The 71,088-nt window shown below is 43.5% G+C and overlaps 2 protein-coding genes and 1 pseudogene across 6 annotated transcripts in view; 2 read left to right on the forward strand and 1 right to left on the reverse strand.

The window, feature by feature from the left end:
- LOC112467754 (unconventional myosin-IXb-like) overlaps window positions 1-8,899 on the reverse strand; it is a 14,779-nt gene extending 5,880 nt beyond the window's left edge. The window contains exons 1-13 of one of the 5 annotated variants that reach the window (XM_025036534.1): window positions 8,136-8,637; window positions 6,073-6,961; window positions 5,694-5,997; window positions 4,979-5,596; window positions 4,605-4,903; window positions 4,280-4,539; window positions 3,897-4,204; window positions 3,481-3,818; window positions 3,328-3,388; window positions 2,042-2,371; window positions 229-1,140; window positions 80-160; window positions 1-11 (exon numbers count right to left, since the gene is read on the reverse strand). The exon at window positions 1-11 is cut by the window's left edge and continues 2,220 nt beyond it. In XM_025036534.1, the coding sequence (XP_024892302.1) occupies window positions 1-11; window positions 80-160; window positions 229-1,140; window positions 2,042-2,371; window positions 3,328-3,388; window positions 3,481-3,818; window positions 3,897-4,204; window positions 4,280-4,539; window positions 4,605-4,903; window positions 4,979-5,596; window positions 5,694-5,986 (3,511 nt within the window). In that variant the 5' untranslated portion in view covers window positions 5,987-5,997; window positions 6,073-6,961; window positions 8,136-8,637. Of the gene's footprint in view, window positions 12-79; window positions 161-228; window positions 1,141-2,041; window positions 2,372-2,956; window positions 3,005-3,327; window positions 3,389-3,480; window positions 3,819-3,896; window positions 4,205-4,279; window positions 4,540-4,604; window positions 4,904-4,978; window positions 5,597-5,693; window positions 5,998-6,072; window positions 6,962-7,080; window positions 7,761-8,135; window positions 8,638-8,817 lie in introns of those variants that run through there. The other 4 variants (XM_025036535.1, XM_025036531.1, XM_025036532.1 and 1 more) reach the window with 4 other exon arrangements.
- Window positions 8,900-31,301: 22,402 nt separating this feature from the next.
- On the forward strand, window positions 31,302-42,075 carry LOC112467809 (annotated as a pseudogene).
- A 9,504-nt stretch (window positions 42,076-51,579) lies between these two features.
- On the forward strand, window positions 51,580-58,596 carry LOC112467821. Its single transcript, XM_025036660.1, has 10 exons — window positions 51,580-51,778; window positions 53,510-53,679; window positions 53,906-54,102; window positions 54,326-54,358; window positions 55,009-55,139; window positions 55,398-55,584; window positions 55,678-55,875; window positions 56,072-58,066; window positions 58,178-58,278; window positions 58,373-58,596. Exons 1-10 carry the CDS (start codon window positions 51,580-51,582, stop codon window positions 58,594-58,596), a joined length of 3,435 nt encoding a protein of 1,144 aa, XP_024892428.1.
- Window positions 58,597-71,088: the final 12,492 nt, after the last annotated feature.

The raw sequence follows: 71,088 nt of genomic DNA on the forward strand, positions 1-71,088 counted from the left end.
CGTTATCGCTCCTATAAAAAGATAAATCAATAAGCTTTTGTAAACGCTCTAACTGTGGAATTCAAATTTTGATACCTACCTTGGTGACGTGAGTCGATTTTGAGATTCTATTTTTCGAGGTGATTCACCATACTCTGTCAGACTTCGATCTTCCGTAAACCTGTACATTAAAATAAAATAGTATAAAGTCGGTATTCATATTGTGTTATATGCGCATGTTATACTTACTCTTCGCTATCTTTGGCGCATACTCTATCATACATAAGTTCCTTGTATTCTTGAATTCTTTTGACTTCTTGAATTTTGTCTGGTAAAAGTCTTTTTCGTCTTTTCATTTCATTAAATCTTTTTCTGGCATTATTTCCTCTGACGTATGCCTGGAAGGTAATCGCGCATGACTTCAGCTTTTTAAACCAGTTATGTTGTTTGTATGCTCTCCAAGCATTTTGTATATGTAATGCGGCTTCGGTTCTTGCACGAAGAACCTGAGCTAGTCGCTGTGCTGAGACCATTCTCCAGAAAGATTGTATTTGTACAACGGCATTCTTTAATCTAAGGAACTTCCTCCTTTCCAAACAAGCGCGGAACCATTTCTGTATGGTGGTAATGCTCGTTATGATTTGTTGATGAAGTTCAATGTCTAGTTTGATCTTTTCAGACTCTCTGAGGAAGACCTTGGTAGTACCCAACTGATAATTATCTCTGTTGAGATTGAGAGTCAGTAGGAAGTCCCTCACGTCGGACTGCGAGCTCAGAAGACCCTTAGGAAGTAGCATTCGATAGAGTTGTATAAATTCCTCATATGTTAATCGCACGTTGAAACCGGCCTGCCTTATTCTGACAGTCTCCAACATGCCCGTGTAGCGCAGCTGTCGTTGTACCGTTTCCTCATCAAATTCATTCGGCACTTTATTAGCGTTACTCTTAATACACCTAATAAAGAAAGGATTTGCCTGATTCAGAGTATCCATCAGGCTATGCAAACTCTGTTGAAATTGTGCGGAAACAGTCATAGGTTGTTTTCTGGCTTTTCCCGGTCCAGTACCGTAACTCTGAGTTCTTCCTGCGAGTGTCTTTACAGTTTGCAGATTTTTCAGACCTTTCTTGCCACGTTCCCTCGGCCGAAATGACTTATTTTTCCTGTAAACATTCCGATGCTAATATTTGTAATATTCGTTATTACATGATGTATATTCGTTCTCCTGTTATGATTTACCATATCGTCATGTATATACAAATATGTATATATATATATTATATTATATAATATATATCACACGCTTGATAATAATTTTATATGTACACAGGAGAAGGAATTACAATCTAGTCAGCGATGCTCTATAAAGTCTACAAGTATCAAAAATGTATGTTTATCTAATACACAAAATATATCTAATATACGAAATATGAAATAAGGCATAGTAGAAAATTGATGTAGTATAGTACAAGTAGATATAGTAAGAAACATAGCAAGCTTAAGGGTAATATGTAGAAATATTTGATAGATGAATGTTATAATAATGATATAAATGAAATACTAATGTAGAATTACATTATTTTTAATTTGTAATTATAATAAAACTAATTCATATTCTATGTCACAAATCAAATTATTCATGGTCATAACAGTAGTTACAAATAAGATATATGCAATTTGTAATTTGTAAAAATTATTTTTTTAAAGAACTATTGCAAAACACTCAGCATGCAGCAATCATCATTAAATATATCGAGAACAATTGCAAGATTGGCGATAGACTACACATAATGAGAAATGGTTCTATGATGAAATATGATGGTCTTTGATTATCAAAAGATATGCAGCGGTATGTCATTGAGAAGTTAAGATAAATGGATAAAGCCACGGTACAATTTTGACTATTAATGGCTTACGAAAATGCTATTACCTACAAGAAAGAAACCCATCACCACCCGGAATTGCTATGGAGCACGTACTAATCTTGGTGTAGATCAGTAATTTTTCTCTGTAGCTTAAATTACGTTATTAAATGAGTATATCGAATAGATACGTTTTACATACATGACAATCTGATTAGCGCGTTCCATGACGTTTGCTTCGTCTTTTGGAAGCACCCTCTCTAGCGGTGTGTGAGTATCTCGTCTGAATTTATTATTACTATGGGACTGGTCTTCCCTGCCCCTTAATATGTAACCACCCTTCGACGACGCAACGTTTGACGGGTGTTGCGTCTGATTAATGTTTCTAAATTGTGGCCATGATAGACGATTGTTGTTTATATTGTCGTTTTCGGTTTGTATAGAAGATAATGTAGCAGAAGGAGTAGTGGCCGGTGGTAAACATACACTGCGTTGCTTCTGATAACTTGGTGGGCGAGTATGTTTGTGTGAACTGAAAAATTTTCTAGTTCTTAATTATTTCGTCGACCGACGATATTCCTTACGATTAACTAATTATCGTTTATAAATAATTGGTTGTTCATTTTTAATTTGCTTTTTTTCGGTCGCGTGTACCGAGCTTTATATAGGTATGTGATATCCATTCCTCAGAGATGTTTCATTGATTGATGAACGATTCGAAAAGTAGAAAAAATGAGATGATTGAGATATGAACTGTATAAAAGGAAATTCAGTTTTGCGTCATAAATCATGCCCAGATACAATAACAAGAAGAACATTGTACAATGATAGAATGTAATTGTATGGAAATGTCATGGAAATTGCATTCTAGTTATGGCTAACACGAGGGGTGCAAACATAAATCAAAATAAAATCTGTAGACACACATATTTGGAGCAAAATATATATGGATTTACAAATTTACTCAGAATAAATATTTTTCTAAATTATTTAAAGCTGAGGTTGATCGTCACAAATATTATTAATATACTTTAATTTGTTGTAAATCCATGGGATATATCAACAAAATATAACATTTGCGAAAATTACACATACAGTGGATCGAAAGACCACTTACGCAATTCGGTTAATAGTTAGATTGACTGTCGACAACGTCACAAGATGGCTACAAAGGAATAAAAGACATATGGCCAATATAAATATAATAGATTCGTCTTAATTTATAAATACCAAAACTTTGTCAGAGCGTGATGCATGTATTATTGACGCACAACGTAGATTCATACTAGATGAGACAATATACAGATCAAACATGTCCAAAAAAACAAGCGCAACAAGCACTTTCTTCTCACACAATTTTCAATTTAATACTATATCTTGCTTTGTTATATATAGGTTACAGATAGAAGCGTTTGGTACTCTTTTATTACCGTTCATATATAGAAAAAACGTTATTTAATTAGAAAGCTAAAAAGATTTAAATATTACCTTATTAAATTCTCGTTGGGTGTTCTGTACCTGTTTTGTACAGACGTCTTGGTTCCATCAACTGAAAGAAAAGGCACATATTTTTAAATTAATTCCTTGAATTAATCGATGCATTAAAGATGTTCAAACAACGTGTTATAATTTAATATCTACCTCTACCATGTCTGTGTGCTCGACCGGCTTCTTGAAATGCAAAGTGTGCGCGAAAGAAGGCCCGCAGTATGGCCCACCTGAATACGGCAACCGGATCAGCGCCGACTAACTCCCGCACGAAAGCAAGGGAGGAATTTTTCAACACTCCAACTACGCCATCGGGTCGCATTAAGTCTAGATTCTTTTCTCTCATATTAGCTGCTTGGTACTTGACCGCACCGGCGTAATGACGTACAACAAACGCCGCTTCTCGGCGCTGCGGTGCCTCATAGAACGGATTATCTTTATGCACAGAGTTAAATTTCTGTAGCAACGTCTCGTTTGTCGCACCAGGAAAGCTGCAAGATAAAGTCAAATATTCGAAACATATTTCACAAACTTCGGAAAGAACAATGTATTTAAGCAATAATACTAACTTGCACTGGTCATCAAGAAGACACAAGAGACCACTCGGTTTTCCTTCGATGAGATTGAGACATCCGGAGTTGTCGCTGTATCCTATGTCTGTCCATCTAATTCCCTGCTTTCTATATTCTCGTTGTTCGTATTGGAAAACATGTTGGTTAAAGTAATGTTGTAATTGCTCATTTGCGTAATTGATACACAATTGCTCGAAACTGTTGCATGTTTTGAAATCTTCGAAGCCAAATATATCTAATACACCTATACTATTGCCTTGATGATCTCTGAGAGTATCTTTTTTAGAAAGCAGGGCATGATTCACCTGATATAAGCGATATGAATTATTTCAAGTGTCGTGCAGTTAATAACCATAGTTGTTTATAGGCACTTTTATTACCTGCAGCACAATCCAATCAAATAAAGCTCCGTACAGACACTTTGCCATGGCATCGCGTGCCGCAATCGCTTCGGGAAGCCTATAGTTAATAACTAAAGTCTCTCCGGAAGCTCTTGCACGTTTGGCAGTGAGTGCAGCCAACAGAGTTTCTTGTTTCACTCGGAGAAGCTCCGATATCAATGCAACTACTTCTGGATTTTTAACGCCTACAGCTTCGTCATGATGATGATATGACTTTCTTGGATGAAACTCAACATTACCTAAGTCAAGAATGCAGAGTTATTTTAGCGACACACATGGTATGGCTAGGTAATTCGGCAATTACCTAGCAAAAGGACTGCCGACAGAACTGCGAAGAGTCGCCTTTGCTTCTCTGCTGTAAAGCCCACCATTTCCATAGACTGTTTTAATCTCGAAAATTCATGTCGTTCGTCGATATTTTCCAGTCCGTAGCAACCGCTTTTATTTAAGTAATTATACCGATCACAGCTCTCCAAGTGCAATAGCTGTTTCTCTTGCTCGTTCGCGCCAGCCAATAGGTAATAAAACACGTGATAATTCCTTTCATTTCGTCCTTGAGAAACAATCCTTGATTTCTCCAGAAGGTATTTTTGTACCACAGCGCTATAAAATGCATTTAGATGTAAATTATATTTTACTTTAGTTTATATTTAGAACGTTTTTTACTGTAAAACATACCCATGGACCATTCCATTTTCCTTGTAATTTACTTGGATAAATTTTCCAAAGCGACTGCTGTTGTTATTATGGGCCGTTTTCGCATTGCCAAATGCTTCTAGAACAGGTCCAGCGCTGAGTATTGTCTGTTCCACACCGCTGCCATGTGAACCCTTTTGACTAAGCGCTGTCAAGTGATGTAACAAAAAATTCGTTGATTCCGTTTTACCAGAACCGCTTTCACCACTAATAACGATACACTGATTCTTCTTCTCCTTAAGCATACAATGATAAGCTGCATCGGCTATGGCAAATATATGAGGAGGTATGTCCGGACCCAACCTTCTGTTTTGATATAACTTGACATATTTCGGATTGTAGATAGGGTAGAATTTGAATGGATTCAAGGCAATTAGTATGCTGCCGACATAAGTATATATGTTGCCAGCCAAAAACCTTGCCCTCAGATTATCCAATAGGGTTTGTTCGTTCAGATCTGGAAGCTGACACAGATCTGGATATTCCTTGTCACGTGGTTGATAAAGGAATCTATTAAAATAGTCCTTTAGGAGTTGAGGATCCATAGGAAATCTACTGTCAGACCACAAGTAGTCTGGTTGCTTTTTTCGTAGGTAAAATCTGAAAAATCAAGCATGAAAATTGTTTCGTGAGAAATCACCTTAAATCAAGGGACTAATATAATAAAACGTAATTATTATATCCAAACATAATAAACCTGTAATATTCTTGCTGAGTATCATTTTTTGGCCACAGTAACATTAGTGCTACGGGGCACTCAGCCGGGCCGAGTCTTCTTTCCTTACATTCCTGCCCAACAGAATTCCCTACCACTTCCGCTAACTCGTAGCCATTCGAAACAGAAGCGTCCATCAGTCCGAGTCTTTCAATAATACATTCTACTATCTCGGCTGACGAAGTTTGTTTTGTGGCTTTAATGGAGAGCGCCTCATATTCAGGGCTCCATTCACCCACGAATACTTGCACCACTCCAGACCCACTGTTGTCCATTTTTTTTAACCCTGAGATCATGGATTATAAAAATAAACAAAGATAATCTATTATACAAATTAAGTCATTCTATTATAGCAGCATACCTTGTATCGAAGAGGGTTGTTAGCAAGTATGTCCTCTGTCATCTATATAATATTTCAAATACGTTGTTTCCCCTTCTTCTTGTTTACTCGTTATGTACAACCACTGATTTAAGCGTTTAAAATAATTATTATACATTTTGTTTTACAAGCTTGCAACAATACAACGTCAATGTTTATGATTATTTACACGCGTTAATTCTACTATACTTTTGATACAATTTGGGATTATTTACTTTTGCCAAATACACTTGCCAATTGGCTCGAGATTTTGAGAGGTAACCAACTTTAATAACGTGTATCAACTTAAAGTTTTAAAAATAAATCTGTGTGATATAAAATAAAAATTTGCATCTCTCGTGGTCATAAAACATATCAATAAGAAATTTTAAAGCCCTTTCAAAATTATTCCTAGGTCTTTCTCAATATATCGTAGAGTATTCCAATCGTTAATAATTATTAATGTAATAAAATAGAGTCGTTGGAATTATTTCTTTTTCTTTTCAATAGATTTATACGTTCAGTCAATTCGATAGGTCATTGTTCCTGATTTGTTCATTAAGCGTTAGAGTATTTATAGAGTCGTAGAATAGCCTGCTTTATTTGAACATCATGCGCTTAACCCGGACTGTCAAATGGAGCCTTTCCGACAGCATTAAATTATTATCACAACATTCACTGAACAGGTGACAGACAGGCGTGGGTGTGCTATTGTTGGTAGGCAGTAACTTAGTTTCCTTGTTCTGACAAAAATCCAAGGTTTTCAGCGTATTGTAAATATTCTCGTGCCTCTTGAGTATTTCAGCATATTTATTGCAATAGTTTCACAAGTGCTGCTTTATCATTTCCGTCTATTGCACAAAGTTTTCTCTAAATCAGAAAAGTGTCCTATCTGGAAAAAAAAAATAATAATAAATGCATATAACGCATTAATGTAAAGAAGGGCGCGAAAGCAGGATCACATTAAACGTCTAATATCATTTCAATCGGGGTTACATTTAAGCTGAATACCTCATTCAACATCACGGAAACGGCAAAAATTTTAAATCGATCGAGCGAGGGATCGCGTTACACGCGTATAAAATAAACCAATCCCGGTTTTAGTTACGTTGTAACGCGCCTCTCTCAGGGCGTGCGACGGGAACGTGAATGGAACAGGTGCATTGCATTTCTATTTTAAACGAGCGCAGGATAGAACGCACATTGCGAATCGCGTAGGAGGGAGGCGGCTATTGGAACGGCTATTAAAAGCGAAGAACGGATAAGAATAATCGAACTTTTTTTTATTTCCCCCGATCGCTCTCTCTCTCTCTCTCTCTCGGCGACGGCCACCGCGCGCGGTCCTCCACTGCGAGTCGCGCTTCTCGCACGTGTCGCGCGCGCCCCGCGAACGTCGATGAGATGCACGATGCACGGTCGAATTCAAAAATATCTCACTTCTACCCCGGGGACGACGGTTTTTCCGACGAGACCGTGGGACTGTGCGTGCACGCAAATAACCGCGCCGTCGCGCGCGAACGCGAGAAAAACACACCGCGCGAGCCGCTCCTCCTCCTACCTCCAGGAATACACGGGCAGAGGCGTTCCGTCGCGGTCCAGGGGCTCTTTCTCTCTCTCTCGAGATCGGCGACTTCGTCGATTGATAGCGGCCTCGCGCCTCGTACACGCTCGTACAAAGGAATGCCGCGAGCGGTATTTAGCGTTTCCGCGATACCGCAATCGTTCGTTTCCTCGCACCACTCGCACGGCGAGCGGCGAGGGAAGAGGAGAGGGAGGGGGGGGGGAGTCGACGGCCGTATGACATTTGGGGACACGCACGGGGTCCCCCGCTGTGCGGACTGACGGGTCACGGACCGTGCCTCGCCGATCGACGGCCGAGCGAACGTCAACGTGATAAACCGCGCCTGTGAACCGTAGCGGCGAGTTTCTGGGGCAGAAGCTGAATCACACACGGGGCGCCCGCGCCGTGCGATATCACCGCGAAGGAATGCATCGTTGCGAGGCACGCGTGAGTGCCTGCCTCGCGCGCTTGATACACTTTCGCGTCCGTCGCCGTCGCCGTTTACCTCCTCCGTCGGTCGCGGGATCCACGTTGGGGCGCATCGTCCTCCGGGTGCAGCGGGGCCCGCGCGGTGCGCTCGGGCATGCTGCCCGCCGCCGTCGCCGCGCGAAGGAGAGCCGCTGTCTTGTCCTCGTACTCCTCGTGAGGTCCCGACTCGGTCCTTCGCCTTCTCCCCTTCTCGCATCCGCTCGTTCCTTCGCGGACTCCTCGCGTCGCCGACGATTGTGCGCGCACGCGGACGTATGTACGTACAATGCGCACCGTCGCGCGGGGATGGATCGACGAACGGCCGGGTGTGATGCGTCCGCGGTTTGACGCGCGCCGCGCCAACGTCGTCCGTGCCACCGTCCGTCGGCACCGTCTCTCACGAGCGATCGGCCGCGGGGACACGGGCGGGCGACACGGCGGACACGCGCGCGTACAATACGGGGCTGGTTTGACACTTGGGTAAACACACGGTCACACGCGCGCTGCTGGCCGCGCGCGGTCGACGATCGCGGGGCACCGTGGACCGTGCACCGTGTCGCGGGATCGATCCGTCAAGCGCGCACCGGACCGGCCTGGGGACCGCGGGGCCCGCGGACGACCTCGAGATCGCGTCGCGTCGCGGCGGGTTTCCACCTGGCCGCGCGGCACCTCGCGAGATAGCACGCTCGCCCGCCGCGAGGATTTACGCACGGTCTCACCGATCGCCACGGATGGACGGGGGACCCTTGCCCAGGTTTATCGTCCTTCGTCACCGCACGGGGTCCTGCGTCCCGATACGTCCACCATTTCGATTTTTTCGGTCACGTGGTACGCGCCGGCGGCCGCCAATTGGTCGCGGCGGCCACGGCGACGTGACCAGTCGCCGATGCGCCTCCGCCGTGTGAACGTCATTCGGCCGACGGCGTTCAGCGCCGTCTGTCGTCGCCACGGCGAAACCTCTTCAACCTGTGCAATCTCCCGATCTCCGTCAATTCGTCAAATTCCGTCACTGCTGCGCGCTGCGCTGGTCACTTGGTCACCGCTCCGGGCTCCGGCTCTTTTCTTTCTCGACGGCACGACCGTCAGCCCGACGTAAGGATGACACGATTTAGGACGAGCGTGATCGATTCTGCTCGACGTGTCGTTGGATCGATGCGTAATCGCACCGAATCGCCCGATATGTCATGACGTCGTTATCGACTCGAAAGTATTCGTGACAAAGTCCTTCGTGCGCAGGCGCGCGACATGATTCTCGCCGAGAGAAGTCCGATGTCCATTTCTATCCATTGCGGATTAACTTTAATCTCGGTTTAACTTACCTTTTATCTTTTTTATTTCTTACAACTAGAAAAGGGTGAAAAGTAAGTTAAACCGAGATTAAAGTCAATCTGCGTTGGCAGAAATGGACATGCCCGCGTTTCATTCAGGTGGAATATCCGTCTAGTGGCGCCTCTGCGTATGTACAAAACGTGGATATTGAATTACGTGGTCGGTGATCAGTCCAGGAATATTTCCAACGGGTAACGCGCTATATTACAGGCTCTGTTCTGTCCCAAAATAATTTCCTATGAGAAATAAAAAATTTAAGGACGAACGTTCGTTATGGAACACGTACTTATTGAGCTGTTGTTTTCGAAATATTTAGCGCTTTTTACGAATTAATGCATAACGATGTGTAATTGTGTATTCTATTAGTTATTCAAGATCGATATAACGTTAACTTACGCACTGTCAACCGCATTGTAACACATACTCTCAGCAGTCTCTCAAAACCCCTTTTCACTTATTAATTTCATTACCGAGAGTCCTTTGTTATTTATACATTTAATTTTTTACAAGTGTTTACATTTAAGAAAATAATTTTTTTATGTCCAAGCATGCCATCTCCTCCTCTCCTTTCGAATGTATTTTACACGATTGTGCATACAATTAATTTACATGGCTTTGCTCGAATCAAATACTTTATTATTATGCGTTATCCGAAAGAATGATTAAACAGTTTTATCTTTCGATATATGCTACATATTCTATTTTTATCGTACTCTCATTTATCGCTTTTTCTTCATAACGTGAAGAAAAATTACAAAAAAGAGAAGAGGATAAAAATAAAATAAAAAAGAAAAAATAAATCTCGAGTTTCTCCCTCGCTTTCGCGCATATTCAAATCGAATCTCGAATCGAGAATTCTCGATTACCGACGCGGTAGTCGACGCCGAGATCGACCGCGAGAGAGCGCGATCGGTGGCGGCGGCGGCGGCGGCGTCGACGTAGCGACGCGCCAAGTTCGCGGTTCGCGGTTGCAGAGTTGCGCGATTGCGGGGATCGAGCGGTCAGGAGAATCTAAAACGGTTTGTCCATTACAATATTGCGAAATGCTACCGTATATTTATCGCATATACGAGAACCATCAGATCGCGTGTAAACGATCGCGAGTCAGAATTGATCGGAGGATGAGACCCTCGCCGCCGGGCTCATCTTCTCTTCCATATTAGATCGATCTCTCCTTACTTTTTCCCTTTTCTCACAATATGGCGGTATAGATATTCGATAAAGCAGACTCGAGCAAACGCCTTCCTCAAACTGGCGAATCAGTTTCGCAGCTCGTATGGCGGTTCATATCTCATCCGCGTTACATACTTTTTATCCGGCCCGTTCGACGGCGGGCGGGCTCGTGCATTTTTTATAACGCAATCGGCCCGGGCGTGTAGCCGGTCAACCGTGAATGGGGTTAAGAGAATACCGTCGACAAAGGGGAGCGCGCGCAAAACGCGTTCGAATATGGAAACGCGCGATATCGTACTCCGAATATCACTTTATTTCTGACACACGGTACGCGTCGCAACGAACGCCGCGTTCGGCGAGGAGGGGATTATTAATTATACACCGCCCGGCAATCAATTACGACGCGATAATCGAGCGATGCAAAATTTACGGCTGCTTTTATGTACGTTTCGAAAAGCTCGATCGCCCGGTATTCATATACTCGCGAATTACAGAGATATGTTTATTACGTTACCTCGTAAATTGTTATATTTATTTTTAAATTATTTATCGCGTGTGCGAACGAGTGCGAGAGAGCGTCTCGTTTTCCGGACGATTCTCCGGTAGCCTCGATCTGTCCGTTGGACCGAGTGTTATATATACTGTATATACGGGCTCGGAGAACGCGCGGCAGGTAATTTAACTGTGATCGATGGCCGGGTGGATGTCACGACGCCGCGACTAGCCTTCATCGTCGGGATAGGCATCTCGGAATATAGTAACGGAATGCCACACGCTCAGTATTAATGGTCCATGTGTAACACGGAGAATTTCGGTATATCGGCGTTCTCTCCCCGGCCGGCGCGGCGGCGTCTGCATTAACGGAAGTGGCGCGTCGTCGGCGCAGGGCTGATCAATACGGCTTATACGACCACTGGCACATTTTGCATCGGTCAATCGCGTTTTGTATAAAAAGCGGATCGCGCTACGTTATTTAAATGTTTTTTTCTCAAAGACGTCAACATCGAATTAAACTGAACGTATCTGTTTGCAGGTATCTCTCTCTCTCGTCGTCCTTACCGTGGGGTCTTCCCGAGTCTTCCGTCGATTCTGCGACTCCGGCAAGGTATTTACTAGAAGCGACACACGCACCTTTTTTTATTCAAACCGACGCAAATTTTTAGTGTGAAGAATATGAGACACGTACTTTTGCCGCATGCTATAAATGTCAAGGTTTAAAGAGATGGAACATCGCGCTCGGCGGGACAAATTCGCTTTTTCCGTTACATTTTGGCATTTATTGCGGAAAAATGATTTCGGTCGTTGAAATTTGAGGTGATGGTTCACACCTTTTAAATCTCTCTGCCAGCGTTTATGAAATAAACATTCGTGTGTCTCACATTTTTCGATGTTGCGTAAATCTATATTGGCTTCGACAAAAAATGCTTTGAAAGAATAACGTATACTAAAAACGTGTATGTTCTATGCGAGTTCTAAAGTTTCGCGCTTTCAACATTTAACACGATCGATTAACGGTGTAAACGGTATGGCGGAATTCGCGCGTGAAAAACGGTTTGACGGATTATACGTGTCTCTGGAAAGATTATTCGATATCTCGTGAGCGTTTCACAGGACGTTTCAATTAGTCGTGAACTCGATGGTTGACACACCATCCTCGTGACATAAATCGGCTTGCATTATCGCGCAAATAATTGTATCGATTCCGGCGGAGATAGGCGGCCTCGATGATAGCCGGAGAACGTTTGGACTAGCGAATACGTCATTTAACAACAATTTGATAAATGTTTCGTATACGCGCGTCGAGTTGCGTCCACTCGTGCGCGCGTATCGCGAGTATCATGCTCCGCGCGTTTATTTTTTTTACTGTTACGCATTGTATGTACACAGGCTCGGTTCCCCCTGCCTCCTTTCCGCCCCCTCGTTTTTTCTTCTTCCGTCGTTCCCTTTCACGATCACGACTGCAGCCCGTGAGTCAGCGATACTTGAAGCCCGCAATCTTCGACCTAAACCGTTTTCAGAGCGGATGCTGTTCTTTTATTTTTTTTCTTTCTCTAAAAAGTTTATTCATGCGTCTCACGCTTTGCATCACGTGATACCGTTTGTCCCGTTGTTGCTACGCTGATTACAACGATCGTAAACGCATCAGTGGGATTGTTGCTATTTAATGGGCTTGCGATTCAATTTCGCTTCCAGTTACATATCAATTACGAGTAATTGCGAGATAAAATTTTCAAACAACGAGTATTTCAGTATACTTGAGTTTCAAACCACACCACGATGTATAAAAAGAAGTCGTGTTGGTTTCATAATACGTAATATCAAAGGCTATAATCTGGCCGCGTGCGGTAATCGTTATTGATAAAGACATTATATTGCCTGTACGTGGGCATAGACACGATACGCGAGTTGGTAAAACGCACCGAAGTTCTCTACGACAACGTTTCAGTATTTTCAGAATGTTCTTTTTTTCGAAAGCAACGGGTCTTATTATTTCCAACACAACAGTGCCGTTGTTTGCCGTGGAATAAAGAGCTTACAGCAATGTATGACAGCGGCATGCTCCTCGATGTCCAAAGAGAACGTCGTTGCTATCGTGCATGATGCATTTCTTATTGATAACTATGAAGCATGAAAGACTATTTATAACCAGGCCTAATGAAATCGCTCTACATCGAACTGACGTCGTTGACGAAGCAATTGGATCCTAGAGATGAATCGATACCGCGAATTTTCCTCCGCATTTAGAATCTGATCATCAGCACGTATAAATATAATTAATGCTTAATCGCATTATAAAATAGCTGATGAGTAGTCTACATGTCAAGAAGTAATTTTTCACAGGAAAATAATCAACAAAATAATCACATTAGCTACTTTTTTAATTTTTTTTGTAACTTGAAATATGTTACAAAATATTTATAACGAAAGAACAATATAACAACGCTGATAATTTTTGAAAAGAACTTTTCGAAAAGATCAGATAGAATTTCCATTCAAAAGCTTCTCCGTAAAATTTATGGAGATCTGAATGCATACATACGTGCTTTTATCATCATATCATAAAAATTTGTGTCGGATATATTTCTTCTTAAACCTTCTTTATAATTTTAGCTGTTCTCGGTCTGAATAAAACATTTGAAAGTTATTCAATTTTTAGACCTTTCAACAAACGTAACAAGAGAAATATTTACATCTTATTTTGCTTAAGAAATTTATGATAATCATGGAGCGAGAGCATAGTTCTCTTGTTTCTTCAGTAGTACGAGTCAGTAACGCGACTCGCTATTTACGCGCCGCGCGTCGCGCGCGAGCGGGATTTACTACTTATTGAGTACGCGCCGCGCCGTAACGCGGCGTAACTACTTGCTTCGCGCTTCGCGACGCGTCGCATCGTCCGTGTATATCGGCGAATCTTTACAAATCCGTTCACCGGACTTGAATGGGAAGCAGATTGCAAAATTAATTAAAGATCGAGTATCTTTATGACAATGTGCAAAATTTTCTTATCGCGACGTTACGATCGGCGATAGTGGTATAACGTTGTTCCGCGATGGCATTTACAGAGAGAGTCCGAATACCAGACATTGCGTGTGCCATGGCTCGTTCAACCCCGCATTTACGACCCTTTCTCACGCTAACGAGAAAACAGTTTACACAGGCATCCTAATGAACCAATTTTCCATCTGAAATACTTACGCGCGGGATATCATGGATTTAGCTAATTTTGGGAAAGCCTGCGGGGGCGCGCTGTAACGTATTATTCGTTCTGGCAACCGCGCGTGTTATTTTGTAGAATAAAATTATTTCGGGCATGTATTATTGGGAATATGGATCAGCAGGTTTTTGTTCGTTCCGGGCGCATAAATTCAATCGTGCTGTCGACATGCAACGATTTCGGTCTTCTTTTTATAGCCTTTCGTGATGGCGACAGGATAACGTTTGTTCGAAGTAACTATATAGAGAGATCGCCATCGCCTCGTAAAGTAATCACGGATGGCGGTGTAGGCAGCTGTTATCGGAATTAGGCATCTTACAGCGAGACTAATCTCCTCTCTCTCTCTCTCTATCTCTTTCTCTCTCTTAATATTAGTGCGCGAAAACGAGTCTCGCCCCGTTTGCGACGTGCATTCGCTCCGGAAATTCGAGCGAAACCCGACAGCATCGCTAATTAGGATCACTTAGCTTGCACGGGTGCGAGGCGACCGTGGGGATCGACCCAAGAGGTAAATTCAGTCCTCTCACGTTATAAAAAACGTGTGCGTTTTACGCGATGTAATTTCGAGAAAATCTACGAGGCGAGCCCCGCTGGGCATTTTAAATATTTACTCGAGGAATTTTTGACCGCATAAAAAGTAACGTTCAAGCGTCGTGCAAATCGGGGATACGGATGAGGGTATACAACTCCCCTCGAACTCCGAAATGAATCGCTCACGAAGCGGGCCGGGTCCGCAACGATTTCTGAAGACGTTGCACCCCCTGGAAACGAGCGAACGCATCGTCGAAAAAGGCAGCTCCGCTGGCGGTGGCGAGGAGAAGAAGGTAGGACCACGGGGGGACCGATGCGAGTGGCTCGCACCCCCGAGAGGGGGTGGCTCGCGGTGGCGAGGTTCACGGTGGTCTCGCCACCGAGCGGCACGTCGGACGGCTCCGACGTCGCTCGGGATCTGGCCGGCTTTGTCAGCGCCGGCGCTGTCACCCCTTTGACGTAGCAAAATGGCGGCGGCGTGTCGGAGGCGTCTCCGTTCGCACAGTGCTCGACGTCGCGCAGTCCGCGTATGTTCGCAATAACGTTCCAGCGGGACACAACGTCGGCGTCGGTGACAGATCGAGCGGCCAACCGCACGCGAACGCGCCGTACCGCGCTCCGATTACGCGCGTGCGACACGGTTCCACCCTCCGGTAACGCTGCACGTCGCTGACGCACGTTACTACTACCCTCCTCCCCCCGTGTACGGCGGAGCGAAGTCGAGTGCACAGCGTGCGGGTTACGCGGCCGCGGTCGACACGGAAACGGCGTGAAGAGGAAGAGCCAGCGAGCGAGGGGTGCCAGGAGCCAGGAGCGAGGGGGGAGGAGAAAGAAAACGAGAGAGAGAACGGTATTCTGTGTATACGTGAGAGATATTCTCGAAGAGTGACGCCGCGTGCTTCCTCCGATCTTGATCGTCCCTTCATCCCCTTCTCCTTCTCCCCTTTTCTCTCTTTCTCTCTCTCTTTCACTATCCATCCATCGCTCCGAGTTCGGTCCCGGAGCGCGCGGTTTTCCCCAGTTTCTCTCCCTATTTTTTTCCCTCCGTTCTCTCTCCTTTTTTCTCTTCTTGCTCTCTTCGTCTCTCTTTCTTTCTGTCTTACGTGCCCGGCGCTCTTTCACGGCACCGTGGTGAAATGCGCGTGACCGGTCGCGCCTCGGAACGACGGCGACGACGTGTCTGGCGTCGTTGGTGGTGCACGTTCCCCTGACGAGCACGAGAGACGCGCGACGGCGGCGACTCGGCACGTCCCCCGCGGTCCTCGCTACTATGATAATAACGAGAGGCACGGTGACGACGGCGGCGGAGGCGACGACGACAACGACGACGACGACGACGACGACGACGGTGGCACGGTGGCCGCTACTCCTGAAGCGAGAGACGCTCGGTCGAGCTTACCACAACGTCGGTGGAAAACGGCGATCAACGACGGACCTACATAGCGACGCTGTCTCGGCGATGTTGTCTCGCGACTGCGGCCGTCGCGTGGTACATGAGAACGACAACAACAGCAATTTGATCGAGCCGCAGCGGATCAACGGTGGCTGTACAGCGATCGCGTCGGTGTTGCCGTATCACTATTATTGCCAGCGTATCGCTATTATTGGCATCGTAGCCTCATTGCTCGCCGACGACGACGTCCGCGAGGACAATTTGACAGCGGCACGAGTCCCGAGGAAGCGAAGCGACGCGGACGCGAACTGCAGTAGCGAGGCAGCGAGCAGCGACGATCGTTTTCTCAACCGCCGGAACGGACTTCTGCATTGTTGCGCGTGACCAAGAGCCTCGCTATTGCTAGCCGAATCGACGGCGTATAGAGAGTAATGAGTAATAGAGTATGATTAACGAGGCGAACGTGTAAACGTTAATCTGCCAAGCCGACCTCTCTCGCGACGCGACGCCGTAAACGACCGATAGCGAGTCAATCGGTGGTAATAACGCTTACAACAGTCATTCCCCGCGCCGATCGATCGTCATCGCGCGCCGGTATACAGAGAAAACAGTGTTACAGGCGAGCACCTAGGAACTCGTGTCACGTACGGTCATCGGCCAGTGTACACACCGGGAGGGAGAGGGTGGGAGGTGGTGGACCAGGGTATAGGAGCGACGGGGAGGAGAAGGAGCCAGGTATCGCCGATCCAGATAAGCCGTTGTATCGCGATAAGAATGGACGCTTAGCCGCGGCTGCGGCGGTCAACCTGTGACAGACTGTAAACAGGATTTTTGCTAAGAAGAAGAGAAAAATAAAGAAGGAGCAAAAACCGGAGCAAACGTATTCGGGATATCCGTTGACCTTACTCTTCAAGCTTTCGATTCGCGCGTAACCAGCGTGTACTCTGTGACCATAAACACGTATTTCACACACATATACACACATACACCCACACACTCACACATATATACATATACGTGTATATCTATGTACGTGTAGACGCGACACGTATATCGCGTTTATATATTGTATGTGACAGAGACGCATAGTGAGCAAAGAGCAGGGAGATAAAGAGCACGGAAGACAGAGAAAAAGAAAGACAAAAAGAGGGAGAGAGAGAGGGGAGAGAGAAAGAAAAAGAGGGGAAAAAAGGATTATTATAGTGCAGGCGTGCGAAGGATATTAGCCTGCGTATCGTATACGAGACAGTGTATCTATATGCGAACCGGCGTGTTTCATCGTAAAGCAGCGTAACTTTCGGATCTCTACATTGCCGTATTGAGTGCACCGCTTGGCAAATTAGAGACAACTCGAGAGATTGAGCCAAGCAAAACGGGGGATCCTCAGACAATGTCGCTGCTCAGCGTAACGGGTGAGTCGCTCTCTCGTTCAGCTTTCCTCGAAAAACTTATGATTTATATTAAACTCCCGGCGCGCGATATAGTTATCGAAATTAATTAATGAAACATCTGCCGGTAGATCTTAAGATTTGTAATTGTACTGCAGCGAAGCAGCCTGAGCCTTACGAAATCCTCTCGAGCTTAAGGTTCTTTGAAAGATCTTCAAATTATTATCATGATTTTATATTTATAGCAGTTAGTTACAAATTCCACCGCTCTTTAAAGATTTGTTCCTTTATCTTTAAATAATTATTTCAAGTAACACTTATTTAATAAAAAAGAAAAGGTTGAACGAATCGTTAAACTTGTATGTTAGAAAGCAGACGCGATTGAGAATCGCATCGAAGCTTGTCGTTAAAAGCTCCACGGTTTGGCGTAGCGAAACATGCGATACAGCGCTATTAAATTTCCGTGCAAAAAGCGGCGGCTGGCTGGAAATAGTTTCGACTTCTTTACGAGGTTTTCGTCGGAGATAAAAACTCCTTCCTTGGTTGAAAAAGTTGAAAGAGGATTTTCCGACCTTTTCCGGATTTGCGTGTTGCGTGGAGGGGAAAAATAAGGGAAATCCCGGAAGTGTAACGCGTGATATCGGTCGTTACTGCGCCATGAGGTGGACATATGTGAGAGGGCCGAGTTAAGCGCGACGCGTGATGTAATTAGTGCTAATGAAATCGCTAATCGCGTTAATTGGAGATGCGGCCCGCGATGGCATGTCGCTGCGACGACGCCCGCGCTGACGCGGGCATTAAGTATCGTGAAAAAGTTGTCGCTTGCATTTCTCGCGCCGCGTTATTCTCACCGGACGAGGTGGTGCGACTGTGCAACTGCGCGATGCACTTAATTTTCAGCGATACCGTAGAGAAATTACAATTCCGCGCGCTGGATTATAATCTAGCGGCACTAGGACGTGATACTGTTGCGCGATACGCAAATCGATCGTATAGCTGCCTTTACCGTTATCGCACATCTCTCGTTCTCATTGTCTCGTGCGTATCGCGCTCGATTATCGACTTAGGAACGTGATTTATACAGCGTCTTGCGTCTCGCGGATACATGTACACACATACACACACCGTCGAATACGAACATACGTACGTAGAATCGATATCGAAACGTCATGCGATAGCTGTACGTAACTGTAACTTGATTTTATGATGGATGCAGGACGGTTATATCCATCATAACTTAATACCGCCACGGATATCTGCTGTTCTAGGCGGAAAATATAGGCGCGGCTGGCCAAGAAATATGATCGCGCATAAAGCGATTTCGAAAGCGGAAGCTCACTGTTCCGCGAATAGCTGCGCGTGCGATACTGAAATCTGACTTGACTTGACGTTGCGAAATAATCCAGTGCTCGCGGAAGAATCGCTCGAGAGAAGATACGTAATACAAATTTCGTGCATTTTTACGCGTATCGTTCTCGTACATTTTCCGAGTATGAAAAGATAGATAGCCGTAAGAATTATTAACGTCTAGTGCTTCGCGAATGTCCTATAATTTCGCTATGCGTCTTACTCACACGTTACATCCGAGATTAAACGATTTCTCAAGTGTCTGATTATTAATAATCGCATTGTTAGTTTTAAAACTTCCTTTACATCCTTTACTTCCTTGGATGTCGATATTTCGTCAAATTGATGTCGTGTCGCGCACTCTCGAACGCTCTCTCGTTCGATATTTTTTTTCCGGCAGGTCTAAAACTCGTCGGGCAAAATAGTTTTGCGTTACTTTTGCGATGTATCTTTCCTGATGTTACACGCCACGGCCTTTAACATGCATTGTTCCCGCATGGAACTAGATGGAAATATTTCCTCTGTCGAGTTTCTACTTTCTCCCATATACTTTGCATAGGCGAGTGTTCGGGTGAGATAGCTGACGTCTAGGCGAGAGGATCGTTCGAGTGGAGTGGGCCCAGAGAGATATATCGGTTGACAATAACGAGAAATAATGCTCGGCGTTGTCTCGTCTCGCCATCCTCATCCCGCGTGTATTCATAAATATCGCCATCGCGTCGACGGCGTGGCGCAGCGATGCGCAATATACCTGCGTCGCATATGTATATGTATACGACACGACAGTAAGGCAAGCAGGAACAGCCACCTGACTCAGGTGTGCTCAGATGGCTTCCTCCAGGCCTGTGTATACATATACACGACACGCCTAACCCGTATATCAGGGCGCGCGAGCGAATGAGGCTCGTCCATGACTATGAGACACGGAGAGCATAGTGCAACGGTTGACCCCGGGTACGCGGGGTCATTCCCTCCTTCAGCTACCGCCGCTTCGACCCCACTCGCCGCCCGCCACCGCCACCCCCTACTGCGGCTCTCTTTTTTGCCATCCCCCTCCCGCCTCTCCGCCTCTGCTACCTGTACCGCCGCCCTTTTCGTCCTCTGCCTTCGTCTTCCTAACCGCGACCCCCGCTGCTATCGCAACCACCACGCGATTCACCTCGTCTCCCCTTCTCTCTCACTTACCTTGCTCGTCGGATAAGCGACGAGCAGCGATGTATCTACCAGGTGGTACGACCTATGTAAACCCTTCGGTATATACTGCCGGGTCGAGCCAGCTTGGATTTTCCCGCTGTCCGTGAGTTAAGGGACGAAGCCGACGAAGTTAAGCACAGAAAACCGGTGTTATACATCGTAGCGATTGTTGTTCGCCAAGTCTCTCTTCGTGCTTCCCGCGCTTACGGAAGACGAGCGGATCACAAAGAACTCTGAGCGACGTATCGTTAGGAAAAGGGCGGCAATTTGCGTGCGGAAACAGCGATCGGACTTAAACCGCCGTTGGCTGTGATTAAAGCCAGCTTGCGCTTTGCATACGGTTGAGTTATCTCTCCTTAGTTTTAGATTCAGATCCTCGGCGGTTTGATTAAAACAATTCGTTCGTTCCGCGGAGTTATCTTTGGAGGATAAACAGTCTTGGAGTATTCGCAAGTATTCGAGACGAGAATGCGAACGTTCTTAAAATATTTGAACAATGATTTAAAAGGGATGCATGCTCCAACCGTGTACATATGTAGAAAGTAGGTAAATTCTTTTCAGAGAGAAAAATTCGTGGGCATTTGCGTAAGAAAAAGTATCGTCGTAAAAACTACAACGATAGCATCGGGCAAGAGGCGATAGCGTAAAAGGAAACGAGAGGAAGTCTGTGAGGAGCAAGAAGAGATTGAAGAGTACTGTCACATGAAAAAGAAACTGTTTCAAGCTCTTCAAGCTCAATCCACTCAGACCTCCTTTATACTTATAATCATTTTTACTACCACTCGTAAGTTCGTCTCAACAAACTTCTTGCATATGTCTTCTTGATTTTTTGAAAGCTTTCTTTTTTTAAGAATTATCTGAATCCCCTGCCATGTCCCTCGGGATGTCCAAAAGAAACGCAAGTGAAAGGAAAAAACTGAGACGTCCTTTTTAATGATAAATACAATTCGAGATCGTCGCAAGTAGTGTGAAAAGTTTAGCTGAAATTTGAGAGGATTTTATTGTGATTTTTACGGCGCGCTTTTGCCATGACAAAGTATTATTATTGTAAATCTTCTCGTTATACTTCCCCTCTTCAGAAAAAAACACAACAGTTTGAATGGTGCCGTCTCTGGCAGAGACCTACTTTCTTTTTATCGTTCCCACGTCGCTCGCTTGCTCGTGTGGGGCCGCATATTTGTGCGCCACGTCTCATCACCATGACACCGGAAATGTGTCGTCGATAATGGAGATGAAATGCTCGCAATAACGACAACAATGTGTTTCATTATAGCGTTATCGCGCGAACCATTATTTTCGCGTGTTGTCGCGCAAAATCGTGTGCATCGTACCACCGATATTGGGATAGTAGCATTTCCAGAAACATGAAAATTGTGAAAGAAATCACGCTTCGGCACGCATTACATCTCGCACAAAGCTATTTTTTCAAGACCATTTTATATTTTATAATAATCATGGCCGGTATTCATATATAGTCAGATCTTATATTTAGGATGGTCTCTTGAGTTTATCTTCAGATGCTGTACGACTCGTTTCATTGGCTACGAAGTGTCTAAAGATGAACTTAAGACGATCTTATATATGATATCGTCAATGAATACCGGCCATAATTATTGCCATAATTATTAGACATATCTTTAAACTATGATTATTTCGATTTGCGAAAAGCGGTAAAACTGATTTTATCAATTTAGTATACGATGTTTGATAACTGAAAGTGATTCACCTCAAAGCAACTTTCTCAGAATTTCTTAGAAAAAATATTAGAATATTTTCTGTGAAACTTTTTATCTTGTCTGTCTCTACAAATAGTTAAAATCTCATGTAAATTCGAACACGTAGATAAAAATATACGCGAGTAACAGCATGTATTTTATATGTATGGAAAATATGTAGTTGCGATAGGATCAAAAAATTTTCACCGAACGAAAATTCCCGTAAAATGCTGATTTTCGCGAAAGCGACGATGCAAAATGACTCCCCGCGTTACGTTGCATTACCTCGTTCCTTCGATTTTCTTGAATGAGGACTTTCGGTGGTCGATTTGCGGTAGTCTGGCGCACTTTAAGCCGCGCACGTGCACATCCATACGTACTTATATATAGGCGAACACACGCGGGAGGATTTTCTTCAGGAAAAGGAAGAAGGAGCGTTATCAGGCACACGGAAACCACCCTCTCGCAAACCATTCGTATAAACGAAGGTTGATCTTATCCACGTTCGGAAACGAGATCTTCTGAGCTTTTCCTCGAGACTGACACCTCTTAAAATATTTCATCCGTCTCGTTCATTTATCATGAAATACGAATTTTTGTGAGTAACAAGTGCAGCAATGGTCGTGTATTTTTTTCTCTGTATACAGATATAAGTGGATACAGAAAGTTGACACAAGAAAATGATAGTTATTTTAATATGCAGACAACAATAGCTCTCAAGTTACATACGTGACATATTCTATATATAAATTATGAGGTGGGCGTTAGTATCAGTCTGAACAGTTTGCAAGCGAAATAGAATTCAGAGCGTAAGAAACGCTGCAAGTTGTTCGCGGCAAAAGTTTCCCTTTATTGTATCTGTATTTCAAGCAGGGCGAAGTATAGCAACCGCGCGCTGAAACTTGGACATCGTTCAAGATCGCGAACGCGAAACGAAGCTATATGTCACAATGTTAACGACACGCCGGTATACGAGATTTCGAGCAATTAACCGAGTTTACATATTTACACGGGTAACCGGTTAATGTCTTCTTCGAAGTATCCGCCTTTAGTAAGGCAATTGTACGTTTTATTGGTAAACATTCGTTTTATCGATCACTTTTCTAGATGAGCAGAAGTGACAAGCGGAAGTTAGCTCCTTGTAAATATACGTAAATTTTTGATCGAGCAGAAATTTTCGCCGTGTAAACGTCATATTCTGCGTGAAGCCACGTCGATTATCGGTGCTGAAAAACGATGAGCTATTTTTTGCTCGCGTTTCTCGCACCTCGGTGAACGGGAACCACTTTTCCGAGTCGATGAAGGTTTAGTTTAACGAAAAATTTCACGACGCGACGTGTTAAACGGTTATCCTACCGGCTTCTGTGCCACTTCTCTCTCTCTCTCTCTCTCTCTCTCTCTCTCTCTCTCTCTCTCTCTCTCTCTCAGGTGACTAGCGTCCGAGGTGATATTTTCGCAAGTTCTTCTCCTGACCCTTCGAACTTTTAAGTTCCTGTTCGGTGCAGTTTATTCGAGTTGAGCGAAGAACGAGAGACGGTATAAAGAAACTTCAAGGGACATTTCAAAGGTTGTAATAACGATAGCTCAACCATATCGCTAACGATGATATTCCATTTTTCGATGCTTTTCGAAGGGCGGCGTGGATTCGGCCGGAATAAACTTTAGGAATGCTTTTGATCGGCCTCTCTACAGAGAGCCGCCAGGCACTTTGTATACAGCGACGCTGATATACCGGGATTGATCGCAAGAGTAGACGCCTCAAACGAGCGTCTATTGCTATGAGAAAGGGCGATGGCTGAGCGCGGAGAACTTCCAAACTCGGCGGTGCACGATTTACTCCACGTAGTAACACTACTGACGGCATTTACGAGTTTCTGCTATAATCCTAGCTGCGCTATTCCCTTTGTCCAGTCCTTTCGAGTTCGTATAAAGATCTCATCATCGCAAGTCTATTTCTAAAGCCGGATGATTGTATTAATCCCGAACTTTCGTATCCCAGACTTTACGCGCCTCCGAGAAATTACCTTTCCACAAAATGAGTAAAATCATTATGCATATTTTATATATATTATTGCTTGAAATACATCATTTTACAAAATAACTGTAATATTAATTTAAAAAAATGTCTCCTGAGAATTATTCGTGACACTAAATTTAAATCTTATAACTCATCGATCATTACGTGCGAATTCACTGATTATACTCAATGTAATCCATCTCCATTTTCTATCGTTTGCCGTTTATACGGCTAGCACGTATAGGAGAGATCGAAATCCAATACCGGGCTCCCGTCGGGAGTTCGTGGAGGAGCTACCTCGATACATCGGTATATCGGGCATCGTCATAATAAATAGGGGTCCTTGAACTCTTGAACCGCGAGTAAGGGGAAATGGAATAGCTCGAACTATCGAGCAGAGTTCGAGTTTTTAACTCACAGAAAGTTTGTTACTCTCTATTTCCCATCTATCGTTAGTTTCCTTTTTTTTCTCGATAAAGAAGAAATCATTGATGTGCCCTATCAATAATTTCTCCATCCACAGGAAACTTCGCCGTTAAACCGATCTTATCGACTCAATGGGAGACGGTAGCATCCGTCGCCAGTTCGACGTCGCGAGCATAAAGCGAACTTTATAATGCGGATTATCATTGCTGTATTAATGCCGGTCGCCGTATAAACGCCAGGCCGTGATCCAGCCGGGGATCACAGAAACTTTCCGCCTGTCGCTTCCGTGCGAGTGCGACTCGCAGCGTGGATATTAATAATTCGTCCTGGCGGATAGCGGCGACACTCAGTTTCCTGCTCATTCCCTGACGTCAGGGCTAAGATCGTGTCTCCAGTCCCTCTCATCTCTTGCGATAACTTTCATCCTGCGCGCCATTTTCGTGCGGTCGCACACCATCGTCGTCCTCGTGTCGACGGTTATCGGTTTCACGGGGGCGGCTCGCCTGACGAAAATTTCATGGCAGAGGCGACGTGCACAGAGGCGTACACGCGCGCTACCCAGGGAGTTAATTATGCGCGAAAACAATATTATCGAAGGAATTATCGGTTGCAAGGCTAAACTTTAGGGAGTACGCTTCGGCAACGGCGCGGCGAAGCCGCTGCTGTTCGTCGTTTCTCCGCAGGGTTAGTGCGGCGCCATACGGAATAAATCATTAACACGAATGACCTGTTCTCATAGGGTTTGTAGGCAACGGGAATAATAGAGAGAGGTATCCCAAAAACAGATTATTGAATCCTAGAGGTATAGTAAACTATCTAAGCCAAGTTTATGTGGAATTAATTTGCTAATTATTTGCTATTTTTTGGTTTTAAAAGCAATTTTTTTGTATTTAATATTTTTTGATTGCAAAAATATTTTTTTTGTTTTTTACAATGGCGTGGCAGCTTAATCTTAAGTTATCCAGCCCTTCGTAACTTTTTAATAGCTGGAGCAAAAAATTACTTTTAAAAGCAAAAAATAGCAAATAATTAGCAAATTAATTCCATATAAAATTTTTTGTGTTCTGATAATTTGGCTTAGATAGCTTAATATACTTGAATCCTAAATTCTTACCCATGAATAGGCAGGGACCATCAATAATTAATCGGACATCTCTTATTAGGAATTAAATATCTCTTATTAGGAATAGTAGATGTAACAAATCAAGATGTACACGCGGATGATTGTTATAACGTGACAAAAAATTTTTTCGGATACGCGAACCGACTAAATTATTCTGACGTGTGATGTCTCGGTAAATATCATATTTAAACGGGGAAATGTAGTAAATTATGTACGTGCCGGCTTAGTGAAACAGTAATCCGAAGCATCAGAATTTTTATTAGTAGAAAATTTGCATTAGTTTGAAGTTCATTAACGTGCAATCTGCTAATTACATCTCGCGATTCTGTCGCTAATAATTCTCGAGAACTTTCAGAACGCAGAAAAAAAATGTTGCATCGCGATAAATAAGCTGCCTTCAGCATAAATATTACAGTATTTGTAACATTATTATCTTACAGCTGCATCAGTAATTAAAAATTTGCATTAATCCAAGGCGAACAACAAGTTTCTAGGAATGCAATACTTATGCTTGGACGAGTTTGAATTTGTTCATTACTAGACAGCTTATTCAAGGCAACATAAAGTATTTACGCAAAAGAGAGAGATTAATTAATGTTCGTTCTAATTAAACATATTCTTCCATTGTTATATTAGTGCTTTATTCGTTTATATCACTTGTAGTTTTATGGTGATGGTGTTTAACAGCTTTTATTAGTTTTCGAAGAATACTGGTAGCACCCATAAAATGAAGAAATAAGAGATTTTGAATTCGAGTGTTTAGTTCGAGTGTTGAGTTCAAACAGCATCGTCAGTCAGTGTCTCGTAATTTTGGAAACGAAAGTCGATTGTGTTAGACTTGCATTATAGTTCCTAAGAAAAACGATCTTTTATCTTCCGAAGCTATCTTTACTCGTTTCGTTCCTAAAGTGCTGATACGTCCGATATCAACCCGTATGAGTTAATTTAAAACTTCTATCTCCCAACGAGAGAGAAAGAGACGGAGTATTTTATTCTGGCTTTTAGTTTTATGTGTTTGCGGAACTAAGGGTCAAATGACTTTACAGAGTTAATAACGCCGAGCGATGATTAAATTCTCTTAAATTCATCGTATTATTAATGGCCATATGTTCCGCGACACTGGGATTCTGGAAAATCCGTGGTGCATGATAATCACGTGCGTGGTTTATCTTATCATCCTCGCGTACTCGGCGTATCTGGAATATCGCAAATGCTTTCGAATCTGATTTATGGTGATGATCATTCTTTCTCCCTCTCTTAAAATACTCGATAAAGCCCCTACTCCGTGTAGTCAATCCTCTGAATTTTATCGAAAATGTATAATCGATAATTCGTGGACCGGAATTGGCGCGGTGATTCATATGTTGACGATGATGCATACGATATTTCGTGCATAACGCGAACTTTTCGATTTGCTGTACGATGGAATACCATGAAAATATCTCTTTCAAGCGCATATCAAAAGCGGTCTGACAATTTATTAAGCTTCCTCTTTCTCTCTCTCTCTCCGCCTACATTAATTGATTTCGTAGAACTCGAAACGCTCTCTCCGATTTGCTTCATTAAACACCTCGCATTTGCGCCAGCTGCGCATGTACCTTCAACCTGAGTAGAGACTGGTGAGGGTTAATCGACTTTGCACCACCGTTCCACTTCTTTCCTAAAAGTTTTTTCTTTACGCCTCCTGCAATCTTTAATTATACATTCAGAAGAGATCTCATTACATTACGACACGCCGCGAAAGAAAATGATTAATTGGACACAACTGGCGTAGGTGCATACATTACGAGGTACCACTCGCGACCTATTATACTCGTTACATCGATTGCACTTCGCGCAAACGCTCACCAAGGATGCAAATTGCTTGATAAATACAAGCATTAACATGAAAAGACATCGTGAATCCCATCAGACTCCAAGATATATATGTATATGTATATATATTCTCAATATATATATATATATCTTTCTTTATATAATATATAAATCCATTTAAATTAACCCAATATTTCATAACGAAATAATAATGGATGATCGATAATGTAAAGCCAGCCTTCTTTGAAAAAGCGATGTGACGTGAGAATATTCCTTCGAGGATGTCTCGAGCGAATATTCTCTGAGAAATATCGCGGAAACAGGCTAAAAATATTTTTCGAGAAGATGAGAATATTCTACGTTGAGAATTATTTAATGTTGGAAATATTTGACGAATGATAGGTGTATAGCTAAATGTACCATAGAACATCAGATAGAGTACACGGGATACAGGTCAACCGATCGCTGGCCAATTCACTTGTATAGGGATATCACGCAGAGGAAGGGATTATTGGCGCTTTAAGGGAGAAATATATATGTTGGTCATCTGACAGAACCTGAGCGACGACGCCTTGATAATGGTGCGATAAGATATCGCGTTCACGCGTGCCGCGTAAATATTGCCTCTAATACCGGCCTGGCCTATAAATAACGTACATATATATATATGTATATATATATATGATACGCGTTCCCGGTTTTTCCACCCCGTTTACCCTCTCTCCCTGCCCATCGTCACGTCGGCTGCTATCGTTCTGCATCCACTTGCACGGCACAGCGGCATCGTCGCCGAAGGAAACTGCCGCAGGATGAAAAGTAAGCGGTGTGTCACGTATATACGCGTGTTCTCTGCACGTGTACGTGCTATACAAAGGCGCATTTGTACAGGGAACATGGTGGAGGATGAGTTTTGCGAGCGTGTGTGCGTACGTGTGTGTGTATGTGTGTATGCGCACGCGTGTGTGACGCGATACCACGGTCTTGGCACGTATTCATACGCCAGGCGTCCATTGTCTCGAGTTATTCGAAGGCAAAAGATCGCAACTGAAGCGTTAAAGCTGACGTCATTGTTTCACTTTTCTTTCGTCGCGCGCATGCATCTGCCTACGCGCGCGTGCATATAACATATACACACGTGAGGCGCGCGAGGCATCTTCCTGTGTACCGTTGTGTACATACATCATCGGCGCCCCGAGCGATCAATTCCGCGCGATATAACTCCGATACAACGGCGCTTCGTTTTACAATACTTTGCGCCAATGCAATGCACGGTTTTCCGTATACGCGTCGCTCTCTCGCGTCGTTAACGGCGCGACAGACCGTAGCGATACCGGGGTATCCGGATGTGGCCAACTGTCGGAAACCACGCTCGCGGCTCGTCGGAATTAACGCAATTATTCCGAGTATATATCGATACTACACACGTGCACGCGGTATACGCGTTTTCACTGAAGCATCCTTAAAGTCGATTTAAATATCGGCATTTCTCCGTGGTTTTCTCATTGCATATTGGATTTCAATCATATCTGGCCGACTGCCAAAGCGCGAGCAAATAGCTCGCCGTTTGCGTGAGTTTAATTAATTTTAAGTGAGTGAGAACAAAATGAAGTTTATTTGGTTGAATAAAAGGAGGAAGAGAGAAAGATATGTTCGTTGTATGTGTGTATATACGTACACCTGTTAAGCAACCACAGTTTCGCCCCTTAGTTACGAGAAGTGGATGTAACGGCCGATTCACCATTCCCTCTGGGCGTTATACGTCGTCCGTATAGCGTACTCTTCTGTTCGCGTGACATCAGCGTTAGCTCATTCCTGCGACCGACAATTTTTATAACGGTGACGAGAATATGCCCGCGGCCAGAGGCTCTCTCCCTTAATTAATCGCGCGATGCGAGCGCGCACAAAATAGAAAGGCACGTCTGTCGAGCGGGGGAAAAAGTCCTCTATGAACTGTGACCTGATGCGGATACACGGCTGACCCGCTTCATCATCGCCGCGCGCGATGCAACCCCTCAATCCGTCGCGGCACGTCGCGGCATCGTTGTGTACGTGCGCACCGCCGCCGCCGCGCCGTTGGACGATGTGTCGTCTGAGTCGTCTCTCCTTGCGCTAACGGGATTAATTCTAAGGGCAGTTACTCACTCGTATAGACTCCGGCACTCGTGTAGACACTGCCTGGCATTTATTAGCACAGGTCAACGCTTCAAATCGCTACTGGCAGCGGCGGAGCTGCGCTCCACTTGCACACGTACATACATACGCGCGCATACATACGTACGTGCTTATAGACAAGGTCGTTCCGTGACCTATCCGTTAGACTGGTTATTAAAAAAAGGAACTGTCAAACCCCGGCGGATTGTAATGCTCGATCCGTTTTACTTATCCGCTAAATCCGTAATGCGTTTGCGGAATACGATCTTTACAGAGAATTGACGGGAAAGTTAATAAGCGCGTGCGGGTTGTAACAAAAGGATATAACACGCGGATTAAATGTTCTTTGATGAAAATTTAATTTGAAAGTTTACATACGTGTGACGTGTAGCAGGTAATTACCGGCGTGCGGTTGATTCTACATTGCGCATGACCTATATGTCTATTTAAATCTTATTAAGTGTAATCGATCAGAGTAATTACGTACTCCGATGACTCGGGCTATAATGCTCGTAAGTAGGCACGATATTGATGTACATAATTTTTGATACGCGTACATAACGAACGCAGTCGTTGCAAAAGGATTAACAATAAATCTTCTGCTGATTGTAGCAATTTACTTTTATGTGTTCTACAAGTTCTGCGATTTTTAGAATCAGGCTCAGGTTATTTAAACATAAATATAGGTGTTGTTATTTATGTGTGTTTTTTTTTCCAGACTTGTAATGTAAAATCATTTCTCTGCTTTTTCTGTTGCAGTGAAAAAGGCGCGGTTCGTCTGCGAGGATGGTTCGTATATGGGAAGAATGGGGGAACAGTTACGATGGAAGATGAAAGTTTCACTCTCATCTGATCCATCGATTTGTTTCCCAATTATTCCATTCTGATTACCGAACTTATATACGAGCGAAATATTGACACGTGTGGAACCGAGCGTTCAAAATTGGGGGCTGAGACAAGCCGCAAAACCGAGGTCTTTATTCATGCTTCGCTTCTAAAGTCTGCGGACAATTTATTGCACCCCGCGATTGGAATAGTTCCAAGTTTTAGATTATGCGATTGCTCAAGCAGAATATCGTGACGTTCCGATTATATCGAAATAATTTTTCCGTGCGGAGATGTAACGTATTCTTACGGAAAGATCGTAAAATATATTGAATTTAAATACATCTAAGACGGGACTTTGCGCATATAAAAGCTTATCGTAATTTTTCCAAACTTTTCTAACAGGGGAAAAATTAATCAATAATTTCAATAATATCGGAAAAAACTTTGGATTTATGTCATTCATCGTATCATTTAATATTTCCTACGATGGCGAATGTAATCTTGACAGTCTTCGTTTGTAAGCTCATATTATACCTTTTTTAAATGTTTATTCGCACATCATGTGTACGTCATTGTACAGAATGTACTTATGAAGACCATTATTTCATGCAATTGTCGCAAGAATTGAAAAGCGCAACGATAACGTCCACGCTCGCGAACATAAATGCGTTTAGTTTTATGAATTTCTCTATTCAACCTGCCTCGACTCTATATTTCTTCATATTAACTTCCCTCCTTACCGAGAACGCAAATTAGTACGCAATCTCCTCATAATTGATCATATATTTTTGCATTTACCGCGGTATCTCGTGCGTCTCTCACCTATAAGAACATCTTGGTGGGGTTTATTCTCATGCAAACGACATTCGATTTGTTCCATATCTGGTAGCTTCTCAGGTCAGTAGAAAGCCGCACGTTATTTTTGATCAAATCTATTTATGCCGCGTCTAATTTTTTATTAACAATTCTCTCTCCCGAGCTCAGCGGTCGGAGTGAGCCGTGGAACGCGAACATATTTCGCCGGCTTCAGAAACAATTTTTGTGGCTTGTAAAGTAAAATGTCGAGGGTGACGCACTACCGTGCCCGAAACATCGTGTCGCGGATCGTAAAATCTCATTTCTGCTTTTTGCGCGACTTATCGAAGACGTGCAGCTGAGAGTATACAGGAGGTGGCCAGGGTGTGGGTGGAACTTATTGGAATTTAACAGTTCGTCCCTCGTGCTGCTCGTGCACCCATTCTCGAACACATAAAACGCGCGAGAATGTCATCAGGGCCGCTCTTAAATTGCGGATAAAACAGTCTTATTCGCTGATATTACACGTTTTATTGGAAATTAAAAGTACGATATTTTTTTGCCGAAATGTAATCATCTGTTTCAAGTGATTTTATTAAAAATGATAAACACAACGTATATTTCAGTCGAGATATATTTGATATGTTTTATCGTAATGATTTAATAATTCGTTCAGTATTTCGCTCGTATGTTGAAGGTTTGCCGCTCTAACGTACATAGTATTTTGACTGGCCGACTAAAGAATAGATTATCGAATTTCAGCGGATCAGTTTAACTCCTATGTAACGTTGAAGCTGCAAAATGTGAAGTCAACGACAGTCACTGTGAAAGGGGCCAATCCATGCTGGGAACAAGACTTCCTCTTGTAAGTTATCGATAATTAATTTTGCGCGGACGTTCATTAGACACGCTACAGCTTGAAGGAAGAACCCGTTAAAAATGTTGTTAAGCTAAACGAGTTTCTAGCAATTCGAAAATTCTCCGTTACTATGGCGTTACACACTTTGCAAAACAATGCAAACTATCGCGTGCGCGCCGGCACTAAAGTATCTAGGACAGCCGGTAATTTGTGCGCATCTAGAGGAATCTGAGACTAATCATACTCTCATTTAACGAGACTCTATCTTTGCGTAGACGAAATAAATCCTGTCCGTCGACCGGTCCGTGAATTTGCCGAGCGAAGCCAAGAATCGCGAAAATTTTCAATAAAATCACAGAGGGCGAAACGTGCTTCTTTTTCGTAGCTCAGCATTATCAACAAATCTTTCTTGTTTGAGATAAGAGCCTCGGTCTATTATAGTCTTTGTTTCTCGAACGGACTCTGTTAAATGGATTACCAAAAAAAGAGAAATATAAAGAAAAGCTATAAAGTAAAATTAGGTTGCGGGTGAAAAAGGATTGTCTTGTTGCAATTTCGACCGTTACTATATATACGCGAAGATATATCGTTCTTGATCTTGGCTCGCTCACGCAGCGTTTAACGCCAGGGAATTCTCCGTTAGAAGTCTCGCTGTAAAATTTCGTTTAATCTCTGCTTTGTACGGAAAGCATAGTTGTTTACTTCACGATGTAATATTTCTTCATGGTCTCACAAAAGGTTAATGGAACTTGTTTGTTACGCAGCGAAACGAATGACATGAATGCCGGGCTCGTGGTGGAGGTATGGTGCAAGGGATTCTTGTGGGACCGCTTTCTGGGCTACTACTATATTCCGCTGTCAGAGGTGTCCTACATGAATGAGGTAACGAGAAATCAGTGCAACTTAAGTACGGCAGAAGTACAGGATCGACAATCCGAACAGAACACGTCCGATATGTGTGACACCAACAGTAACACACAGCCAGACATCATCACTGACACGGTACACTAATTCAATACATTCGCTATATACACCGCAATATTACACTCGCTCATATTTTTGCGTCGAAGAATATTAAAATAAGAATATTAAAAGCGAATGAAATATTTAATGATACTGCTGCTATTGCCTCGCGATGACAGTGACAAATATTCCGTATACAAGTCGTTATTATTCGGTACAACCGACGAGAGCCATTTCGCTTCGTCTACATTTATTTCTCGTCGCGAAGGTACCTAGAGACCGACTATTTTTAAAGGAACGTCATCCTACGCCGATTACGGTTTACGAGCAATTCTTAAGCACCCTCCGCACGTAATAATCTTCCGCAGAATCCGCTCATTCTCCGCCGGATACGCTCCCGTCAATTCTCTCTCCGTATTTAGTAGCATTGTACGCGAAATGAAACTCAATGTGCGCTTGCTCGTCGGAACGGAATCAAAATCAATCGTTATTTGGCACGCTACTTAAAATTAGTCATCCGTCGGTTTTTGGCAGAATAAGTGTGGATAATTCTTTACAACACATTATATATATTCGTCAGCGTCCCGTCATCGTGGCTCTCTATTATCGCTGGTGTGAAAATTCTGCGCGATTTTTTTTGTCCTCCATAAAGCGTTATAAATTTAGAAACGAGGTGCGAGCTATAAACCTATAGGGAACGTGACAGAATCAATCGACGTCACGTCCAATGCGTGACCGATTGTGAGGTCAATTCAGCTAGTATATTATGTCGCGCGTGATATATAAATTGAATTCGCGAAGGCGACGCAACGGTGACCTACGCCGCTTAATTCGTTGTGTGTTTTCGCGAATGCAATCACGTGCAAATGTAGAGTACACGCCGTACTCGAAGAATACGGTGATTAACGATAGCGCGTAATTTACGTTGCTGACGTGAGCAAGCAACACAGTTGTGATAGCAGAGATGGCGATTTATCTCTCTCTCACTCTCTCTCCCCCTTCCTCTCCCTCTCTCTTTCTCTTAAACACATTTACGATGCATATTACGTTCATAATTAGCGCGCATAATTAGATATTAATAGCAGCCACGGGGGACCCAATTTCTCTTATCGCCGCTTCCATCGGGCATGCTCTCAGGCTCTTGAAACGTAAGTTACCGGAACTTGGGGATGTCGATTCGCGTAACGCAAATTACATTTCACTTGGCGACTCATACGATAAATTGATGTACGTGGATAGATCATCGATCTTCTCCGGTTTGGTCTTCCATAGAGAACTCATGAGAAGTAGCGAGAAAGATTAAGATCGGGATTCCCTTGTACTACTATCGTATGCCCCTCTCTCTCTTTCTTTTAAGGTTTACGGACCTACCAAGATTTCTTCTTGCGATTTCCTTTCCTTTATCTTTCCGTCTTCATTTATGAGGCATGGTTGAATGCACTTGTGCACGACGACAAAAGTGAATCCTCGCTAATTAAATTGCCCGAATGCTTTATTCTCAAGGTTGCAGGAATGAAGAAATGCAAGGTATTCATTCGGCAAAATCACCCTTTCCCTGGCGAGAATAATAACTCTTTGGAACGCTCATTCTTTTAAATGACCAGACAGGAGTCACTCATGCGCGACCCGGAAAAGGAGCAATTCTCCTTTTCTTTTACTTCTCCTTCTTGATTGTTATTCAAATTCTCAGAGAACTGGCCAAATGCCTTAAAGACGATTTTCCTTGTGGCAACACGATCTCATTATTAGTATCATAAATCGGATTAGAACTTTTTGTATGAAAAAATATTCCGGTCGATATTCGCGACGGTTTTCTAAGTCGTTTAAATTAGCATTTTAATGAAATTGTATTTTTAATGAAGCAAATAAATTTGTACGAGAAAATATGTCAAAAAATACAAACGACTAGTATATACGTATACATATACAATATAGCATTGACAAACAAGTAGAAGAAGTCGACTAAAGTCAGACCTAGCCTGTTTGCTTCTTCCGTACGAAATGCATTTGCAGCATTTTTTGGAAAAACGGACAAATTAAATTAGAGAGTTGTATTATAGATATTAGACAATTTTGTGTGAGAACGTAATTCCAGTTTTATGTCCGTTTACTAATGTTATTCTTCGCGAGTATCTCTCTCGTGAGGCTATCGTGTTTCTTTACATCCGAAAGATTACGGTACCCGACGCTGTGTATTTGACCACAAAACTTTTCTTCCTGAATGAAAACTCTATAGTAGAAAGAATGCATCCCTGCTAAAGATTCAAACTAGCGTTACGATGTTTTTACGTTCGAACGAAAGGTCGAAATCATTCGCGGCGTCGTTCTCGACCACGACATCGCCATCACTATCGGCAATACTCGAATTCTCATCCGCTCGTGACGTCACTTGGCACGTGGCCAAATCGCGACGCTCAATGAAACGTTCGGGGTAGCTGAGTCGCCCAGCGGCGGGCGTCTGTGGTCGACGTGGGTTTACGACGACTCTGAGCTGCGTGCACACACATGCAAATGGGGGGTTTATAGGAAAGGCAACGACCTTGACGAAATATTCAGCTGATTCTCGCGCTTTTTCTTCGCTTGGAAGAAGCCTGACACGACGGCATTTACCGGACGGCTTTCGAGAAGAGAGTCTCCTCGCGCTAACGATCTCCCATTCATACCTCACGAAATACAGTATTTTGCGCGTCATTTCTATGTTCTTTATACCCGTATCCATTATGTTTTCGCCTTCCCATGAAAAGCTACGTTGCTCTTCGATACACGAGCAGAAGTTGATGACCGTGTGATCTATGATCCGCGACCGCGAACACAAAAGCGATGCTGTCATCCTTTATCCCGCGACGAGAGATGCGTTAAGGCGTTCTCCCTTTCTCTCCCTCGGCGAGGTTCTTTCGTTCGGCTTTCTGCTTTAAACCGTACGATTGCGGCAACAATGGGTGAATCCACAAATCACGCTGCAAATCGTTCTCCACGTTTCTGAACGATCGACGAACCGCGCGCGTTCTAGCAACGGTGACATTCGCGGAGATAAAGCGTCGATGCTGAAAAGGGAGAAAAAGAGACGGTAAATGTATGCGCGCACGTATGTAAAAAGGATAAAAGAAAGGATAAAAAGCCAACGCGGACGCGGGGAACAACGGGGACTTGGTCGAGAGTGGATGAAAGATGACGAACGGGAGAGATGATGAAGACGATATGTAACCGCATGCTCGACGACGACAAAGGTGGGCGAGAAACACAGGCGTGAAACGCGAAGGAACGTGAAGTAAACGAGCCTCGAAGTACCAATGCGCCAGGTCAGATTGCCTTCCCTTCGTGTTACGGAGAGGACGATCTGGGTCAGCCGCGGTTTAAAATATTCATAAAACGGCACGCGAGATCTACGCGCGGCCCGATTCGATACGCATTGGAAATACACCTGCCTGAGCGGGATCGAATAATTTCTCCGGCCTGGCGCGCCGGCTACCAACATCGGAGTCGTAGATTATAATTTGCTACGGACGATGATGTCTTATTATCCCGCTCCGCTCGCGTGCCACTGACGCGCCGGTCTGACAGCGTCTCTGTTAACAGGCATTTTCGTACGATCTCTTGTCTCCCCTCGTGTGCTCACGACGTCGCCGACGTCAGCGTGACCCGATATTACGTAGGGACGAAATTCCGGTCTCCGCGAAGACATATAGCTGCGCCGAAGATTTTCACATCGGCGGACCTTCCAGCGCCAGCGGCTGAATTTCGGTAGCTGATTCAACACTCATCTTCCCCCCTTCCTTTCCCCTCCCCCCGTACTACCGGCTTTAATTCGCGAGACTCTGATTAACGGCACGTCGCGAGCGCATATTTTGTCCTTCCGGTTTTATATGACTCTGTCCGAAGAAGAGATAGATCTCCTCGCGTTCGAATCGGACCTTTTCGTTCACGAGCGATTTATTTTTCGTGATTTGCATTTTCATTACCGATTCGAATCTTTTTCTTTGTTTCTCTCTTCCCATCTGTCTATTTATCTACCTGTCTATCGATCTATCCATCTCACTGATAGCCACGACGATGACAGCCTCTAGATCCTTCTCTACCTCGACTTTAACGAACGCCGGAAAAATCAATCGACGGCCCGTTTAAGTGGCTCCCTGACATTTTCCGCTGTAACCCGGACAGAGAAAACAAGAACGAGACCATCGTCGATTTACTTAATAGCGACGGCGGCAAAGAGACCTGCGCACCTATCCGCCGCGCGTGTAACGCGAGAGAAGTAACGGCTGTAACTGCGGTGACTCGAGACCGGCTGATGGGAAACGAATCCCCAGGATCATCTTCGTGATCCATGGAGAATTTCATGCTGATGGACGATCGTACTTTCGGGGACGGCAAGTGCGCGGCAGGGGTGAGAAAAGAGGAAAACGTGATGGAAGGAGTCGTCGATCGATCGTGCGGCCGTCTATATGCTTTTACCTTTTCCTCCCCATTCGACTCTCCTCCATCTCTGCCTGGAGTAGTCATCCTAGTCCTGTCGAAATCACGTCACGATCGTAGACACGTGGTCGAGCATTCTCGTGTTAGGAACAGAACGAGGGAATACCGCCCGAGTTAGGACATTTTGGTTCGGATCCGGGGCGAGTTACTTGCTGTTTGCTCTTGACTAGTGGCTCGTGAGACCTCGGTAGTGGGTGTAGTCGACCGCTTTGTTGACCCGAAGAATTGACGAACGGCAATCGTCGGCAATCCCGTTCTGAATCATGTCGGGAGCGGGAAATCAAGCGGCCGTGTGCCGGCCGAGACGGTATTTATCGGCGAACGAGTCTCTCCTCGCGTTCCCGTGGGCGGAAAAATCGAACCACCCATCGACGCGTGGAAAACGTTATGTGTGCTGGCACACTATCGAATGAACGTTGTGTTCGAATCGTCTAGTTATACAAACATGTGACGTAATAAAGCGACAGAAATAAATCGCTGATATTAATCCCTCTTGTTGCGCGTAGGATCATTTGGCAGGGACGATTGGATATCAAATAAATTCATTGTCATAAGCGAGAATGGTTAAAATATTGTTATTGCTCGTAAAACGACGGGCAGTAGTTATTATACCTTTGTACGCGAGAGGCGGTTGCACGCGGAGTCTTTTAAACTGGCTCAGCCAAAGGATATTATTGTCCAATAATATTAATTCTTTCAATTTGTTCAAACATTAATAGTAGTCGTACAATTGTCATGATTCTCAAGCGAATTATGCTTGTCCGCGAATGCAACCGTCATTCCAAACGGCTAAAGACAAATCGTCGGCCGTCCGTAACAAATGCGATTGTAAGTAAACGCGCAAACAACAACGTTGCTGGTGCGTTCGAGTTCACGTGATGAACATATATATATATACGTCTCGTTCGAGCAAAGGTATTACAGTTCAACCTGCCATGTTCGCAATTGCATGATCCAGCTTGTATCCCGATTACATCTCGCAGAACCGTCAGCGACTATACGTCGACTATTGTGGACCAAAGTTTTCTCGATTGCGATCGGTATTATTGGGCAGTTCTTAGATTGCGAGCGACGCGAAAGCCGATTGATTTTTCACCGCGGCGCGACGAGAAAGCTCGAAACTTTCGATTGTCCTTGCGCGCGGTTTCCCGACGTCATTAACACGCTCTAACACCCGCCGTTTTCCAACCGAATTGAAAATCGTTGAGAATTCCACGCCGCGCCTCTCGTGCACGATACGCGCGCGACCCGCGAGTATTTCTGCCGACTGGTGGAGAGTCATTGTGCCGTCGGACGCTTAATTACGCGGGTGTCGTGTCCCATTCGCGAACGCTTGTCAACCCCACCTCCGCGACCACGATCATCGGCTTCCACGACGTTGTCGTCGCGTCGGCAATTCTCTTTTTATCGTCGCGAGATTAAGAAACGAGACTTCGTCGACGCGAAAGAGACGTAAAAAGAGGCAGGAAAAAGAGGCATAAAACGGACTATTAACGATCGCGTCGTGCGCACGATGTCAGTTCGCACAGAAACGCGCGGTTTACGACACGGTTTCTCCAACTTCTTCCGCAATATCTCGCTATTTCTCACGTGGAGAAAATAAATCATATTACGTGATATTTTCCGGAGAATAATGACCGATGCGACAAAATACGATAGCTTAATTAGGATAGATCGAGAAGTGCGCGAGACGTGCGCAATTTTACATTCATTAGTCTACCGTGCATTCTTTTTTTTCGAACAAATGAAAAAATCATCCTCTCTAGCGAAAAGAAAGAACCGTCTTCTTCCGTGCCGGCTCTATCAGCAGTCGAAGTCGATAAATTGCGTGAAAACTCGTTTTCTCCGCTCTAATGTCATCGAGAAATCATATCTTTCTTTCAGTGCTCGATAGAAGCGCATATTAGACCGTCGTAAGTGATAGCCATCGATCGATGGCGCGACATCTTCTCGCTAGAGACCCGAACGCGTATCTCACTCGCTCTTTTATCTTTTCCCGTATGATAGATACGTTATTAGGCCGAGTTAGTGCGCGAAAAGAGATTGCAACCAGAAAGGTAGGGGCAATTGGTGCGTCACACCAGTTCCCGTCACTGCTAACCTAATTCGACTCTCCCCCCAGCAGTACCGTAATAGGGCGGAATTAACTGGAACGAGCAACCGCACGGTGCTCCTGAAACTGCTGTCCTTCTTATTTCAGCACGTTTAACGGCGAAGCTGTTCACGGTACCTATTCTTTATATCAATGTAGAAAATTTTAACTTCTCCCATAATAATAAAAAAGTCATTTGTCTCGTTGTCCATTAAAATTGCAGGCTCGCGGCGAGAAAATATGTCCGAGAAAAGAATTTACATTTTGCATGCGACATTTATGTGACACGGGACCGAAGAAGAGAGATTCGTGCCAGTAGGTGAATATAAATTGATACTCCGATTTCTGTATTTTCGTGTAACGTATAACAGGGTAGAATTTCTGTTGCCGTCGATGTTTTTGTACGCCGGCCGATGGATGGCCGCTTTGGTCTTTAATGGTCTATTGATTTCCAAAGGCAAAATGCAACCTACCCCTAATAATAGCCGATTATATCTTAGCGTCGCGTCCGACCAATTGAGATCACGAGCCGGTATCGGAATAATCTTCTGCAATTTCCACTCCTACTGCCATTTACGTATCGACTGCAAAAATATCGCGTTGCCGTTATTTTCCATGTCACAAAATGAAAAAAAAAAAAAAAAAACGAAATGACCAGAATTACAACTCGTTTATAATTTCTATTACTGCGTCAGCGATATTCATCGCGAAATTGATGCTATCAGACATATACCTATATGTACATAATATAATACGTTGGAGAGAAAATCAATTCATCAAGTCAACTGATATAACAACAGCAAAGTTTAAATGGCATAATCTGGCAAAAGAGCATCGTTATGTCAATGTTTTCTTCGCGCATCATTGAAATTTGGCCACAATTTCCACGCGGGTCGTAATTCTCGCCGAATTTTGCGGGACAAACAGATCCATACGAGACAGGACGCCGCCGCGGGATTTGTATTTTGTTTTCGAGAAATACTTTTTCGCCGCCAGACATTGCGAAATCTCGGTGTTTTCCTCGTCTTTGTCGATATCGAAGTGGTACGCGAAGCGTGTTTGCGAAGTCGAAGTTCCCTGCGATCGTCGAAAGCGCGCAGAGATAAGTCGGTCACTCGTTTTTCTCGCGAATTTAAATTATGCCTCCGTCAACTTGTTAAAGATATTTTACAACTGCGATTGCGAAACTTGTGAATATTTTGCAAACTAATCGCCGCCTTCGACTTTTTCGATCGTGAAAGTCGCGTCACGTCATCACGACGCGTGACAGAGTTCGATGTATCATCCCGTAATCGAGGGGAAAAAGTTTGTATTTTTAAAAGGAAAAGATCGCGTAAAAACTCAAATTGATACGGACAAAAGCTCCCGCTCGAGCGTGATTTACTTGAATTATATGGTAGGTACAAAGCTTTTAAGCCGCTAAACCATCGATGCTCGAAGCTATGTTTTGTTTTACGATCACGTGCCGTGTGAGGCAACAAAAAAAAAAATATATATATAATATATATCTCGAAGTATGTGCAGCCACGGCTGCAGTTCCGCTCGTCGTCTATTGATTTTGGTCAAGATTTTCTTAGATTTACCGCACTCGATTCAATTTGCGCTCGATTTTTCCGACCACTCGCCTCGCAAAATGGAAAAGTGCAGAAGTTGAGAGGATTGAATACGCCTTTTCCTTTTTCCAGGCGTCTCCGTGCCGGCGCGGCGGCGCATAAACTGCACGTGCACGTCCGTAAGGTACATCATCTTCGCAATGCAATGGCGCAATATCGCATCCGCGCATAGACTAATTCCATACGCCGCGCAAAGAATACGGCTTCGACGATTACATAAATTACGCGCCGGCTCGTATCTAATAATCGCACCTGCTCTCGGGGGTTGCACACCGGACGCGGCCGGAATACGAGAGGGAGATTGTTTCGAGTGAATTATTTCCCGCGCCGTCGCGCTGGCAACCGTTGCTCGTTGAAGGTACCGTGACTAATGGGCCGTATTAATTAATTCATTATTTTGTGCACGAACGCTGAAGATACCGCGGCGTTTCCGCGACTGGGTAGAGATACGCGGATGTCGCCGTAACCATTTTAACTTTCAGTAACGAGGAATTATGACCGGTAGCGTGGTAACCGCGACGAACGTATACGTGGCGCTTTACTGGCTTATCGGCTTGGAGGGAAAAAAGTGCCTCTGCGCTTATGAAGGACGGTATTTCTGATTTTAGGAGACTACCGGACAGTGGGTCAGTCTCGGCCTAGAGCTGGAGCAGAGGGGCAACGAGATTGTCGGGACGAAGAAACCGACGGGCCATTCGCTTCTGATCGACTGCCGGCTGGAGCTGCCGTATGGTAAGTGATGGACACAATCCCGCTAGACTTACGGTAGATGATGAAAATCGCATGGTTGACGTATGTAATCGTACATATACGAGATATGGGAATACGTTTGACGTATATCGGTGTCATATCATTTGCCGGGCGAACAGAAGATCCGACCTGCGACACTTGCCGGCGAGAATATTCATACAAACCCTGACGTTGTAATTTGTCAGTTGCGACCCTACGATCGATTCGCGCCGTGTCGCATCTCCGATCTGCCGTTTGCCCATTCGCTCCTAATCGCCCCCTCGAACGCCAGCATGACTGCGTTCTGATTGCGCCATGATTTTTTTTTACGCAAGATTATGAGAAATCTGCCGCAAAAGAGCGGCAGGTCACTCTTTGCCGCGTGGTATTCATTGAGCGCGATGCGATTGCCAAAAGTGCGCGCTCTCGGAGCAAAAAAAAAGGAAAGCTCAAAGCACGGGTCGTTTTCCAATTTCACAATTAATGAATTCTGAACGTAATCTGAGATGAATGTGAAAGAAGTAGGCAGAGGTCGAAAGAATGTGCTAAGAGACAGTTGAAGGGCATGTAAGAGAACGAAGCGAAATTTCGAATTACGCGAAAACAGATCTCTCCGTGTCACTCAATAAGATCGCAACGTCGAATCCGCGATGGGGTGAGAGGAAAAAAAAGTTAGGCAAAACCATCATCGGTGAGAACTGTCGAGCGCCTCTTCGTCGAGCGAAGACGAACTTTTAATTGAGTACGTCTGCGAACTTGTCGAATCCGCTCTTGGCTCGGCGCCCGCACATTCCGACTTCGCCGTCGTGCTTTACGCAGTTTACGTGTCCCCGCGAATTGTTTCGATGTCTGCAATTTCGCGCGACAAAAGGTAACCGAGAAACGGCACGTGGGACTCTCGAAAGATACGAAGGGATTTCCGAGTAAATAAAACGGACTACGAAGTTTACGCTCTCGAAGCACCCGAGTGTTGTTAGGTACCTCCTGCCGTTCGTCGCGAGCGGAATCTAAAATCGTTAGCCCGGCCGTGTTTCTTAATCTGAAATCTAACGCGCTTAAGAACTCTCGTGGGACTCACGCGATGAAAAAAAGAAAGAGGCGACGCAAAGTTAAGCTCGATTTCCGCGGTGGCGGAGTAACGCGATTGATGTCGCAAATGCACGCGAATTTCTTTCAGACTTAAGTACGCTCGCCGATCCTCTCTTCTCGCGATCTTTCTCCGATTCGTTGCCCGCCTCGGCGAGCACTGTCAAGGTCTCGTACCCGACGAGGTCCCTCCGGACATCGATGCGGCGACCTGCAATTTACGGAGTTTTCGGCGGAACTCGTGGCAGCAACAAGTACAACTTTTTCGGGTTTGGCATACATATGCGTATTAGATATACGTGGAACCGTTCATTAATCCCGCCGTTTCCGCGGAGACCACGAGGATCCATGCAATTACTGAACGGGCCTTTAACCAGGATTGACGTCCTTTCACCTAGTGCCCGGTCGTCGACATGCCCGCACGATCGATACGCTATCAACCTCCCGCGACGAAAAGGTCCACGAAAAGGGGCCAATCGTACGTTACGATTCGAGCGGGTTTCCGAATCCGAATGAATTTACGAGTGCACGAAGGCACTTGACATTTTTAATGCGATTCGGCGGATAAAGCGCGGGACGATAGCGCTTAATCCGTATGCAAATTCTCGGGAATTTATTTCTATAGCGGTCTCCGAACGGGTTCTCTCGCGTAATAGTAACAATATCTCGATCTAGAATCTAACGTCGTCGTTGTGAGTACTTATGCGAGTCTTTTCTTAACGCCCACCGCGAAGCTCGACCCGACGAACACCCGTGTACGAACGTTCCGCGTTCCATTAAACGCGCAAATTATTTTTCGCCACGCGATGCACGGTTTGACCGTGTTGCGAAATGAGGGAAAACGAGGCCGCTTATAATATACCTCCTCCCTCCCCCTTTTATACACGTGCTGACGTTTCGCCGCGCACAGATACGCCAGCTCTCTTTCTCTCACGCCATTTCTTTTTCCGTTCTGCATTTCCCTGCCGCCGTCACCGTCGCCGCCGCCGCTTCCGGTTTTCGATCCGCCAACTGCGCGCCGTTTAATGGATTTTTACCGCGCACGAAGTACATTTCCCGCCCGTGTAATACTTTTTGTTATTGACTTTCTTCGCCCCGAGGATGCGCAAAGAAAGGGAGAGACGTTCTTTCGTCTTATCATGTAGAACGAGACGAGAGGCAGAGAAGCTGTTTATAAAGAAAAATCAAGAACATTTTCGCGAAGAGAGACACGCGGAAATCGTAATTAAAGTTTATTCGAGAAATAGGTTGCCGTTTATCGAAGTGTGTACAATGGACGGCAAGGGAATTCCGAACTCGCGAACTACAATTTCGTTGACTTAAAATGTCGAAAGTTGATAACATAATTTCTTCGAAAATTGCAGATGTAGCACTAGTCAGTTACCAACCAAATTAACGACGTATTTACGTCACTGCGTGAGATGAGACTTTTGACATAATAGCTCTTTACTTTCTTCCTTTTTATTTTGACCCGTGGAATTGGAATAAATAACAGGTATCGTCAAATAAATTTTGCAGTTTTACTTATTTCTAAGTCTTTATCGAAAGAAAATTGACACATCTATTGCTACAATTTGACGAGAGAAAGATATGAAAGAAAAATATTGGTCTTCCGCACTGTCAAAACCTTTCGCGTCTTTTCGATGTGACTTTTCCTACCCATTGATTACTTTACGATACCTCTTTCGAGCATATGTGCTTTAAGTTCCCTGCTTTTCTTTTTATCTACGAATTCTTTGATCAATTTGCAGTTGATATTATATTAGCACAACAAAAGATTATATTTATAATTTAATTGGAAGTAGAGACTTTAGTGGTTTAATTTAAGAATTAATTACAATATCTGATACTGAATATCAAAAAGTGAAACAGATGCTCAATCAGATTTCTGCAACAAGTGCAAATTGATGTAGATAATCTACAGATGAAAGGAAGTATTGGAAAAGTACTGGAGAGTACTTTGCATAATAACCGCTAAGTATAGCTTCTAGTGGAGAAAATCGCTAAGTACCTACACAATCGTACGTTATTTTGCTTTCCTTTTGCGACGAAGATTATAAGACCACAAGACGAAACTTACTTTTGGAAATCGCAATCGCACGAGATATCACGCGCTGAAGAGCGCAAAACGATGGACATGATCGCCACTCGAATCATGCACATCCACAACCTTCCGTCTGATCAGTGTCTGACCAATCAGGAAAGCGCGTACAACGAACTGGATGGAAAGCCCTGCTAACGAGCAAAACAGCAATGCAGTTGCGAGCAGCCCGGCCCATGTGTGGCTCAGGTACCCTCGTCAAGAGATCCCGATCGTGGGATCGTCCTTGATCGCGAGATCTCTATTTTTTCGCTTTATCGTTTCGACTCCACCGACCGACCTGCATCCGAGTGCCATGTGATGTAGCACTCTCTCGCCGATCGTGGATTCGCGTTAATCACGCGCGTTTCTCCCGCCGTAAAATTTAACGATCCCCTTTAACGACCTCTCGATTAAAGCAGTTAATTACAATTACCGCGGAAATTAATTCCTCGAGATGACCGAGATAAGTGCTCGTTCGAGGAGATTTTTCATTATACCAAGATTTATTATCTAGAGAAATTGTAGAGAGATTATTTTCGATTATCTCTTAACATTATAATGCCAATATGCATTCCTCGCGTAAAAATCCAATATGCCGTGTCACTATTGCTACTTTTTTTCCGTTGTTGAGAGATGAAAAGCTATTGAATAATTATCTGAAATCTTGATGATCATCGACACGCGTGTCCACGATCCGCGACGAAGAAAATCCTTTTTATTTGTACGCAATTAGCGTTAATGAACCCCTTCTTGCTCGTCAGTCACTGCACCAGCAACCTCTCTCCTCGTCCTGAATTCCTCAGCTTATCTTTCTTCACGCGTCAGTTTTTAACGCGCGCGAGTTGGCCGGGTAACGACGAGCGTTTGTAATAATTGTACGCGCCGCTCCGCGAGGAAACTCGGTTCTCTCGGGTGCGAAATAGGAGGAAGACTCGCCGTTGTCGTCGTCGTCGCGCCGAAAGACGCGTTTACGCGTTTACGCCATTCAGTTTTATCTGTGCATATCGCGTCCGCCGGATATCTTTTGTCTTCCGCCAGCCAATGCTCCCCTCGTTTCATTAACTTAAGTGCAGTTGCTTTTGAGCTTTATGCTATACCCCACGTGCGTGTGTCGAGCGAGGAGAAGCGGAGGTGTTCCTGAGTGGGCGGTAGTCACGCGACTAGAAGTTGTTCCAGTCGTTAACGGCGGACTTTGATACGATTTCGTACCTGATTAACTGACTTTAATTATGCGATGTTGCGACGGACGCGGCCGTGTTACTGAAAACCTACTTAGAACCCTTTACCTCGAAAGTCGCCGTCGACGCGCCGCATCACCGGGAAAACCCAACGCGCGACGTATTTTCGTAATTTTTAAAATTCCGTTGTTCTTCGAATACTTTTCCGCGTATAGCGATACGTCGCGTCGGTTTTATTGTCTCGGGTATCGCCGACCGAGAAACACAACGCCGCGCGCCGTAAAACAAGCACAGCATCATCATCCCGAATGATCCCTTCTTCACCACCAGATCACTGCGTGTGAAGAACTGTCATGTGTGAGTTTAGCGAAAAGAGGTGGGATGTTCGATGTTTCTGCTTTCACGTATTCTCTTTGATTGCCCTCGTCCGGCGCGCTATTGTTATTCTATTTTACCGGGAAATGAAAATATACGCTCACGCTACTGTCCGCGCGGCAATATTGTTGCAAATGAGATAAAATATTTTCCATGCGACGTTTCCAATGAATGTCTAAAGGGTCGATGAAGCAGTCACCGAACGTTACGTGCCTTTAAAACGAGCACTGTGTTTATGAGTGATGCACGTAGTGAAAAATTTATTAACATTAACAGAAGAAGCAGATGAAAACGATAAAAGCGATCGCTCAGCAAGTACAGACGGTGACGATTCCTCCCGATAAATTTTAACCGTCACATTTATTTCATAAACTTTTCATATTCGATTTAAACTTCAAAAGCGATTTGTTTGAATTATTATGTCCTCAAATATTTGTTCATTGAAATATCCTTCTCTTCTCATTATTTGATTAATTATTTGCTAGCTTCCGTTTCTCTTTGTTTTGCGTCAGTTTAATATCATTTTAATTAGCTTTGTTATTCGCACTGATGGATATTATGATGGTTAAACTGCATTATTTCAGCATACGAGTACATAACTCGTTTGTAACGTGGAGAACCTGAAGAAAGTTGCGTAACTGTTTAATTACTTAATTGGGATGGAGACAGGCTTCAGATATTTATTACACGCTCGGAAGAATTATTATTGCAGAACACGCCCACTATTTTGTTTGTACGATAAATGTTATCACTAGTTCGTGCATCTTAAATGTCTTCTTCTCATTAAGATGATCTCTTACGCCACAGAAAAATAATGAGCCTTGTGACGCAATTATGTGATGCATTAATCGAGCATCCGGCGCCTCGCTTTCAGGCGCTGCATTTTTGCGCATTGCATTCGTTCAATTGGTCGATATTAACTTGAATCGACTGAAGACAAAAGAGAAACTTTCTCTCTTCAGGTATAAGTTCTTTTTTTTTCGTGTGAGCCCACACACACGTACGCACACACACTTACTCCCGAAGCACCATCGCACGTGCACGCAGTGGCGCGGCGATAGCACAATAGGGGGGGGGAGGTGATTTTAAGTGAATACAGATAAGAAAGAGAAAGAGATCAGAGATTCTGTTGTATGTACATACAATGTGTTGTTCTTTCAAGTATCGATACATGAAACAGAGGGTACCTGCAGATACATTAAGCTATGGCTGCGACACTGTAATTAACGACTGTCCGTAGACACTTGTTCCCCTTTTTTCCGCTCTATTTCCGTCTCTCTCTACCTATCTGTCTTACGTAAACTATATCTGTATCTTGTAATTAGTTACACGGGAATTGTGCTGTGGCATTACTAGTAACGTTAACGTCAGAATCACAAACAAACCACGATGGGGGAGCAATACCGTTATTAGTGGTTAGTACACTGTCCATCGTTACGTACGATTTCATTCGGGTGCGATGACGAGAGCCCTTTTATAGTTCAATCTTATTCAAGCATGAGCAAGCATCGTGGAGTTGTGTACCTATTCTTTTTCTCCGCGACCGTTCTCTCGTACAATGAAGACATTCACGCGATATTTCGAGAAAAAGAGAGAGACACTTTGAAAGAACGTCGAGATAAGTTGTTCGTTTATTCAACTCCTCTCAAAGATTCTTTTTGTATATGATATCCTAGGATGATTATAATGCATAGAAATTCGATATTCGATATTATTACCGACAATTATTATTATTATTATTTTTAATACGGATGTGTAAGCAAATATATGTAATAAAGTTCTCTTTAACTTTTAAAAAAGGGATGCACAGATAACGGATGTATACATTGCTCGAACACATTATATCCGAAGAAGGATTCTCTTCTTCGTCGTTTCTGATATATGCATATAGCGCACACAACAATATTCTCGTTAATATATTACTTCGTAATGTTTAACATGCGGAACGCGTATCGTGCGCGATATATCTGACTTTCCTGCGGCAAAATCTAGACATTCAAAATGTACGCGAATAACGGTCAATATTTAATGTTTGCAACATAATAAATATTGACACAATAAATAGGACATTTTTTAGCCATCGGCCATCGTGCACGTTGTCAATCGATATTAATATGCGAATTTAAAACGTAACTAATGAAATATCAAACCGCGTGCCACTTTTTATTTTTTACAAAAAGGTTGTTTTGGAACGTTTTTTTTTTTATTTAAATTGATATTGTGATTAACTAATTTGATTGTAGTTGTAGTTTGTAATCAAGTATTTAAAAAACCCCATGAAAAATCGTGAAAAATGCTATTTCAGTAGAATCTGTTATCTCACGTATTCTGAAAGATAATTATTTATTCCGTGTCATTTAAAATAGATTAATTATACGCTTCCGTTCAGCCATGTACGTGACCGAATACGAAGAAGCAAACCGGATATACGAGGTTAGAGAGACAAAAGCGACGAGGAGTGATGAGTAGAACGAAGACGACCTTCCGGAGATTTAACTCGGTAGTAAATCGTCACCTGTGTCGCTTGTCGGTATATAAGGCGATCCATTTAGAACGAAATACGCGAGTTCACTCTTGGTGCTATTCCAGGCAATCCGCTGCCTTAAGATAAGTCGATGAAATGGTATTGAATATTTTATTATCCAGATATTTTTATGATGGATTTAATTTTGTTAAAATATAAATAAGATAATAATAAAGGATTAAATATTTAATAATATTGATCCAATTAATGTATTAATCCAATGAGAATCGCCAAGATTGTTGAAGTTTGATAAATACGTTCTTTTATTATACTAACTTATTCCTACATAATTGTGTGATAATGGCGATGAGATGTTTGAGAAGATTTCGAGTATTTCTCGAGACGTTTTATATTGACGCGGAAAATCTTTTCAATCGTTTCCACCAGAGAGACGTCAAACGCTCATTCGAAGTCAGCTGAAGCGATTCTTTCAAGTCGAGAAAGAATCAATAGAATCTGCTTGAAAAGCACGGTAACGTGGTATAATTCCTTCAAGCGGCGAGAGAACACGAAGAGGGTGGGAACCACGGTTTCGGGCGCTCTATTGTGTAAAATTTATTTCGTTTCTTTGAGAATCTACGAGGAGCACGGGCGCTTCTCCTTCCGGAAGGTCGCTCCGCCATAATTGTGCACGAAATCGAAGACGACGGAGAGAATAATGCGAATTAGGTCTTACAATTATAATTAACAAAATAATGTATATACCGAATATATTTAGCGGATAACATCGAACAGTAACAGCGTTGAAACTTCCATAGTAAAGACGAGATACGAGAGTACGATGGGGAGTACATTTTATACAACTATCACATTATACAGTACGTGAACTCGTCTCCAAATATATTCGGCCGCGATATCGACCGTTGTCCTTAATTTAGCCATCCGAAGGTGAGTGACGTCTGACAGAGGAACGAGGAAAATAACGAGGAGTGCAGAAATAGAGGAAGCACTTTTGTAAGCGAGGAGAAGAAGACCGCTTTCGCGATGAGCGTCACGGTTGTCGCTAAAAGTTTGTCAATATACGGGTGGCCAGCTGTTACTGTGTACGCCATTACCGACGCCTGCAGTTATGACATTGCATTTATTTCGCCCGTCCAGCCGGAAATGTGCGACAGCGGGACGACGTAGTCGCAAGATACTTTTGCAAGATACTTTTTTCCAATTTCCGCGTTACGACACTCAGCTGTGAATGTGAGCTTCCTTTTTCTTCCATTTTTTTCCCCGCGTATTTGCCGATGAGACGACGGAGTCGGCGCGCAAGACGGGTGAAAGAGCCGCCGGCTTGCGGTTGCAGGGCGAATAACGAGGGTCACTGAAGGGGTGGAGAGTGTGGAGACATATACCTCCGAGGTTAAGGTAGGACCGAAACTTACGCCGGCAGCGGCTGACGATTCTCAAAGGAGAGCGGACGGCACTCGCGAGGCGAACCGTTCTCCTCAAGGGTCAAAGGCTTGACCCTTTTTTTAATTGTATCCAGAGAGGTAGATGAGATATATACGACGTTGGAAATCGTGCTCCCTGCGATACACAGTGGCGAGCTGTGGCCAAGATTCAACAGAAATTACACGCAAAAGGGCAACGAGATACATGCGGTCTTATAACGTCTCCAATCCAAGGAGAACGAGATACAAAAAGCATCCGTGCTAAGATCGCGCTATTGCAGCATCTGATCGCTTTTCAAACGAAAGCGCAGCCTGTATAGTGATCAAGAGAGACATTTTCCTACTTGTGCACAGGGTGGCTAATATTTAACGTTTTCTCACGAATGAAACGTGCTCCATTTTGGGGTAAGATGGTATTTTCATCAAGACGTCTACATTCTAAGTAGCCGATCGAAGTGCTAGTTAAGTAGCAAGACTGTCCTTAGCGACAGGGTGGAAAGTGCGATAGCAAAACAAGAGAAACTAATGCACTCGACACGCGCGTGGAGTAAACGCTAGGACGGCCGTCCTCTTCTTTCCATCAGGGAGTATCTTCCAACGTCGTCAGAGTAGCAGAATTGTTGGCTGGAATGGAGTAGCTCGCGAAATAGTCCCATAATAAATCGGTCTGAGCTCTCCGGAAGCGGCGAGTCGCGAGTTGTCGTAGTTTGATAAAGTTTGCAAGCCTTCCTCGGGAGTTTGTTAGTTCAATATGTAATTATGATTGAGCGCAGAGAGAGAGAGAGAGAGAGAGGGGGGTGGGGGAGAAGGGCGGGCGGAAAGGGATATAACGCTGAGAGTTGATATTATTTATGCAGAGTAATCTGGCGAGGCGGATTGCGCTCTTTCTAGACCACTTACCGAGATTTGCGCAATTTTCGAGCAATGTGTACACCTGATTACGGCAAACGGACGTGTTTCCGATGATTTTACATCAGTTAAATTAGAAAAAAAAGAGAAAATACGATTATGTAAGGGCCTACGAATAATATTTTGTCAAAATGCAAAGTTCTTGTAGCTGTTTTGATCGCGAGCTTGTTAGATGGACTAGTCGAACATTGTTGTAGACACACGATATAGGCAGCATTCTATTTAGTCAATTTTTTTTTTCACGAGAACTAAGTACGTATCTAAGTAAACTTAGGATGACAGATCGATTGAAAACGTCAGATTATCGAGACTCGCGATTAATTGTTTCCCCATCGATATCTATCTTTTCGAAAGACCCCGAGAACACGGAGGCGGCCGATCTGCAGAGGAAGCTGGAAATGCTGAACAACATGATGGACCAGGAGGCGCGGGCCGAACAGGCACGAAGGCAGATATTGTACAATATAGGCCACTGTAAGTACCGTCCAAGTTACAGTCTAGATGGCTGATATCTTATTCGAATCGCTCGTTACGAATCTCGACGCGCGAGAGAAACGTCCCCGATCGATTCCGTCTCTGATCCGGCACGGATTCGCTCGCGATGTGCCGAGGATTGATTTTTCTTTCTCCCGTGGAAATTTGATTTGACGGCGAATTCGAAGTAAATAAAACGCGTACATCTCCCGACGTAAGCCGAGAAAGCAAGAAAATCACGGTATCGATCTTTTATGATGGAGTTAGCGTACGGTATTAAAGTAAAAATACAGATATTGAATTATTTCGATTCCAGCTTTGTTCTGCGCGTACCTTTCACATTCTCTATTACGGGTCTATCGCGGCGCGCATTTATGATGCACTCTCTTGCTACTCGCGATATTTTCGTTCTACACTGTTCGCGATCGTTGCTACTCGTTTTTTTTTTTGGTCTCTAATTGCGAGGAGAAAAAAAGATACGCGAGAAGATCGATAGTCATATGCGAATAACGCCTTGTAATATTTACATCGCGAGCACTAATTTGCTGCAGCCTACGTCACACGACACTTTCATCCACACGTCGGGTCGTCTGACATACTTGCAGTATTTTTAGAAACCGTGGCTTTCTAGGTCGTTCGCTTGAACGCTACTTCCGAGTAAGTCATAAAACTTTTACGCCCTTATTTTTCCATGCGAGAAATCAATTTGATTACGTGCTGGTTCCTATTTTGCAATCAGCGATCGTACGCCGCGTGTCTTATCCACGGAGAGTACATACGTAGCCGTGGTACCCTAGAAGGAACAGGCATACGAGACGCCATTTCATATGTGTTATCGGCTATCGACGTGTCGTCGGTAACTTACCACCCCAGTTGTTACACCCCCTTCTAGCAACCCCTAGCCCGTGTAACAGCTATGAGAAGGCATGTAGCAAGCAAACTAGCTCTCTCTCTGTACTGAACAAATCGTTGGTGTCTGGCCGATCTTTTCGTTCTATGTTCTTTGCAAACGTTCCATAATACCCTCCGTACGATAATTTGCATTCCTACCGGTCCCAATTTCCGGAAGAAAAAAAAGACACACACGAGAGACTAAAAAAAAAAATAAATAAAAAATTAAATCGAGACGGTGCCTATACATAACGATCAATTTGTCGCATGGCTGTTAACTATACTTATCTTGCTTCCTGCTATTGCACCCACTTCAGTTCCCGGATTCTACCAATATCGACCAATTCTGCCTGCGGGAAGTTACGAAACTGTCACGACGAAGTTGGAATTGGCTTCACGTTTTATTCAGGGAAACGAACGCGAACCGTTAACTCACTATTCTGAATGTAAACGTGAATTTTGTGAAAATACATTATATCGATTTGCGTTGTAATAGACAGCCCTGAAAATAGAACTTACATTTTAGAATTTACATTTAGCGGATTATTAATTGCAAAAAAAATAAATAATAGTAATAATAATAACAATTTGTATTTCTGCCTGCTCGAAGTATTGACTTTTATTTTCTTTTTTCAGTTGTATGCATTTTGTTTTCTAACATTCTTCAGCCGTAGGAAAATAAAACGATTTCCGTCGACATTTGCAGAAGCGAGGCGACGTATCCAATATCCCAATGCAAAGTCGTCAGAGCACTATCAGGCGTCGCTAAAGACTTTTACTCCAGTCCCTCCGATCGTTTCCTCCAGTACGCTATACAATACATTGTAATCCATCTTTCAGCGGGATACTCAGAGGACTCCGACTACACGTCGGATTTGAATTATCCAGTAGGTGGGCAGGGCGCGAACAGCTCGGCCTCGCAGTTTCGTACGGCGGCTAACCAATTGGCTACACCTCAAAGGTCCCTCGAGACGTCGAGAGAAAATAGTTACGAGAGAGACGATCATCAGGTATCGATCGACGGCGGAAAAGTTTTCTGCACCGGACACTTAAAAAGAAATAGATACTTTATTAAATGACTCCTAATAACGTAACGTTCAGTATTCTCAAGCGATTTAGTCGCAAAACTATCTGGACTGTCATTTGAACGATTGAATGCTTTTCTAATCCGCTTGTCGCTCTCCGTCGGCGACATTTTAATTACAAAGTAGTAGATTAAGAAAGTAACGTCGCCAGATTCCAGTCACCGTCGGAGGAAGGCTGGCACCTGGTAATTACGGAAGTTACGGAGGTTCGGCTCACAGTCCGAGATATGACGAGCCATATCCGGAGGACGGTCTACCGCAGCGGTACTTGCAGGGCCAGCAGCATCCTTCAGAGTCTTCCGAGCCACTCTTCTACAACAGTAGACCGAAGCACTATAAGGAATACAGGTACTACGCGCTGAAAGGCCGCGAGAATTCCCAATTATTCGACAATAATGTAATAAACCAGCGCTTAAACATATTGGCGATTCCTACGTAACGATTCTATTTTGTGCGAAAGCAAAGAGCGTTTATTATTCACGCGCCAATTGCGCACAACCCCTATTATTAAGTTCACAAAGATTAATACGACGGAAGAAAATCGTTTATTTTATTTTCTTGCCTGATTCAGACGACGGAAGCACACGTGGGATTACGAGGACAGGTATGATACGAGCGCGGCCGCGGTGATTTCGTGAGAATTTCAGTGAACCTCTACAGCACACACTCACTCTCACGCATATGCGATTATCAACTTCATCCATCATGTTTTTGTTGTGTTCTTACCGTGCGTATCACGATCGGCACCGTGCATTACCGCAACGCTAGGTTTAGCTTGTGATTGCATTGCACTCAATTAATCGTATGCAATTGCAAACACATCGATTGTAACAGTGATTACGTCGGGCGAGCCGTACGTTAGTAGGCCACCATCGCTGAGCACTCGTTTCGCCTTAATAACGTACATAAGAAAATAAGAAACTCATGCCTTTAATTGATAGTTGTTACGTGGCTTATATTTTAGTTGCATGTGGCTTTGCCTCTGCGACTTAAAATTATCTCGAGAATTATAACGCGAGAAATACATATACTATCGAATGTACATCAATTAAATTAAAGATGTTATTGTAATTTGCAATTTGGAGCAGTACATTAAACCAATTCACAGGCATTTGCATGGTGCAGTTAGTAATTGCAGCTGATCATTCAGGAAGGTCGACAAAAAGTCCCTTATCATGAGTCATCTCATTTTCGGTTCAATTCCTTCGTTCTGAATGTGACTCAAGAGTTTTGATAGTTGTTTCATGCTTTCAGCCAAGACGGCTGGTACAGCGAGGGTACATACGATTATCGTAGCACGAGGGTCGATGATACGAGAATTTATAGCGATACTGAATATTACTCCAACAACACGACGTCTACTACAAGAAGACCGAGAGGAAAAGGTACTGGGCCACGATTAAATGCATCGTCGATTATTCAATAAAATTTCTTGCATTTTTCTCCATATCTTTTGTTTACTCCTTCCCCTTCTCTATCCTTGCAATAATCCTAGATTCTACTCTTAGCTACACAACAATAAATAAATTCATTAAATGTGTCTGCGTATTTTTAATTAAACTCATTTGCTTTCAATTTTATCAAATATTCGCTATGTCAGGAATAAAGACGAATGTGTATGATTTTTTTGCCTGTTTTCCAAGCAATTCCGTATAGAAGACCGTCTCTGGAGAGACAGATGACCCTATACGACGATCACTCGTATTACGCTGATGGATATATCGACGGTAGAGTGGGTAAAATGAGCGCCACGTATCCGGAATGCGAGACGGATATTAGGTATAACGAATACTATGATACCATAACGGGATACGTCTATCAGGATGAGAGGTAAGCCAGTACGGCGCCAATAAAAACCGCGAAGAAAAAGAATGTAATTGTCGAAAAAGAAACTAATCTCCGTCTCTCTTTCTCTCTTCGCAGATATGGTCAGGACGATGAGGACAGACAGTGGGACAGTGGAGGGAAACGATTCTTAGGAACAAATACGCACTATGAAAATAAACGAAACCGAAAGACGCTTCCACAGAGGCCGGCTTCGAGCATCGGTATACATCGGCCGGACTACAGACCCACTGTTACCAGACAGCGTAGCTATGAATCGGATGAGCTCGACTATAAGTATGTCATTATAGAATTTTCTCTTTGATTCTAATTTTATGATAAATTTTATTATAAGCGGAACGTTGGAATGTGCTACAATTACTGAAAGTTAAAAAGTTAAAAACACAAATTAAAATTTAAAGAAGGAAAAACTTAAAAGAATGATATACCTGAACATATACACACATTAAATACTTGATATTTCTTTCTAAAGCGGATATAATACTCGTCGCCGGAAGATCTTGCAGCCGCAGCAACGTCCGATGTCGCGGCAGGAGGGTGGCACCGGTAAGAAACTACCTCCGACCCCGACCAAACCGAGCAACGTGGTGATCAACCGTAAGCTCGCTTCTCTGCCCGCTACGCCGAGCAGACAACTGCCAAAGACTAGAACGCCCTCCGAGGAGAGCTACTACAAATCCGACTATAATGAGGACTATAATTACGCTTATCGTAGTCAGGACAATCTGCCGCAGGACACGTATACGGAGAACATTTATAGCCAGCAGCAGAGCAGTCAGACCGACTCCGTTAACAAGACTCGGTATCCCGAGGTAAATCAGGATAATCAGTACGGTTATACGCCGCAAGTCGATGGCCAATATGGTCAATCGTATCCAGAGCAACAACAAATGCCGAATAGCTACGAACAGACAACGTACGCGCAACAGAACTCATACAAGGACGAGTACCAGCAACCTTACGCGCAGCAAAACACTCAGGCGTATCAAGAAGCGTATCTGGACACGACATATCCAGTTGCTAGCCAGGCGAACGATCACCAGTACGCGAATCAGGCAAAGAATCAGTACGACAAACCCGACGGCATGATAATTGAGGACAATTATCACGAGATGGGCTTTGATCAGAACAACGTTCAATATCAACAGCCGGAATACAAGCAGCAGGACGTTTATCAAGAGCAATACGACGATTACGGTGTTACTACCGTGCCGACGAGCGTTTACGATCAAAATAACGTCACGAACACCTATAATCAGTATCAGCCGGAACAGTATGATTCCCAGTACAATATCAATACGTCGACCGATTATCAGAAGACTTATCAAGAGACGTATAATCAAGTGCCTGTTACGTCACAGGATAATTATCAGGAATCCTATACCAAGCAGCCGCAGGAAGATTTCGTAGACTATCATACTCCGTATAGTAAGCAGAATGACGTGCCTACGACGTATAATTATCAAGAGTCGTACGACGAGTATCCAGACTCGTATCAAGGGTCCTTTGAGGAGCAGCGTTACAAAGAGGATACAGCGACGGCGACGGACAGAAGACAGAGCGAAGTGCCTGAGCTATCCGTGACCACGCCACGAGGTCAGACAAGACCGAATGGTTATCCATCGAGCGAATCGGAATATATCTATCAGTCTCAAGAAAATGAAGATGCGTTGAGCAACTCGAGAAGAAAGAAACTCAGCAAGCGCGAGGCCAGTCCGCTTCTTCAGCAGAATACGGACTCGCTCGAGTCGAAGGACGACGAGCTGAAGGACTCGTTCGAAACTGCCGTGAGCTCCAACAGCAGTCAACTCAAGAAGGCGTACAGCGAGTACTCGACAGCGGGTGACTCGAGTCCCGCGCCCGCCACCTTAGTTGAGTCTCCTCAGAATGTCGCTCAATCACAGGCGATGACGATAGGCAATCATGTGACGGCCAACCACGTAACCACTACCGCGATGGTCCACACCACTACGAATATCGTGAACGGGAAACGACCGTTGGCCAGAACGGATTCCTATCAGGAGGATATTATCGATGATGAAGATTATCCAGAGATTATTCCTAAAGAGACACAGCGAAAGGATTCGCAACTGTCGCATCAGAATCAGCACTCTCAGCAAACGCTCTCGCAGAAACCGAAACTCACGAGAGGGGACTCTTACGTCTCGGATAACTACACCGAGGATTCTTACGGTCGTAGAGGATCGTACGCTCAACTGCCTAGAAAGGATTCTTTCTCGTCGACCACTGAAGTATTCAAACCGCCTCTCACCAGGACCGATTCGTATCAACAGAAAGAACTACGAGGTAGCAACTACGGACATAACTTTACGCCGCATCCCATCTCCAGAGCGGAGAGCTATCAACGCGGTCACTTCAAGGATCAGGAGTCGATAGATCAGAGCGATATTGTTCTCAGCAACACAGTGAACGGTGACTACCAGATGCGGGACGAGACTCTTGAGAGGTATAAAATTAAATTTTACAATTATAAATTATAATTAATAATTGAAAATGTTCTTTCTTTGATATATCATATCAGTTCGGATGTGTAATGAATTTTTTATTTCTGCTAAAGGTACGAACGAGGTGAGGAAGCCTTACTTCGTAACTCTCGTGAGGACTCACTTGATCAGTACAAAGAAACTCCGCCTTTGTCGCATATTGAAAGCCCGCGAGGTAAGATTATTTTGCTAATTATTAATTAAATAAGAAATACAATATTATATAACATTTTCTTGTTAATCAATCGAGCGGCTGACTCAATTTTCAGGGAGTATAATAAAGCAGGCGTCGTTGGATGAAAGCGTTCAGATGGACACTCCGCCGAGAAGTCCGCCAGAGCCGCCGGCCGACGAGGAACTCCTCGGGATGGTCGGGGTCACGCCGGTGCCCACGCAACTGAAGGAACGTCCAGACATGACGGCGAGGCAACGGTGGCACTGGGCGTACAATCAGATCATCATGCAGCTAAACGTACGTAAAATTAAGACCTAACGACACGTTTTTAATTTTCCGCGAAGATGACGGAATATAGCGAAGCGGCAGTAATAACTGCCAATAAATTTCCAATTCTTTGTTTTAAATTTCGACCATTAAATCAATCACACCGGCATTCATTAGAATGACGGTCAATGATCGCAGAGGCGACCTTTGGAAAAATGCGGCGATGCCGGCATATCGTCGGCAGTATCCCGCATTTGTCGTATAGTCCTTCACGACAAGCTACAATGGCCTTGTCAATCATTACCTTCACGTAACGTCGATTCATTGCACACGTAGACGAACTACCCGGTTCTCCGGTTTGTCGCTCGTTTATATGTTAATTGCTCAAGGACGGAAGGTCGCTGGCAGTACGTTGATCCTCATCGAATATATTTAATGAGGCTGCGAGATAAAGACTCGCTGATTCTATCTATAGTCGGGTATTATTTGCATAAACTAGTTTCGCCCATATTTAGCGATCGCTGATGTGCCAATGTGTCATGATGATTGATAGAACGCTGGCGATGTTATCATTAATGCAGAGGCAGGCGGAGTTTCGCTCTCTATCGATTGGCAGAAAAATGCATTTCCGCGACCAGACAAAAACAACACTCGACTTGGTGTATGTATACGTGCATCGGCATATGTATATCGGTTTATATATCAGCTGAAAATTGATCAAATATCTCGCAAATGGCGTGCAGATAAAGAAGTGTGACATGTGACGTTACTTTCCGGGAAGGATGCGACGAAACTGTTAAATAATCGGACACTCGCGTGACGCATCGATAGCATCGTTTCGCCGAAATGCTCATTCCAATCATCCTCGAGCTTACTCTACTTGAAACTCGAGACAAAGAGATGGGTATAAGAGTCACGGCATGTACATGCATTACGGCAGTTTTCTGCCTTTTATCGCTCGCCCGTTTTTCTCATCGTAACTTGCGGCAAAGACATATTTTTTTCGTGACAAATAAAAAGGGGCTTTGAGAGTTCAACACGGTTGACGGCGCGTAAGTTAGTGTTAAACCGATGATCTTTAATAAATAATAAGATACATAATTATAAATCGAATGTTTTAAGCCATCTTCAGCGATGCGGTAATAATTAAATCAAAATGATGTCACTTGCTAATTTTATTATCGAGAGTTTCTTGCTATTTATCCAGTTAGTCAGACATATTTCCCCCTTCAATTGCACCGATATTTCATATCGTGCTAATCGACGACCGTTAAACGTTATTACCGTCATATGCCGCCTATTGATTTAGGTGCGAGGCAAATACTCGACGATCGACATAAAGTATCGTAGCGAATTATTGACGGTCGTTATCGCCTCAGCGTCGCCACCTTAAAAAGTGTACCGCTCGTTGTCGGATCGTCCGGTGCCAGATTAACGCCTGGCTTACACGAAACTTCCATTAACGCAGTCTTGTCGAACCGAACAAAAGTAGCGGAGTACGCACCTGGCGCGCTCCTGGGAACCGCAACAGTCGATATATCGTATATGCTCGAGAAACTTTAGCCCGCCGCGCCGGTGGAAAATGTAAATTCGCGCGGGGCCGTGGGCGGACTGAAACAGGCAGTTGCGAAGCGATTGTTTGTTTTCCGCTTCCACGGCTTGGAAACCGTACCAGGAAGACCGGCCTCGTGGCGTTGTAATTACTACAACTAACAACGGTTTGAATAGCTGTCGATTTTGAAAAATAAACCTACGCACTCTATGATTATCGCGAAATTGCGTAAAAAAATACGGTAAAAAAAAGAAATAGAGAGAATAATAAATGAAAAAAATCGCAATATCACGGCATTGTTTAGATACCATTTAAACGAACGAATACCACAAGTTTTTCGCGCTTGAGGGAACAATAGCCAAATTTGCTATTACTCTTGCGGGACTGAATTATCATCCTTGCGTGATCTCGCGCCCTCGTTACCTGCATGCCGGAAGAACTATCCTCGGCAGAGTAATCGTCCTACGGGAAATAATTTTGGATTGATCTTCTTGGAAGTTCGACTCGACGCGAGGGATATGGGCGATATGGCTCCCGAGAGTATACGTCACGATACGTAACGCACTCGTACAAATCAACCGTTTCCATCCTACGCGAAAACATTATCGCCGCGATAACATTATCGCCGCGATAAAAATTTGTAGAGAACCCATTTTTGTGCGTCTCGCAAAATGTCGAAGCACTTCACGGGATATTTTCCGGGTGCTTCTCATTTTCTTCCTCTCTTCCTCTCGTCGCGCACGAAGGAAAAGAAAAATGATCGGATCGCATTAGGACGGATGTTTCAACGGCGGGGGAATTTTTCCGCTGTTCGAGACCGAGTTTCTTGTTAAAGCGATTTATAAGAGTTCAAGGGTCAGCCACCGGAGCGTGCTTTTCCTCTCTTCTTTGTTTCTTACTGATAAAATAGCTTTTACGTGTAGACACGTTCTTATACTTGATCGTGACTGCCGGTATAGTCACCGCCGCCGTATTTCTACGCACGTTGGCGGATTTCACCGCCGCATCGCCGCCGCGTTTTTTATTATTCACGTAAAGATGTAGGTTTCCGTGCTGCGAGCGCGCTCACTTTGCATTTTATTTCGGATTCCTTCTCGTCGCATGCATTTTGCATTCCGCCGTCGAACGAGTCTTGATAAAGCCTCATCTCGCCTCCATTTCGTTCTCTACGCACAATTCTTCGCGCTTACAGCGTATTATTCGCGGAGAGCTCTGTCAGTCCATCTCGAAATTATTTAAGCACAATTTAAACACATGTAGGATAGCAAGTGCATATACGCTCTATATTTCAATTTCCGGTCAATTATGTTAAATACGTTCAATATGGCATATATTTATATTTTAATTAATTTATATAATTTACATATTAATTAAATCGGATATACATACATATGTATATTAAGGAACAATTGTTTTACGCGGTATCGAGTTTCAACATACATACGATTAAATGTACATTGATTTCTTTCAATAATAATGTAATGCATGTATCGAGATTATTTCAACTATGTCTAACAAGTTGAAGACGGTTCTTCTTTTAAGCTCGTAAACGCATACGCGCATACACGCGTTTTCCTGCGGTAGGACCTCGTAGAACGTAATCTATGTAGGCCAAGCCGGTGGCCCGCGTCGTAATCAGAAGCCCGTATGACTGCCAGTCCGACGACGAGAAATCGGTATCACCTTCGCGGCAAGGTCTTGCCTCCCGCCATTTGCTTATCGCGGCTGGCGCTTGTCAACCCGAGCTGAACGTTTCTCTTTCAGTATCGTTATAGTCAATGGTCCGACGACTACGAGCACATCGTCACGTCGTGCAAAAGGATCGAAGGGCGAAAGTCTCGCCCCGCTCTTCAAGTTTTCCCTTGAAGTTACCTCTTCTTGCCAAGTTCGAAGTTAAGCACATTCTCGACTTCAACGAATCGGCGGATGAAAGAGGCGGAGCGATTGTATCGATCGTTATTAGGCTTTTATTAGACGGAAGTCTCGTCGTATGCCTCGCAAAGGGCGCGTCTGTGCGGGGGGTCGTGTTAACTTAAGTGAAAATACCACCGAGTGGTCCAGCCGAGGGAAGCTGACCACCACCTTCAGCTCGGTTCTCGCGCTTGGATCTCTTAGCGAGTCTGATCGTGGAACTGGCTGAAAGAGGATCTTCCCTTTCTCACGCGAGGCACTATAAATCTACGTCAAAATAAGTCGCGCCGCGCTTCTTGGATTTGAATACCGGCGACATGGGAAACTTACGTAGGAACTTGGATAGAACATTATTACGAAGAGGATAAACGGAGGACGTCAGGTACCTGTGGATTATACGTGCAACGAAGATCAATATCATGAGTCATAAAAAGAAAAATGCTACATATATAAAAAGAAATTTTTCAACTAGTTCAAGTATAAGGATGTAATTAATGGACGGTTTGAACGAAATTCGATAAGCCGATATGAAGCGGATGTCCTTTTAAATAGCGGATGCGACACTATCGCGAATATCCTTGACACATGTAACCACGATTTGTTTCAATATATGTTTAACGGCTCTATATGACGAAATATCGTGTTGAAACCCCATCACGGACGACAAGAACCTTCGTCACTCGAAAAAATGATAACGTTTTGACGAATTGAATTCTCAATTTCCGCTGAAAGAAAGAGAGCTATCTTATTGAGTTTCTAAGTATCATCAAGAAAGACGAAAAACTACACAATGGAAACTCGGGAGAAGTCGACGGAATGGGCTTTATTGTTCCCTTTGAAGGCGGGCCTGTTCGCTATGAAGTCATCGTTATCTTCGAAGAGCGTGAGCCGCGGCGAGAAGGAGAGAGAGAGCAAGGAGAGATTCTCGAAGAAAAGTCTTCAAGTGCGAGCGAAAATCCGTCGAGGATCGTCCCTGTCGGATCTCGATAAGCTTCAGAGCAAGACAATCCTGCCAGATGTTGTCAGGTCGACGGAGAAATGTTCCGAGTCGCTTCCGCATTCACCCGCCTTATCCCGTACGAACCTTCAGCTGGGCAGCAGTAGCGTGAGAGGCAGCATAGGCGATTTGATGAACATGAAGAAATACGGCGGGTCCAGTTGGAGCGTGCGGAGCGAGACTCTGATTGCGAAGGCCGTGCCGTTGAGCACGGTAACGACGAAGCAGAATTCACCGGTTGACAAAAGCGTGGATGATCTCGAGACTGAGTTGCAGGACGAGTTTCCGATCTCCGGAAAACCATTGACCTGCGCTCAAAGAACCCAGAGACTCAGCAGACTTATCAAGAAGCAAAGACGAATAATGGTTTTTAGCCCTAAGTCTTTGGAGAGGGATGTGGTAAGTCATTGCTTGTAAAAATGGGAATTGAAACGTTATTTTCTGCAGCATCGGTAGGGTATCTTTATTAGGAAAACGTCAGTATCTGTTCAATAGGAAGTTCAACTCCCTTTAAATCGCCTTTAGTTCAATCTGTTAAAATTGCCTGTTGCAATCAGCGAGATTTTGATAAGTAGGACCTTTGTAGTCGTGATGAAAAGCGAACAAAAAGTATTCTCATTCCCCGTATTTGCGCGGATTACATTACGTCATTTTACGGGCGGCGGCAGCAGCAAAATGCACTGGTTTACACGGCGGACAAGTGAAGCTACAAGTCACAAGTCTACATTTGTCTCTCGCCATTCGCGCCACGTACACGCTTTATTTCTTGACGGATTACGAGCGAGACCGCGGACAAGAGGGCAGACTCGAGAGAGCCATTTGTTCGGCAAGATGGTTTATTTTATTGTTTTTATTGCGGTGCAGCACGTACGATTCCATTGTTTGATTTTTATTGGACCGATAACTCATCGGGCCGAGTATCGACGATATTCATACGTTGTTTGCCGCGATCGCGATCGAAGACAGTATCGATCTCATTGTCGGACGAAGAGAGAAGAGAAGAGAGGGATACTTGGGTCGTCGCTTCGGCTGAATTCGAAACAGCTTTCGCCTCCGTGCCTCCGCAGATACTTACAGGTCTTGAAATATTCATGATACATTCGCGCCGCCTATACGTTGCAGGACTTACCGTTAGACGCTTCCTATCCGTATCCTGATCCCGCGCGCGGTCATCACGGGGGGGGTATTTGTCTTCCAGGCTTGTTATTTGAGAGCGATGCTAACGAGAGTATGTAAAACGAGAGCGTAGCTCGAACGTTCGCATCCCTGCCTCTGCATCGTTGTCGAAGCGCGCCGTGATATCACCCCGCGGTAAATCCCGGCGGCTGCATCCGCGCGATATCGCCGCGCTGAAGTTTTGCCGGTTGCGAAGTTTTTCTAAACGGTTATGAGGTACGAGCAGTCACTACGGTGCAATTTCCACGCAACGAGATAATGCCCTCGTAATTTAAACTGATGCGTTCTACGCGGAGCGGAAATCTCCGCTAAAACATATTATTGGAATCGTTGTCGTGGAAATTCCGTGGGTATATGTCCCTCGCACCATTTCTACCGCGCCAAGTTTCCCGTCGTTTTCTGTAACTTCGCCGTAGAGAGTCATTAACGTTACTTCGACGCGCGACGAGTTAAGGGAACGCGGTTTCGAAACGTGTGTTTCGTGCAAATGTCACATCACCTAGATATGTGCCATATCGAGAAGTAACTCGGAGAGAGAATTTTGATAGAGAGAGATAAAATCCCTTCCTCAGGGATTATTTGATTTAAAATCAAAATAATTTATTACACAGACCTAAAATGGCTTAATTACATGCAACCCAATACCGCTAAACGGTTTTTTTAATTTAAAAGGCTATTAATCAAAGTACTAGCTCAGTTCACTTTCAGTGTCGATAAGCGTCAAATAGCCAATCAATCGTGGATTAGCCGATCTTATGGTCATCCTGGTGCTCAGCTTACGCGATGTGGGTAATCCCCTAGATGCTCGTTAACGTTCTCGTTGATTGACTTACGCTATTAGCCAGCTGCAACAATGACAAATGAACCTCTCACCGGTGGTTCAGCTGAAACACAAACGTAAACGGGTTCTTGTCTTCCTGCGCGATCCAACAAGGAGTAACACGTGTACGTTCTAAATCTTTTCTCAACTACGCTCAGTTTTCTTTTTCATTTAATTTCGCAGTATTTACTCGTTCCATATTGGTAGTAGGTCGACGAATTACGTCCTGGAAAATGTCCAAGTGCCGTTGTAAAAGGATTTATTGTATGACTTCGTATCTGTTCTTCGGGCAACCGAGCGGGATAGGCGCTTTCCTTTCAATTTGAGATTTTGTATTTACCGAGAAGATTGTAAAAAAGAATTAAAAGCGGGGATCTTCATCCTTTGAGGTTGTCTGTGTCCATTGAACCAGGCCAATTGGTACTGGTCCAGGCGCTTTGGAAACGTTTCCTTTTATCCGTCTCGTCAGGCAAACGAGGCATCGACCCTTCCATTTGCCTCGCCGGTCCTTATCTAACCCGCTTCGCTTCCGAGCAAGTCGCGAATCTCGCAGAGATCCTTCCGCACGATAGTCTCAAAGATACCCGATCATCAAAAGAAATGAAGTCGAAGCTGCGATTTAATCCGAACGTCACGTTCGAGAGGAGCGAGCTTTTTATATCAATTTTCGCAATTTGCATCGCTTGCAAAGCCGATGAAATGCGAAACAAATTTTGATGTTGCACGATACTGCCATTGCCGTAATTTATTTGATTGGTAGCCTTCTTCGATTTTCGTTATTTACATATGTATATGCGTATATATACGCTAAGTCGTAGAATGCGCTTCTAGAGCTAAGCCTCTTAACTGAGTTGTTAAATAAATCCCTGTAATTCTTTCTCTCCTACACAGACACAATCTATGATCTAATCAGCGGACCGTCGCAGTATCGTGTGACTTTATCACGCTCAGTTTTATAGCTTCCCTCTTACCAGCATTTACATATAATATATTTATACGATGACTAAAAATGAGGTAGAAAGTTCACGCGATTCGAAAAAAAAATAGATTAATCTAGCTGATACGAGCGCTTGAAACGGCGCGAACTACGATTCCTGAACTGGCTGTTGTAAAAAACTTTATATTACACTTTTTTATTAGCCATTTTCTACACAGAGTGTCATTCTAAGAGGATAAACGGCCTTGGTGCCATTTACGGTAATGAGCGTCATGCTAATCGTATTCCGGTTGACATAAATCTTATTGACCGTTTTGTAAACGGCAGTTTGTAAACATTTCAAGCTCCGCCAGCTTGATTCTCGTCCTCTCGATCCGACTATACCGCGGAACGAGGTTAATATCCCATAATTTTCTCTCCTCTGTCCACGAGTTATTTTCCTTTATGACAACGCTGATAAGATTAGTCGATAGAGCGAGCGGCGGGAAAAGATACTTCGCCGGTCGTATGCCATAATATTTTCCATCATCACAGCACTGGTCTTTTGCAACAATTTGAAGTCCTAACGTTTTGAATTATTAAAATATGATAATAATGTTTTCAATGTACATTCGTCCTAGCGAAACGAGCTTGTAAAATATTGTGCCTTTATATTGGAAATTGCACGAGAATTATTCAGTTGACATTTAGTCAAAATTATAAATATTTCTATTTTAATTAAAAGGATATGAATATACGTATGATAAATGATATATAATACTATTATTGTTATCCTCTAGATAGAATAGAATACTATTTGAATACATTTACAAGTAAATACTCTCTCTAATTGTAATTATTTACAATTAATGCTTACGAGAAACAAAAGTATACGTATGCAATTAACATTCAATGGTCGTATTTATTCACAACCCCTGAAATTAATATTAGGGAAGGTTTTAATCACGCACTGTGCACTTTGTACAAAACAAAATACAAACAAAAAAATAAAGTGGCATTGAGGACGAAGATACGTCGGCTGTTTTTTTCATCACGAAAATGAAGATGGCAATATGGATTTCTGTTTTACAAGCAACAGAGCAACTGTTGTTTTAAATTTGTTTACAAAGATAACTTGTAATTTATGAGAGTGCTGACTGCTGTTGTATGATAGAAAATTTGTAAGAACGCACTAATACATTTTTCATTTATATTGTGGTAGCTTTGAAATGATAAATTTAATGAGTAAACTTATTTTGAAAGAATAAATCAATTTATGCAATTTATATATATGGATATACATATATATTTTAATATATATACGATCTTAAGCTGATGCCGTAGCTTTATTAAATTCCTAAATGATCTAAATGATTTTTGGGCTTAGGTGATCTTCATTTGCACACTATCGCGCAATTTCAATCTGGGCTGCATAGAAATTTAGTATATCTCGGGTAGCTTTATTTGCGCAACGAAGATTATCCGGCCTTCTTCCTCATTGTTCTTCAGCTCGGAAGAGATCGCCGTTTTGCCACGGAATATCGCAGACATTTTGAACGTCAGATCCAGAATTCATGTTTATTCATGAACACCAACGATATAATTAAAATGGCTGCTTCTCTCCCTCCCCCCCTCTCTCTCTCTCCCTTTTACTCGTCGTTCAACAGGATTTTGTTGCACACACGACTGCATGTTCAAATACGGTTAATTGCTAACAGTAATGGCTCCGTCACCATTCTCTTTTCTAAACATCCGAGTAACGAGTCTCTTTCATATTGTGTTTTTGTGCGAAGATCTCGGGTCATATTATTCGTTAATGAGATTTCTTCCTGGCCATCTTGGTTGATCTTCTTTCCGTTTCTAACATCTACCTTATCGCATTTCATTTAAACTGCATAAAATCTGATTTTTCTAAAGTTTAGCACAAATAAAATTCGTAATAATACCATTATTGAATAAATAAATAAATATATAATTATTATACAATTAGAATAGTAATATATTAACACAATATTCTTCTTTTTGTTACAGGTGAGTATTACAATTTTGTCAATCGCCCCAATAATTGTATTGATGCGACATGCGACATTGCTGATTGCGACAGGTGAGTCTTATTTTCGCACAATGCTCTGCCATTAATCATTATCAAATGTATGTTATTACAATGGCAAATAAACTACGTTTGCCATCGAAAATTCCCAATAAATGGGAATAAAGAAGATACGATTGTGCGTGAATGTTGCTAAAAACTGTCCCTGATTATCATTCAAAGTATCAGTTAATGATACAAAGCAAAGCTTGACTTCCTCTGCGTACGATATTTTTATAAAAGAATTTATAGGATAATTATAAGGTAGTTATAGGATTGTTACAGCAAAAATTCATAAGCTGTTTTTATTGAATCGATCCGAGCGTTATGTTGAGTGTAATGAGAAAAAAAAGACTTACTTTTGCCATTATTGCCACACATCTTCCTTCCGTTATACTCATTGAAATCCTAGAAATGCACTCCAATCACCGTCTGCGATTACGATCGGAACAATCAGCGTTTAAGCGTGTGTAAAGCTTGACGACCAGCCACAGGCATTAGAATATATCGGTCGAGAGTGCACAGAGGAAATGTGTGAATGCAGAGACGTGAGTGTATGCGCGTCAAACGAAGCAAGGCCAGCGATTAAATATTCATGAGACGTGGCGCAATATGCCTGATATTTACTTTTATCGTTTCAAGCTTTTCTTTTTATCGCTAGTAATACAGCGTTCGCTATGAGAATCGTAACGATTTTACAGTTTTAAAATCGTTGGAAATTGTTGGAATATTTATGATCTCACGTGCCGGAATGATTCGCGCTGGATTTTTATAACTCCGTGTCTGTTCTGTCAGTTTTCCGACAGCGCGATTGGTTACCTTTTGAAAGCTCGACTTTAATTGTGAGAAGTGCTGAACATTGATTACAGAATAAAACTGCGATTTAATATCGGTTTATCGATTTCGGAACGAATCGGCGATCCGGGCAAATGAAAGAGGGAGATAAACTAAGAAAATATTGACGGACACATTGAAAGGGATCATCGATAGTTTGGTCCTAAAGTGCTCGCAGTTCTGAAAGGGGTTAACAGTGTCGTATGACCATCGTATACGACGGTTCGCTTAAATAGTTTCGAAATTTGATACATTCGGAGGGTAGCACGCCGACCGAGACCGATAAAATCCGCATTTTCTTCGCGTTACTTTGAGGGTTGCCTCCACCTTTTGTATACTCGTCACGAGTGAGTGTCCCTGATATATATCTATCCTTTTATATTGCGAGAAGAAAGGAAATACTGATATATATAATAACACGGAAGACAGTACATAGACATAGACACACAAATATAAAAAAAAAATCCGAGATATTCAGAAATGCTTTTGCTAAATGTGCGCAAATGCGCCTGAAATGAAGAAAAATTAGAATTAAAATTTAGAATTAAATATCTTAAATAATATTTTTAATATTTTATAATTAATATTTTTGACATTTTTTTTTACCTATTTAAGTAATGGAAATCTGTTAAAAAAAGAAAGGTAGCAAAATCGAATTGCAATATCGGTTTTGCGGTGGCGGTTTGCAGAATGGTTTTTATATCCGGCCTTAAAACGAGGTCAAGCGTATCTTGGGGAAGCTCATCTGGGAAATTATTCGTGTTCGGGAAATCAGAGACTTGCCTCGCAATACCACTAACTATGTCGCTCATTCGGCGAAACGCATGGATCCTGCTGATTTGTCTCGTGCAATTTGATCAAAGACACATTACGGCAAGTGCACATATCGGATTTTCTCTACACGCGTAAATTCTGTTAGAGTACACTCGATGCAAACCGAATACGAGTTTACTCCGCTCACATCGCGTAAGAGTTATTACCCGATCGATTTGTCGAGCCTACGAAGTAAATTTGACGCAAACAGGCTTGTGCGCCTATATATACTTTCAATTTATCTTAAAAAATACTCGAAGACATTATCTCGAACGCCCCAAATTCATCTTCTTCATGATAATTTGTCAGGTCATTTGGCCGGGGGATCTCGTGGTGTTTTCTCTCTTTTGTCGTCGAGGGTCGTCCATCGAGAAATGGCGTAATTTTTTATCGTCGCGATGCGATTATGTGGAACGCGCGAAACGTGAGGCGTGAAGGTTGACGTTAGCAATCAAGGTAGGGTCGCCCGCGGTGATTTTCGTGAATGCCTCGACATTGGGGGCAGATGAGCGTTCGCAATAAGAAGTCGATGGCATTGAAAAGGCGACAGTGAGGTACATGCCGCAAAATTCTCGTCGAATTGAAGAGCGAGCAGCACGCCCGAATGCTTCGAAACTAAACGAGGAAGCCGGGCTTTGCTGCCCGTAAACACCTCATGCGGCTTCCGTGCTTTGTGAAGCTTGCCTTCGATATAAGGAAGGAAGGAAGGAAGGAAAGCCAACTAGAGTGCCAGACAGTGCCAGACTAGAGTCAAGCTCAACAGGGTCTTCTTTCCCCGCTAATTTTTCCAAGCCCGTTCCCTTGGCAGTGGTTTCGCTAGATAGTAGATAGGGACAGTGGGAATCTCGTTAATCCATTCATGCGCGTCACTAATTAGATGACGAGGCATTTGGCTACCTTAAGAGAGTCATAGTTACTCCCGCCGTTTACCCGCGCTTGCTTGAATTTCTTCACGTTGACATTCAGAGCACTGGGCAGAAATCACAGCTCGAGGCAGTGCCGCCGTTACTATACCAGAACCAATAGTTTCCGCCGCGTTGCAATATAAAAGAGAAGGCGACACCTTACGATCTGCCAACGTGTGTCCATAAAGTCGACGAATGAATACTTCCGCGGCAATGGCTCCCTTGGAGTCATACGCGAAGATTAAGGACCGTCGATGAGGAACGAACTGATACATTCGCTCGCAAGTGTCTCTCTCACTTTCTCTTGGGAAATCGTTGTTTAGAATTATTAAATCGCACGACACAATTCGCTTTATGTGCGCGGGTATAATAAATTTTACAGATTTTATCTTGTATTTGATAAATTTACTTATTTAAGAAGGTTAATGATCGCGTGATGAAACCTTATTCTTATCGTATTAATGAGACTGATTAAAAAGAGGTAAAATGTCGCGATATAAATGAGATCTAAATGGAGAGAGAGAGAGAGA

The sequence above is a fragment of the Temnothorax curvispinosus genome, unplaced genomic scaffold (genome assembly GCF_003070985.1).
Source record: "Temnothorax curvispinosus isolate PA1 unplaced genomic scaffold, ASM307098v1 QBEX01017816.1, whole genome shotgun sequence".
Taxonomy (NCBI): domain Eukaryota; kingdom Metazoa; phylum Arthropoda; class Insecta; order Hymenoptera; family Formicidae; genus Temnothorax; species Temnothorax curvispinosus.

Bases quoted from the DNA above. Each gene is read 5' to 3' on its own strand.
- LOC112467821 (XM_025036660.1), top strand. From the start codon at position 51,580: ATGACAGATCGATTGAAAACGTCAGATTATCGAGACTCGCGATTAATT. The intron at 53,680-53,905 runs GTATCGATCGAC...TAACGTCGCCAG, and splicing joins ACGAGAGAGACGATCATCAG to ATTCCAGTCACCGTCGGAGG. The intron at 55,585-55,677 runs GTAAGCCAGTAC...CTCTCTTCGCAG, and splicing joins TACGTCTATCAGGATGAGAG to ATATGGTCAGGACGATGAGG.